The sequence below is a fragment of the Budorcas taxicolor genome, chromosome 2 (genome assembly GCF_023091745.1).
Source record: "Budorcas taxicolor isolate Tak-1 chromosome 2, Takin1.1, whole genome shotgun sequence".
Taxonomy (NCBI): domain Eukaryota; kingdom Metazoa; phylum Chordata; class Mammalia; order Artiodactyla; family Bovidae; genus Budorcas; species Budorcas taxicolor.
Genome location: NC_068911.1, coordinates 176,517,680 through 176,588,693, shown reverse-complemented (window position 1 = coordinate 176,588,693; position 71,014 = coordinate 176,517,680). Strand labels below are relative to the sequence as shown.

The 71,014-nt window shown below is 53.1% G+C and overlaps 1 protein-coding gene across 1 annotated transcript; it reads right to left on the bottom strand.

The window, feature by feature from the left end:
* Window positions 1-61,035: 61,035 nt before the first annotated feature.
* Window positions 61,036-63,338, bottom strand: CAMK2N1 (calcium/calmodulin dependent protein kinase II inhibitor 1). The gene is made up of 2 exons (XM_052635759.1): window positions 63,143-63,338; window positions 61,036-61,593 (listed from the first exon to the last, which is right to left on the bottom strand). The coding sequence occupies exons 1-2, from the start codon at window positions 63,306-63,308 to the stop codon at window positions 61,523-61,525; spliced, it is 237 nt and encodes a 78-aa protein (XP_052491719.1). The 5' UTR covers window positions 63,309-63,338; the 3' UTR covers window positions 61,036-61,522.
* Between the last annotated feature and the right edge of the window lie 7,676 nt (window positions 63,339-71,014).

The window sequence follows — 71,014 nt, the reverse complement described above, 5'->3', positions numbered from 1 at the left end:
ACTGATATGTATAATCTAAAAAAAAAGTAGTGAACATACCCAAAAAGAAACAGACTCACAGATAGAAGCTAATCCTTACCAGAGGGGAAAAGGAAGGGCAGAGGGGTGATAAAGGCACAGGGATTAAGAGGTACAAACTATTATGCATAAAATAAGCTACAAGGACATATTGTACAACGCAGGGAATACAGTCAATATATCACAATAACCATAAAGGGTGTACAACCTTTAAAAACTGTGAATCACTGCACTGTACACCTGTAAATTATATAATATTTACATCAATTATGCTTCAAATTTAAAAAGCAATGATGTTGAAGATGCAAAAAAAATTACATGATCATTTCAATAAACACAGAAAAGGCACTTAACAAAATCCAACATCCTTTTATGACCAAAAAAATTTCAAAAAACTGGGAATAGAAGGGAACTTCTTCAACCTCCTGAAGGATATCTGTGAGAAATCCACAGTTAACATAATACTTAATGGTGAAATACTGGATGTTTTTCCCTTAATATCAGGAACAAGACAGGACTGTCCACTCTCACCACTGCTATTCAACATTGTACCAGAGAATCTAACCAGATAATTAGCCCAGGAAAAGGAAAGAGAAAGGAAGCAAGGAAAGAGAGAAAGGAAGAAGGAAGGAAGGGGGGAAGGGAGGGACAAAGGCAGGGGTAAAGCACGTCTATTCACAGATGACACAATCATGTATAAAGAAAACCCTAAGGAACCTGCTAAAAACTGAAAGAACTAAGAAGTTCAGCATGGCTGCAGGATACAAGATGACCACCCAAAATCATCTGTATCTTTATACACTCGCAGTGAAAAGTCCAAAGATAAAATTAAGACACAGTTCCATGTTCATTAGCATCTAAAAGAATAGAATACTTAGGCATAAATTAACAAAATAAAGGCAAAATTTACCATCTGAAAACCATAGAGCATTGTTTGAAAATAGAGGAGACCTACATAAATCTCGAGATGTCATACGTTCATGGACCATAAAATTAAATATTAGTAAGATGGCATTACTACCCAAACTGATCTCCGAACTCAGTGTAATGCCTATCAGAATTTCAATGGCATTTCTTGAAATGGCAGAAATGGAAAATCCAATCCAAAAATTCATGAGGAATTGCAAGAGACCTCAAAGAGGCAAACTATCCTGAGAGAGAATACCGAATCCTAACCACAAGACCACCAGGCACAGTACACCATCTTGAAAGAGAAGAACAAAGTTCTGATCTTTGTTGGAGGAATTACAGTTTCCAATTTCAAAACTTACTTTAAAGCTACAGAAATCAAAACAGTGTGATATTGATAGAGGATAGACATACACGCCAGTGGAACAGCATTGAGAGTCCAGGAAAAAACCCATACAACTATGGTCAACTGATCTTTCTTTCTTTCCTTTTTGGCCACACTGCACAGCATGTGGGACCTGAGTTCCCCATCAGGGATCAAACCCAGGCCCCTGCAGTGGAAGTGCAAAGTCCTAACCACTGGACCATCAGAGAAGTCCCATATGGTCAACTGATTTTTGACAAGAATACTAGGACCATTCAGTGCAGAAAGAATTGTCTCATCAACAAATGATGCTGGGACAACTGGATAGCCAGATGGAAAAGAATGAAGTTTGACTCACAACATACACACAAAGAAGTTAACTCAAAGTGGATCAAAGATCTAAATGTAAGACCCGAAATTATATAACTCTTAGAAAAAAATATTGGGGTACATCTTCATGACCTGAATTCGGCAATAGATTCTTATATGTGACACCAAAAGCAACAACAAGAAAAAAAACAAGTAAGTTGGACTTCATCTAAATCAAAACCTTTTGTGTTCAAAGGACACTATCAAGGAAGTGAGAAAACCCTTCACTTCCTTGGGAGAAAATCTTTGTAAACTACATGTCTGATAACGGACTTATACCTAGAAAATTTAAGAACACTTCTGGATTGGGTAGCCTTTCCCTTCTCCAGGGGATCTTCCCAATCCAGGGATCGAACCCAGGTCTCCCACTACAACTCAATGATAAAAGACTAAATAATCCAAATTAAAGGGGGTAAGCTTCCCTCATAGCTCAGTTGGTAAAGAATCCACCTGCAATGCAGGAGACCCCGGTTTGATTCCTGGGTCAGGAAGATCCCCTGGAGAAGGGACAGACTACCCACTCCAGTATTCTTGGGCTTCCCTTGTGGCTCAGCTGGTAAAGAATCTGCCTGCAATGCAGGAGACCTGGGTTCAGTCCCTGGGTTGGGAAGATCCCCTGGAGCAGGGAAAGGCTACCCAATCCAGTATTCTGGCCTGGAGAATTCCAGGGATTATACAGTCCATGGAGCCCCAAAGAGTTGGACACGACTGAGCAACTTTCACTTTCGCTACCAAAGGATCTGAATAGACATTTCTCCCAAGAAGATACACAAATATCCGAAAACACACAAAATATAATCAACATAATTAGCAATCATGGAAACAAAATGAAATTATAATGTGACAAAACCCACTAGAATGGCTGTAATCAAAGTGTCAGAATATAATAAACACTGACAAAGATATGAAAAAACTGGAAACCTTACACACTGCCAATGGGAATGTAAAATGGCACACCCTGCTACGGAAGAAGTCTTGCATTTCCTCAATAAGCCTAAACATGAAGTTACCGTGGTGGTGGTTTATTCACCAAGTCATGTCTGACTGTTGCAACACCATGGACTGTAGCCCACTAGGCTACAGGAGGTCTTCCTGACACAGGTTATAAACCTAGGTCTCCTGCATTGTAGGCGGATACTTTACTGAATGAGCTATGAGGGAAGCCCCATAAAGTTACCCCGAAAATCGCTCAGCCGTGTCCAACTCTTTGCGACCCCATGGGCTGTAGCCCGCCAGGCTCTTCTGTCCATGGAATTCTCCAAGCAAGAATGCTGGAGTGGGTAGCCATTCCCTTCTCCAGAGAATACTGGAGTGGGTTACCATACCCTCCTCCAGGCGATCTTCCTAACCCAAGGATAGAACCCACGTCTCTTGTATCTCCTGCATTGTCAGACAGGCTCTTTACCACTAACACCACCCGGGACCCCACCCAGTAATTCCACTCCTAGGTACAGTGTACCCAAAGAAATGAAAACATATGTCCACACAAAAACCTGTATACAAATGTTCATAATAGTAGCACCACCTGGGAAGTCCCCTTGGGAAAGTTATGACAAACCTAGACAGCAGAGACACACTTTGCCAACAAAGGTCCATCTAGTCAAAGTTATGCTTTTTCCCCAAAGTCATGTACGGGTGTAAGAGTTGGACCATAAAGAAGACTGGTGCTGAAAAATTGATGCTTTCATGCTGTGGTGCTGGAGAAGACTCTTGAGAGTCCCTTGGACAGTAAGAAGATCAAACCAGTTAATCCTAAAGGAAATCAGTCCTGAATATTCACTGGAAGGACTGATGCTGAAGCTGAAGCTCCAATACTTTGTCCACCTGATGCAAACAGCTGACTCACAGGAAAAGACCCTGATGCTGGGAAAGATTGAGGACAGGAGGAGAAGGGGGCGACAGAAGATGAGGTGGTTTGAGGGCATCATCGACTCAATGGACACAAGTTTGAGCAAACTCTGGGAGACAGTGAAGGACAGGGAAGCCTGGTGTGCTGCAGTCCATGGGGTCACAAGGAGTTGGACACAACTGAATGACTAAAGAACTGCTGCCCCACACCAGACCCCCAGGAGAAAGAAGTCTCCATCAGCTCTCTAATCTGGAAGAGACTGTGGTACGTTCAGTTCAGTATCCTTATTGCACAAGTGGGAGGCAACACCCTCAAAGAGAAAGGGACTGGCTGAGGTCGCACGGTGGGTTAGTGGCTATGCCAGTTCTCTAACCCGCTGGTGGAGCCGATGCCCTCCTGCTGCTGTCAGACATGCACCCTTATCACTGTCTCCTCTTAACTCAGTCTCATGGCCAGGAAAGATGCTACTAATTTTCACTAAAGAGTGAGTGACTGATAGGCACCCACTTCTCACAATTTTTATGTTGTAAAGGAGACAGAGAATCTGTTTCCCTCTCCTCTTGTGACATGCTGCTCAGCTGCTGCCCAGTTATTACTTCAATTCGGTTCAGCTCAGTTGCTCAGTCGTGTCCAACTCTTTGTGACCCCATGGACTGCAGCACGCCAGGCCTCCCTGTCCATTGCCAACTCTTGGATTTTACGCAGACTCACGCCCATTGAGTCGATGATGCCTTCCAGCCATCTCATCCTCTGTCATGCCCTTCTCCTCCTACCCCCAATCCCTCCCAGCATCAAAGTCTTTTCCAATGAGTCAACTCTTCGCATGAGGTGGTCAAAGTACTGGAGTTTCAGCTTCAGCATCAGTCCTTCCAATGAACACTCAGGACTGATCTGCTTTAAGATGGACTGGTTGGACCTCCTTGCAGTCCAAGGGACTCTCAAGCGTCTTCTCCAACACCACAGTTCACAAGCATCAATTCTTCGGCGCTCAGCTTTCTTTATGGTCCAACCCTCACATCCATACATGACCGCTGGGAAACCGTTACTTCAATAATAACTAGGAAAAGTGGTAGCAGGTCCACATGCATCTTTAACAGTTAGGAGGACAGGTTCGGATTCAGACAGATTTGTCGTCTAGTTCTGGATCTGATCTTCCGTACTTAAATGATCTCGGGAAAGTCACTTCACTCTGAGCTCCCGCTGGATGGCCTGCCACGCCCCTGCTCCTGTATGCTCTATCCACTCCCCCACTGAAGTGGGCTGGTTGCCCCCATTTCCCGGAACTCGGAGAGGTGATGAGACTTGCCCCAGCTCACACGGCAGGCCAGGAGCGGAGGGGGCGGGGAAGGAAACCCAGGGGCCTTCCTTCCAGGTGCCAAGGGTGCCTTCCCCTCCAAACCCCTTCCCTTAACAGCTGTTAGGGGGGTGGGTTTTGTAACATCCTTTGCCCTGGAGAGCCAGCCCAGACCTGCCCCAGGATCCGAACAAGCCAGAATCAGCCCAGTTCTACTGAGAACCCAGCTGATGTGGGGCCTCCGCCCCCCTGCCCCACCCACCCACCCCATCAAGGCGCCCCCCAACCAGTCCTAAGGCTGATGGACCGGGGGCGACCGTGGCGCCTCGGCGCCCTCTAGTGGTGGCAGGAAAGAGCGTCTCTAGGGAGAGACAACAGGGGGAGGAGGGGTGGGGGAAGGGAAGAGGGGGAGGGGAGGAGAGATGGGGGAGGGGAGGGGAGATGGGGGAGGGGAGGAGGGGGTGCGAGGGGGTAGGAGGGGCATTGGGGGAGGGGCGGGGAGAAGGGGGGAGGGAGAAGGGCGAGGGTTGGAGCAGAGGAAGCGGGTAGAAAGAGCCGGAGGAGACCCGCTGGGTATTTTGTCCTTGGCTCCCCGCTGGGTATTTTGTCCTTGGCTCCAGGGTCGCACCTTCTCCCTGTCCAGGGCGCCCCCGGCTAGCCGCCTCTTTGGGTTTCTGCCCTCGGGCTCAGCCCTGACCCTTGGGGCCTCAGAAGGACTGCCCTGCCCCCAGAGAATCGCTGAAAGCTTCTCTCCCTCCAGACTGGGTCATCCGTCTGTCTCCTGGGATGAAGCTGCCAAAGGCCTCCCCCACGTAAGGCAGGAAAGGACCTCCTTCCCTCTCAGCCCCTCCTCTCCCCTCCCCCATCAGAGATGGAGGGTGAGGAGGGGGCTAGGCAAAAGACCCCCACACCGTCACAAGGAAGGACACGCGCCCCAATCCCGCCCCAGCCCTCACTGACTCCCTCCACTCCCTCCATGTGGCCTCCCTACCCAGAACCATTCTTCTCCCCAGTCCCAGCAGCTGCCGTTGCCTTGGCAACAGCACCCCACCCCACCCCAGCCCCCACCCCTCGCACATAAATAAACCGCCGCCCGGGGAACTGGAGCTGTTGGAAGAGGCCGAACGTGCAGAGCCAACTCATTTCCCACTCCTCTCACTTCGGGATAATTAGTGCAAATTAAATTTCACACCCCTTCCCGAGCGGAGAGCGCTCCCTGGGAATGGAGACCCACGATGCACGGGGGAACGTACTCAAAAGTCTCTTCTCAGTGTGCAAACGTGAGAGAGCATTTCTGGGCTGCGAGTTCTCAGCCATTCCCCGAAGTCAAGTTCATTCAGACTCGTGCTGCTGGAGCGTGGCCGGAGGAACTGGGGAAACGGAAGATGGGGGTCTGATCCCCTGTCCGGCACCCTTCCCCCAGGCGTGTCTGTAAAACCTGAAGGATGGGACAAATCGCGAGAGCAAGGAAACCGGGGATCAGCAGGGCCTCAAACAGGCGAATCGCGCCCCCGTCCTGCACTTCATCCACATCCTCCTCCGGCCTGCAACGCGGTCACCCGTCCTGAGTCCACAAGGGCCTGGGAGCTTGGCCCAAGGCTCTGTCTGCTGTCTGAGTTTTGAAGAAAGGGCCCACATCTCGTTTTGCACTGAATTCTGCCAATGATACAGCCTCTCCTCCCGGCACTCGTGTAACTGCACATTTAAGAATCTGGGTAAGCAAGCACATGCAACATACCTGGGGGCTAGTGTGCCCATAGCCCAACAGCACCTGCTGTGGACCGGATGCTCTTTCAAGTGCTGCTTTCTGCGCCTTAGTCTCGCTCAACCCTCACAGCGATCCCCTGAGGCTGCTTCATACAGTTGCTTCTTGAACTTTCATGTGCTCAAGGGCTGGGGATCCTGTCGCAGAATCTGAGTCAGCAGGTGGGGGCTAGGGCATTCTAGCAAGTTCCCCAGGGAGGCTGATACCTCCCAGGACCTCGTTTTGAGAAGACTATGGGCACACTAGCCCCCAGCTGCTGTGATCTGGGCGCCCAGCAGCTCACATCTGCCCACTCTCTGGAATACTGCCCTCAGCCAACCCAAGCTGTCTCACCAGAAGAGGCCTGGGGGTTACTTCCCCCTCCAGGTGGAGGGTTGGGGGGACACAGTCAATGACTGGCGGGCAAGGGCTGACCCCCTTCCCTCACTGAGTCATGCTCCAGGCCTCCCCTTGGGATCAGGCCAGGACTAGACTTCAGCTGAAGCCGCAGCTCCACTCAGCATCTCCTCCAACCCCACCCTGGTTCCTCTACCCCCTTTCAGGTCCCCCCTAAATAAATCACATGTGTAAGGATGCCTGCCTCAGGCCCTGCTCCTAAAGAACTACTGTTTTCCCCATTTGATCGATGAAGCTGATGGAGGGTTAACTGGCCCAGGACAGGTAAATGGCAGAGCCAAGGTTAGAACAAGTAACCTGGTTCCACTATGATGCACCTGGATGTGCCTGTATACGCAGTGCAAGGCCTCAGCCATACTCACATACATATACTGTCACGAATGCATCTGTTTATGCGCATGCCTGCAGAAAACCATTTCTTGCATATGTGTTGACAATCACATGCGCATTAGTGGATGGCAGTTCATCCTTTTTTGTTGTTGCTGCTGTTGAAGTATGGATGATGTACGATATTACATAAGTTACGGGGGTAGAGCCGTCAATTCATCCTACCATCTCCTCACACACATGCACATGACTCTACGCCCCCAAAGGTGCAAGTGTGCGAATTCATTCATTCAATGAGTGCATGAATGACCGCCCCGTCTCTCGGGTCCCGTGGCCGCTGTCCTCAGCCAGGTTTACGTTCTGTCTCTCCTGTTGCTCTGAGCGCTCCTCTAGGGCAGGAGACCTAGTCTGATTCGCCATCATAACCACAGGGACTGGCCCATGGTAAGTGCTCAGTTCAGTTCAGTTCAGTCACTCAGTCGTGTCCGACTCTTTGCGACCCCATGAATCGCAGCACGCCAGGCCTCCCTGTCCATCACCATCTCCCGGAGTTCACTCAGACTCACATCCATCGAGCCCGTGATGCCATCCAGCCATCTCATCCTCTGTCGTCCCCTTCTCCTCCTGCCCCCAAACTCTCCCAGCATCAGAGTCTTTTCCAATGAGTCAACTCTTCGCATGAGGTGGCCAAAGTACTGGAGTTTCAGCTTCAGCATCATTCCTTCCAAAGAAATCCCAGGGTTAATCTTCAGAATGGACTGGTTGGAACTTCTTGCAGTCCAAGGGACTCTCAAGAATCTTCTCCAACACCACAGTACAAAAGCATCAATTCTTCAGCGCTCAGCCTTCTTCACAGTCCAACTCTCACATCCATACATGACCACTGGAAAAACCATAGCCTTGACTAGACGGACCTTAGTCGGCAAAGTAATGTCTCTGCTTTTGAATATACTATCTAGGTTGGTCATAACTTTTCTTCCAAGGAATAAGCGTCTTTTAATTTCATGGCTGCAATCACCATCTGCAGTGATTTTGGAGCCCCAAAAAATAAAGTCAGCCACTGTTTCCACTGTTTCCCCATCTATTTCTCATGAAGTGATGGGACCAAATGCCATGATCTTCGTTTTCTGAATGCTGAGCTTTAAGCCAACTTTTTCACTCTCCACTTTCACTTTCATCAAGGGGAATGTGAGGCCATTTAAAAGACCGTTGCCAGCAGCCAGGTGCAAAATGACGATAACTCAGGCTAGAATGAGGTCAGTAGAAGCAGAGAGAAGTGGATTGTTTAGAGATATTGAGAAGGTAGAATCAAGCGCCTATAGACATTCAGGGAGAAGGAAGAGTTGGCCAGACACCCCAGGCCTCAGACAGACCCATGTGGACAGATGGTCCCAAACAATCCCTCTCTCCCACTCATTGCCACTAGGAGCCAGGGAGACCTGGCTTCTATTTGTCTTCCCCAACCACAGCCCACCCTGCACATGCTCACAGCCAACTCAGTCACCCAGCTATTCCTATAGCCTGTCTGCTCCTTCAAGGCCTTGGAACTCTGGTCCTCGGTAGCCTCTTCTCCAGGCAGGATCCCACCACTGCATTCAGTATGAAGAAGCCAGAAGGCATCCGGTGTGGCCCATGCTGATCTAAGCAGCCCCCAGGCACTAGCTATAGCAGAAAGATCCCTGAACTGAAAGTTCCAGTCTTCAATGCCACCACTCACCAGCTCTGAGACCTTGGGGAAGTCATTTGCCCTCTCTGGGCTCCCATCTCTCCATCTGTCAATGAGAAGATGGGGTGCTATGGTTTCTAAGGAGCTGGCCATCAGGACACCAAATGCCCTCAGCTGTAGTGATTGGTGCCAGAGTGAGCACATGACCCAAGAAGAGCCAATGAGAGTCCATGCTGGGACTTTGGTGGAAACAGTTGTACGGAAGCATCTCACTTCCTGCTGAGGTTGCTAGCTGGCAGTGTGGGAGCCTGGACATGCCAGGCCCTCCTCCTCCAGAAAAGAGCCTGTCTGTGAACAAAGTCAATACTTACCCCAAAGGCATGGTTCAAGCACCTAGATCCAGCCACACCTGAAATCAGTTCAGTTCAGTTCAGTTCAGTCCCTCAGTCATGTCTGACTCTTTGCGACCCCATGAATCACAGCACGCCAGGCCTCCCTGTCCATCACCATCTCCCGGAGTTCACTCAGACTCGCATCCATCGAGTCAGTGATGCCATCCAGCCATCTCATCCTCGGTCATCCCCTTCTCCTCCTGCCCCCAATCCCTCCCAGCATCAGAGTCTTTTCCAATGAGTCAACTCTTCGCATGAGGTGGCCAAAGTACTGGAGTTTCAGCTTCAGCATCATTCCCTCCAAAGAAACCCCAGGGCTGATCTCCTTCAGAATGGACTGGTTGGATCTCGTTGAAATCAGTTACACGGATGAATAAATCCCCTTTTTTAACCTAAACCAGCCTGAATTACACTTCTGATGCTTGTCTCCAATGGAGTCTTGACCAATATAAGTCTTCTCACTCATATGCACTATACTATTATTATTTAGTGCTTTCTCCTGCGATTCATTCGGGATGGCTTCCCTGCTCTCATCTAATTCTCCTAATCCTCCTGACTTTGAATGTAACTGAAGCACCTCCTTCTCCAATAAGCCTTCCCTGACCGCCCTGGTCCACGCTGATCCTTGTGTTCCTGGAATTCCCCAAAATATGGTTCTCTAATCACTGGTTCTTCAAAAATCTCATTTAATAAGGAGGATTGCATGGTCAAACCAGTTTGGAAAATACTGCATGCTATATCCTCCCTTGAGGGGATTCTCTGCAATGAGCCTATTAAGAATTTTGAGACGTTCTAAAGTAAGGAAGCCAATTCGCTTTGTTTAGTCCAGTGTTTCACAAACTTACATCCTCATGAAGCAATGTCTTTTTCATGGAATGTCTAATAACATCCTGCAGAACAGCGCTCCAGGGTCTCCCTGGGTAAACATACTTTATTCTCATTGTTTCCTTCATGGGGGCTTGCAGATCAATTTCTCTTGTGCTTATTAAATGCGTACTGTGTGCCAGGCTCAGAACAGGTGGCTGGGAACACTTCAGCGAGTCAGTCACATCAGCCTGGGAGGAACCTGCAGGCCAAGGGACAGTCATGCCTTATTGCCCGAGTCTGCCCTGGGCACCAATGCTGTGTGACTGTAAGATAGTCACTCTCCCCTGCAGGCTCTAATTTCTCCATCAGTAAAATGAGAGGATGGGATGCCATGGTCCCTAAGTAACTGGCCAATCAGAGCACCAGACCCCCTCCACTGCAGTGATTGGTTCCAGCATGGCCACAAGACCCAAGCTGAGCCAATGAGAAGGGCTCCTTCACAAAGTCAATTGCCACCTAAAATCATATGGCTAATGTGGGTTTGAGTGCATGAAGGCATTTTTGGTGGAAGAGGAGGTCCATAGTTTTCATGCTTTCTCTAAAGCCTCCATGACCCAAGAAGGTTTAGAAATGCTGGCAATAATGAAAACTCTGTAACTGGAAAGTTGAGGACGGGGAACTTGGCATCTGCAAGCTCAATCACATCCAGCTCTTCGCAGCCCCTTGGACTGTATGCAGCCTGCCAGTCTGCTCTGCCCATAGAACTTTCCAGGGAAGAAATACTGAAATGGGCTGTCATTTTTCATCCTCCAGGGGGGTCTTCCCCATCCAGGGATCTAACCTGCATCTCCTACATCTCCTGCATTGGCAAGCAGATTCTTTACCACTTGCTCCACCTGGGAAGTCAGGAGATAAAGACCTTGTATGAAAGAGTAGGGGGATTAAGGCTCTGAATGAATGAATGTGTTCAAGCCTCCATGAATTCTTTTATGTTACTGTACTGAGATGGTTTTGGTCACCTTGCTGATAAAGACTTAGTCTCTGATGAATTCCAGTGACACCACTTTAATAGCTGTGTGTCCTCAGGCAAGTTACATAACTCCTCTGTACCTCAGGTTCCTCATATTGCAAAGTGAGGATACTTCCAAGTCTGATCTTACAGAAGGATTATTAAATGAGATCGTGCAAGTTCCTCATCCAGGGATGGACACAGAATAGATGTAAAATAATGTTAGCTAGTACTATAATTGGAGAAAGCAATGGCACCCCACTCCAGTACTCTTGCCTGGAAAATCCCATGGACGGAGGAGCCTGGTAGGCTGCAGTCCATGGTGTCGCCAAGAGTCGGGCACAACTGAGTGACTTCACTTTTACTTTTCACTTTCATGCATTGGAGAAGGAAATGGCACCCCACTCCAGTGTTCTTGCCTGGAGAATCCCAGGGACGGGGGAGCCTGGTGAGCTGCCGTCTCTGGGGTCGCACAGAGTCGGACACGACTGAAGCGACTTAGCAGCAGCAGCAGCAGTACCATAATAGCACAGTGAAGATCCAACAGAGAGAACAGCCCCTAAAGAAGACGACAGCAATGATCTTCTGTGGGTTTTCCCTGAACCATAAGGGCAATCCCCACATTCCATTTCCTTCTTTCATTTCCTGCCCACCAGAACCTTTATGGACTCTCCATTCTCCAAGTGTCCCCAAAATGCCTGTAACCTCTCCTTACCTTGGGACCAACCAAAGGTGGGTTTGGAAGGTCAAGCTCCATCCTCAATCCTCTCCAGCTCTGTGCCTTGGACCTGGGTCTCTTACTCCTTGTAGCTCAAGGCAGGCAGCTTCTACTATTAATAATAAGATGACTCCCGAAGGTCCCCACTCCCTGGTACCCGTGTCCTTGTGTAATCCCCTCCCCTTGCGTGGGGGCTAGGGTTAGGGTTAGGATTAGGGTCACCTAGAGACTTGCTTCTAACAAATAGAACACTACAGAAAGTGCTAGGCTGTCACTTGAAAAATCAGGTGATGAGTGACTCTGGTGTCTGTGCTGCTTGCCCTGTGTGTTGTGAGGCGCCCTGTGGAGGGACCCACATGGCAAGGCGCTGAGGGCCACCTCTGGCTAACAGAGAGCAGACATCCAAAGGTCTCAATCCAACAGCCCGTCAGGAACCGAGTTCTGCCACCAGCGGGGAGCTTGCACGCAGATCCTTTCTCAGTCAAGCTTCGAGCTAAAGCAGTTTAAGCTGACATGTTTATTGCAGTCTCATGAGGGACCCTGAGCCAGGGGACCCAGGAAAACCACTCCTGGATTCCTCACCCAGAGAAACCGTGATACTTAATGTTGTTGTTTAAAGCCATAAAGCTCGGGGGTGATCTGTTGCACAGTGAGAGGGAAAGTGTTATCACAGTTGTGTCCGACTGTAGCCCGCCAGGCTCCTCTGCCCATGGCATTTTCCAGGCAAGAATACTGGAGTGGGTTGCCATTCCCTTCTCCAGGGATCGAACCCAGGTCTCCTGCATTGCAGGCAGATTCTTTACCATCTGAGGCACCAGGGAAACCCTATTAGTGGTTACTGTTACACAGTAGTAGATCACTAATACACACAGCCAAAAATGGGGAGTGGGGGTAGGGGAACTTTGGGCTCACTTAACTGAAAAGCCCAAGAGTAGAGTTTGTTTCAGGCCTGCCTGGATCCAAATGCTCAAAGATCCACAGGAATCTGTCTGTCTTAGCTTGGGTTTCCGTGGGAACAAAGCCTGACACAAAGACCTGGGTATAGATGGTTTATTTGGGAGGGGATTACAAGAAACAGGAATGAGAGAGTGGGGAGACTGAGACAAAGAGGGACCAAAGAGTAATACAGGCTGTGTTTTCAAATGTTTTGCCGTGAGCAACATGAGCCGGACTCGTCCGGAACCTCTGAGAGTCAGCTGTGCCTGGGATCAAGCATAAGACGATGCAGGATGCCAGAGGCCTCGGCACGTCCCTCCGTCTCTCAGCTTCTCTCCTCTGAGATGCCTGTAACATCAGGCAGCCTGAGGCCGGGGGTTCTTTTCCAACAACTCAGCGACCCCTGGGAGGAAAGCTCCTCTTTCTCAGTAGTTTCAGCCAGTGTCCCTTGTTTGCATTTCATCGGACAACAAGGAGTCCCTTGGACGCAAGGAAATCCAACCAGTCCATCCTGAATATTCACTGGAAGGACTGATGCTGAAGCTGAAATTCCAATACTGTGGCCACCTGATGCGAAGAACTGACGCATTGGAAAAGACCCCAATGCTGGGAAAGATTGAAGGTGGGAGGAGAAGGGGCGACAGAGGATGAGATGGTTGGATGGCATCCCTGACGCGATGGACATGAGTTTGAGTAAGCTCCGGGAGTTGGTGATGGACAGGGAGGCTTGGTGTGCTGCAGTCCACGGGGTCTCAAAGAGTCAGACATGACTGAGCGACTGAACCGAACTAAACTGAACTGCACTGACCAACAAAGATCACGAGCTCATCCCTGAACCAACCACTGCATCAGTTGGCAGGACTGTCTGGACCTCTCCGTGGAGTCATAGACCAGAGTTAGTTCCTGTATTGAAATTTTGAGAAGAAAGAAAAAAAAGGAGGAGGAGGAGGAAGAGAAGGAGAAGAAAGGGAAGGAAAGGAAGAAGGTGGCGGAGGAAGAGAGGAAGAGGAGGAGGAAAAAGATAAGGAAGGATGGAAATGAGGGGAGAGAAGGGAAGGAGAGGGGAAAGAGAGGGAAGGAGAAGAAATGGATGCCAGCAGGGAAACAGACATCCACGAAGTCTGCATGACTCATGATTCTTATTTGTGGGTTATGAGATCAATTTCGGTGATGAATAATCTCCATTTTTTTAAATAGAGTAAAACAGTGGTTTTCAAACTCTAGTCTCATTGGAATCACCCAGAAGGCCTGTTGAAACAAATTTCTAGGCACTACCCCCAGAATCTCCGGTTCATCAGGTCTGGGATGGGTCTCAAGTAATTGCAAGTTCCCAGCTCATGCTGATGCTGCCGGTCCAGGGACCACACTTTGAGAACCACTGGAACGGAAACTATCAGAGTGTACCGGTGGTAATGAGAGTGCTTTGTCCCATGGAACCTTAGTTCCAGTGACGTATGCATGCGGGCATGGACAAGGTCACTATGTGAAAAGACATTTCCTACTGAAATGACCCCCGTGCTGTGAGATTAAGTAATCTGCCAAAAGTCACAAGCTGCTAGGTGAGGGAACGGGGCTTTGAAAGCAGGTCTAACCACAGGCTTCGAACCATAATGCTATACTGATCGTGACTGAACACACAAGTAAGTCGCTACAGGATTTGGATGAGTTGTCAAGCTGTGTTTGCCACATGAAGAAGGCACATTTGCAAGATGAACTGCTGTAACAAATAGACCTCAAAATACATCGCCTTCATGCGATACAAGTTCACATCTCTCTCACATGGTAGTCCAAAGATCCATAACCCGGGCACCTCTGCCAGCCTCACATACGCCTCCATGCTGGGTTCCAAGGGGTCTGCTCCAGCCACGGGTAAAAGGGAAGGGGAAAGGAAAGTTCAGTCCTGTCCTTTTAATGGGCCAACCTAGAAATTGCCGGCATCATTTTTTTTACTCACATCCTATTGGCTGATCCCAGTCACATGGTCAGGTTAACTGCAAAGGAGACTGGGAAATGTAGTCTTGAGCTGGAGAGTCACATATACAGGGGACAACTGGCCAGCTCTGCACCACCTGAAGTGGGGCCCTGAGGTGCCTGAACGAAGCACCCAAGGGGAGGAGGGCAGCCCCTGGAAGGACCCCCAGGGGGTGGCCTGGTGGTGGTGTCCTCACAGAGGACCAGACAGCAGACCAGCCTTCCTCCCCCAAAACAGGGTCCAGCCACCCTCCCGCAGGCCCAGCTGTGAATCTAATACTAAACCCCAACCCAGACTATTCTAACTTAACAATTCTTAAAGGTTTCTATGCTGCTGCTGCTAAGTCGCTTCAGTCATGTCCAACTCTGGCGACCCCAGAGACGGCAGCCCACCAGGCTCTGCCATCCCTGGGATTCTCCAGGCAAGAACACTGGAGTGGGTTGCCATTGCCTTCTCCAATGCATGAAAGTGAAAAGTGAAAGTGAAGTTGCTCAGTCGTGCCCGACTCTTAGCGACCCCATGGACTGCAGCCTACCAGGCTCCTCCGTCCATGGGATTTTCCAGGCAAGAGTACTGGAGTGGGTTGCCATTGCCTCTCCGAAGGTTTCTATGGGGAGCATATTTTCCAGTTTATTACATCATGTCAAGTAAAGCTTTGGATTTAAGCTTCAACGTTTATTTATGTAAATAAAAAAATGCTTGCTTCATCCAAAAAGGATGCTGGGTGGATATTAATAAAGCTATGTACTTCAAGCCAACAAAATAATCGCCTCTGGTTGAATGGGAGTGAGACCACATTAGACTTCATGCCAGGGCTCATTTTGACTGGCCCTGCCACTGTCTTATTCCCAACTGCAGATGCTGCTTTTTCTAATGTTTCTGAAAAAGCAGTGACTCATAAACAAGAACAGATTTCTCTTGCTTGCAGAAAAGGTAAATTGCTGGCAGAAATAAATTTGCAGATGCTAGGATTTCAGAAAGAGGAGCTGGCTGATGGAGAGGGTTTGTTAGCCTGCCCTGCTCCCCGCTCCCCTCCCTCATCTGCACCCTTTATCTTGCTTACCACGACAGACTGGGTGCTGTTGGGGCCTTGCTGGACCTGATGTTGGGGGTGGGGAGGAGACGGGCTCCACCTCTGAGAACGACTCCTCTGTTTATCTCCCGGGTTGTCCCAGTTCCTGGGCCTGGGATTGGGCCGGGGGCCCCTGAGGTGGAGCGCGGTACACCGACCTCGATTTATGTGGGTTACTCCCAGCCTGTGGACCTGTCGCATGGTGAGGAGGCCAGTGGGACCTGCCCAGGGCCTGAGGGAGGTGCTTCCTCGCTCAGGCAGACCCTGGGACCCAGGTCAGCAGGAGATGGGCTCAGATGCCAGAGCATCTTTAAGAGTTGAGGGCCTGGGGCAGGGTCTAGAAACTTCCTTCTCTGACGTAGAATCAAAGGAAGAAAAGGGGTGGGCAGAAGCAGCTGCCATGTACTCTCACCATGCCAGGCCACCGCATGCATCTTCCCCAGCCCTCAGTCACCCTGGGGGGTTACCGAACCCATTTCACAGATAAGGAAACAGGGTCACCGGGTGGGGAAGTCACTCATCCACAGTCACGCACCCTCTAACGGCAGATCAGGGGTTCAAGGTGACCCTGTAACTGTCCCCATTTTCCGTAAGACCTCCCTTCTCCGCCTCCCTCCCTCTCTGCTTCTCCCACCCACCACTCCCAGTCACCCCTTCTCACCCCCTACTGCACTCCTCCACTGGAATCCTGAGTCCCTCCTCCTCTCCACTGTTCTCTTTACACTAAGCACTGAGCATCCACGGGAGAACATTCTTCCAAAGAAAGCAAATGCAGAGAAGCCAGCAGTGGGGGTAGGGGGAACCTCTGAGTCCAGGAGGAAAAACTCAGCTCCCAGTGGAGGCATCGACCTCAGAGATCCAGGCCAGATGAGGCCTGGCCCTCCCCAGCTCCCACTGACACCCAAGGACGAGTTAGATTTGTAGTAGCTCCCGGGCATAACCAGAACCACCTTAGCCACTAGGTGTTTAATATCCCACACTTGCCTGTCATGCCTAAAACCTCCCCTGTTGATAATCTGATCATTTAAGCTTCCAGTTTCTGTTAAAGTCAAGGTTTCTGCATACCCCAACCCACTGCACTCCCAAAAGGGGTCAGTCATTTGCATTCTAGTGTAAATAAGTCTCGACCCTGCCCTGAGAGAGGGTGTTAGGATGTTACCAAGAGGAGTTGCCCCAGGCAGAACGATGGGCTGTCTCCACATCCACACTTCTCCAGCAGCCAGAGGGACCCCAGGCTGCATCGCCTCCAAACACTCCAGGGCTGAGAGGCGCCAGATGTGGCCAATGGCTGCCCCCGAGCAGGTCAGGTGCCTCCGCACACTAATTCCTAGCACGGGAAAGGCCTGACTGAGGTCCCACAGGCAGCAGATGGTGAGCCAACTCCTGCGTTGCCATGGCAGCCTCGCAACGGGGAAGGGGGGTGAGGAGACAGCACTGTGTCTTATGCTGAGATTACAGGAGGGCACATCAGAGGATGGATGTGAGTTTCAGATGTTATCCTTCCCTCTCTCCATCCCAGGATCTGGATGTCCACCCAGCTGTGAGGTCAGATGCAACCAAGGAGCTTCCAGGCCAGCAACCCCTGCACAGAGGTTCAAGCACCTACTATGCGCAGGATCCTCAAAGACAGCAGGGGTCCCAGAGGCAGTATCAAAGGGCAAGAGAGGCCCCCTGGGACTGTCTCCTTTGTCTCTACCGGAGGGGACACCCGTGCCGAGGTGTCTGACTGGTACCAGCATCCAGTGCAAGTTCCAGCCCAAGCTGATCCAGCTGCCTCGAGGTCCCTACAGGCAGTCTCTCCCTGGGCCTGCCTGCGCTGAGCCATGAGACTCAGCAGGCAACACAACACTGAACCCGGAAGCCCTTCCCCTGCACACCACCAGAGACTACCCTGGACCTCGGAGGACCCACCGCTGTGTGCACTCGCCCCCAACCTGCACACACACTTGCACACACAGTGTGTGTACACACACCATGCACATACAGTCTGTACACACATCACACTGTGTACATGCCCATGTGCACGCGCAACATGAGCACACAAAAAGTGTACATGAAATTTGCACACATGTATACACAAAAGTGTACACAAAATAGAGACACACGCTACTTGTACACACAGTGTGATCACACCCACATACATACAATGTGCCCATGCAAAGTGAACACACACAAAGTATACACACAATGTGCACACAAGCACACACTTAGCGGTCACATGCAGTGCTCCAGCATATTTAGCAGGTGCTCAGGGTGTGAGTGCACTGTGTATCTGCCCCATGGGTTGCTTTACCCACCAATGCTCATGCACACGACACACACACGGGTGATCCCTACACCGGGCAGAGACAGGGCCTAGCAAGAATTCAGGCAAACACACCCACACGCCCGCCTGCCGCGCACACAGTGAGCACACAGGATGAGCGCTGCATGCGTATGAATCATGTCCATGAGGTGTGCCAGGAGAGGAAGCCCACACTGCACATGCACAGCTGTGCACACGCACCACAGTGCACACACAGCACCCTCAGCCCCACCAAGCTGCCCGGGAAGGGGCAGAGAGAGGCAGGGAAGCCCTCAGCTGCCCCTTGTCCCCTCAGGGACAAGCTAAGGCCTGGAGAGTCATCCACAGAGACAGGCTGGGGCCTGGGGAATTCCTGACTCAGCTCCTTAGGACGATGAGGTCAGGGACCCATGCCCCTGGGAGGGCCCAGGAGGGAGTGTCTGGGCCGCAGCCAGGCCTGGCAGCCCTGTAATCACTGGGGACAGTGGTGGGGCTAGAGCCCAGCCCCAGGGAGGCCTCAGGAGCCAGGCTGAGGCCCGGGCTGGGGCGGGCTCTGCCCTCCTGGCTCCTGCCTTATCTCAGTTGCGCTCACCAGGCCAGGAGCCACGCTGGTGCGGAGGAAGCTGAGCGGACAGCCGAGGTCGGGGGTCAGGAGGCCTGGTCCTGGGCTTGGCTCTGCCTCTGCCTGAACGTGCCGCCGGGGCAGGGCCCACCAAGCTGAGCGCTGGCGCCCCCTGGAGCGCCCGGGGGAATAACCTTGGCCCGCTGCCCTTTGCGCTGATACGGAGGCCTGGCTCCCTAGTCACCTAGACATCTGACCGACAGGTGGAACGTTCCACAGTCAGCACCCTGGCCCCACGCCTCCGGGAACTCTCCAGCACCAGCACTGCATGGGTGCATGGGAAAGATTAGTAAAGCTTCACCACTCCCTGGAGAGACTGGTCCCCCACATCCCGTCTATGCGGAACAAGGTACAGGGTCCCGCTGGGTCTGCTCTACATACATACCTCTTGGGGATCCAACTGCCCCAGCATCATGAAAGAAGCACCTGGCTGGAGGTCAGAATGCATAGGTTCTAGCCACTGACTCTGTGTGGCCTTGGGCAAGTCCCACTCCGGGCCTCAGTTTCCCCCTACCTAATGAGGAAGTTGAACAAGAGCTGGTCTCCAGGGCACATCCAGTTCTGAGTCCAGGTCACCAGAAGCAGCAGGTGAGCCAAGCTGGAAGGGGAGAATCTGCGGAGGAAGGCTTGAGATTTCCTGAGCACCCTCTGGGTCACACAATCTCCACCACGAGGTAGAGGCCAGTAGGATTCCCAAGTTATAGTTCCAGACATGGCAGCTTAGCAAGGACCCACAGCCACCCCCACCCCCCCCCCCCCCAGTCAATGGTAGAATCAAGACTCAATCTCTGACTTCCCTGGTGGCTCAGTAGTAAAGATTCCACCTGCCAGTGCAGGAGACACTAGTTCGATCCCTGAGCCGGGACGATCTCACGTGCTGCAGAGCAACTAAGCCTGTGGGCCACAACTACTGGGCCTGCACTCGAGAGCCTGGGAAAGGCGACTGTGGAGGCCCACGGGACACAACTGCTGAAGCTCACACGCCCTAGAGCCTGTGCTCCACAAGAGAGGCCACCACAACAAGAGGCTTGAGCACTGCGACCAGGGCCTGGCCTCCGCTCCCCACAGCTAGAGGGAGACCCACATGGTGACTGAGGCCCAACACAGCCGAAAAGAAATACACAAGTGAAAAAATAAATCAAAGTATTTTTTAAAAAGACTCAATCTCATATTTATCTTTGATCTTCAGTTCAGTTCAGTTCAGTCACTCAGTCACGTCCGACTCTTCCCAACCCCATGAATCTCAGGACGCCAGGCCTCCCTGTCCATCACCAACTCCCGGAGTCCACCCAAACCCATGTCCATCAAGTCGGGGATGCCATCCAGCCATCTCATCCGCTGTCGTCCCCTTCTCCTCCCATCTTCAATCTTTCCCAGCATCAGGGCCTTTTCCAATGAGTCAACTCTTCGCATCAGGTGGCAAAAGTATTGGAGTTTCAGCTTCAGCATGAGTCCTTCCAGTGAATATTCAGGACTGATCTCCTTTAGGGTGGACTGGTTGGATCTCCTTTAGGGTGGACTGGTTGGATCTCCTTGCAGTCCAAGGGACTCTCGAGAGTCTTCTCCAACACCACAGTTCAAAAGCATCAGTTCTTCGGCGCTCAGCTTCATAGTCCAACTCTCACATCCATACATGACTGATGGAAAGACCATAGTATTGACTAGAAGGACTTTTGTTGGCAAAGTAATGTCTCTGCTTTTTAATAGGCTGTCTAGGTTGGTCACAGCTTTTCTTCCAAGGAGCAAGCGTCTGTTAATTTCATGGCTGCAGTGAAAACTACCCATGGGGAAAATTTTTCTAAGGGCTTTACATGTATTAACACAATCTGCATAAAACCCCCAAAATGGGTTCTCTGATTATCCAGATTTTAAAGAAAAGAGACCCCTGTGTTAAACAACTTGCCCAAAGCCACACAGTTAGAGGCAAGCTGGGGGTCTGGAGCGGGGCGGGCAGTCTCCATCCAGAACTCAAGCTCCCAACCATGACACTAAAGCCCCCTGCCTGGTTCCCCACGCCACCCCACCACCCCAGGCGAGCACTAGATAATCCCCAGCCGGGGTCAGACCGTGGGTCACAGCCACACTCTTGGCCAGTGACTGTGTGTATCAGTCATCTCCTGACTCACTGATACTGTGTAACAACCACAAATCTCAATGGCACACAGCAATAAACATTCATTTTCCCACCAGTCTGCAAGGCAGTGGGGTGGTTGGCTGCTCTGGACTCAGGCTCAGCGGATCTCAGCTTGTCCAGCCCACAGGTCGGCTGATGGTGGGCAGGTAGGCTGGGCCTGAGGTTGCTCTCACGCTGACCTGTCTGACAAGTAGCTGATTGTCAGCTGGCATGACAGAAGTGACCCGGCCCTGGGTCTCTTCTCCTCTGGCAGGTCAGCCCAGAATTGCTGAGATGCGTGCTCACCTCGTCCACGCTGCACTGACCAGAGCAAACTGCCAGAACAACCAGGCTCAAGTACCAGGGAAATAGACTCCACCTCTCGGGGCGGAAGCTGTGAAGTTATTTGGTAAATGGTGTGAGGACAGAGGAAAGGGGAGAACTGGGCGTATTTTTGCCATCCACTTTCATTTTCACACCTCCTCTTATTCCCAACTCACAGAAAATCAGGGCTGGGCCAAACGGGGCCTCAAAGCAGCCAGTCCCCTAGTCACCCATTCTACAGATGGGGCCTGAGGCCCAGAGGGGGACAGGAAGGTGTCCCAGGGCCCCAGCCCAGGACGCGCAGCCTGGCTGCCTCCCCGGCCTTGGAGCTTCTGGTCTCCTCACGACCAGCCCCTGAGGGGGCACCAAACACGGAGCCCCCAGGAAGATGGCCCTCCTCTCAGCCCCCCGCCCTGCCTGCTGTCCAGACTGAACACTCCATACCTACACGAGTCACACTGGAGCCTGACCTTTGTGCCATTGTCTTTCCCATACAAATTGTCTTCACCTATTATTCAAGCCCCAGATCGCCCCAAAGGGGAGCAGAAGCAACGCTATTATAACAACCAGCCTTAGCATTTACTGAGCACATTGTTCTAGGCGCTTGACATGCATTAACTCACGCAATGCTCACACTAGCCCCAACTACAGACGGGAAGAGTGGGGTTCCAAGAGGTGACGAGCACAGAGCGAGTCAGTATCAGACTGGGGACACAAGCCTAGGTCAGCACAGCTCCCACCCCCAGGCTACGCCAAGTCATGGGGACGGTCTGGAGACGGCGTGCCTGGGCACTTTGCGTTCATGTCGGAGCTCAGGCCTGGAAGGATGCGCCGGGGCTGGGGCTCGTCTCCTGGAAGGGCTGTGCACGAGCCCACCAGGAATCAGAGAAAAAGGATGTCAGAGCTCACTGCATGTAGTCTGTTCTTGTTCAGTCGCTCAGTCGTGTCCGACCCTCCAACCCCATGTACTGCAGCATGCCAGGTTTCCCACCCTTCACTATGTCTCGGCGTCTGCTCAGACTCTTGTCCATTGAGTCAATGATGCCATCCAACCATCTCATCCTCTGTCACCCCCTTCTCCTCCTGCCCTCAATCACATGGAGCTGCCCGGTTCGTACCCTGATTCTGTCACCCAAGAGCTGTGTGACATTGGGCAATATATTTCATCTGTCTGCACCTCAGTGTCGCAATCTGTAAAATGGGAATGGTGCTAATAGCACTAACCTCCTGCATCTATTGTGATGATTAAAGAAGTCGGCAGATGGAAGGCAATTGCTGGCACACGGTGAAGGCTCCGTGAACACTGGCTGTCATTACCGCTGTCTGGCTTCTTTTATGATCGCACCTCAAATGTTATAGCCCTTTTGATTTCTGAAACACCAGAGTGCAGCCCTCACCAGCTGCTAAGAAGTTGGCTCTCAAAGCTGCCCTGCAAGACGTGAATCTGTCCACCAGAGGGATGAGCAGGGAGCGGTCTGGGGGTCTGCTCCCTGCCTTCACGTCCCCTAAGGGCTGGGTCTATGCTTTCAGAGACTAAGGGATGGGAAGGTGGCCCCCAACACCGCCCCCCCATGTAAGTCCAAACAAAACCAATGCTAAACCATAAAATGAGCACAAGGTTTAACAACATTCTGATTCTTTGGGTGATGACAACGCTGATGCTTTTCCCTAAATAAAATCTGAGTTTATTTCAGTGCCTCCAAGAGCTGGCATCTTAAGTGTGTGTGTGGTCTGACTTGGCATGTTTCTAAACTGGGCTCCAGGGGGCCTGAGGAATCCACAGACCCCATGAGCTAAGACCCTCAGGAAGCAAGGAACAGATCCTCTCCCAAGAGCACCCCACCTCCAGGGGGATGCAAGAAGAAAACCCCCACCCGGAAGGCTAAAAAAAACCCTCCAACCAACAATTTGGCAGCTGCGGTTGCCAGGGAGATGATGAGGGATGCGTGCACCACCAACCCCCACTTGGCAGAGCCCCTGCCTCCGCCCCAGGGGGGCATTCTCTTGGTGTCACTGTGGGGGCGAGGGGCCAGGCTGGGAAACAAGAACCCAGGGATCACATTCCTCCCCGTTGTCCCCCGCTGTCCTCAGAGCAGAGGGCGTGGACCAGACAATGGAGTGACGGACAATAGGGACCAGCAGATGGTCTCCCCCACCCCCTGCCCCACCAGCTGGTGCTGCTCGATGTGCCAGGGCTGTCGGGGAGGTCGGAGTGGGGGCCCGGGCCCAGCTGGCTGCAGACCCCAGCCGCGCACCTGCCTACACTGGGTTTTTGGAAAGAGGCTTGAACTGGGAATGAAGACCCTGGAGCGATGGAAAATAAAAGGAAAATAATAACAAGCAACACCCACCGTGTCTAAAATAAATCTGCTCTTCATCTAAAATCTAAACTCCGGCAAGGCCCAGGAAGACCCAGCCCCAAGCCAGCTCTCTGTTGTCTCCTGAGTACTCTGTCCTGAACCTCTGCACCAGCATCACACTGCCCCTCTTGTGCCTAAAATACAACCCACCATTTCCGGCTCCTCTGTCTCCACATATGCATCCCCACACCTTGGAACCCCACCACCTGCCCTCTCTCCATGGTCAGCCCTTTCCCAGCCTTCAGATCCTACCTTAAATAGCATCTCTTAGGAGAGACTCTGAAGCGGATCAGTTTGGCTCCCTCAGACAGCACTTGTCACAATTTATGATTGATTTTGTTTCCTGACTTATAATCTGCCTCCCCACCCACCCCCCACTGTCTGTCTCCCCACCAACCCCCCACTGTCTGGAAGCTCCCAAAACACAGAGACTGTGTCTATCTCATTCTCTCCTATATCCCCTGCACCAAGAACAGTGCCTGGTGCATAGTAAGCGCTCAATAAATGTTTCTGGAACTTGTCAGCTTCCAAGAACTTAATCTTCCCCATCTATCTGAGGAGGATGTTTTTGTCCCTATTTTACAGAAAGAAGAGGGGAAGTTCAGAAAGGTTAGTGATTGATTAAACCCGAGCTAGAATCTGGGCCTAACCCAACCTCCAAAACCCTGCTCTTCACGTCACTCCACTGCCTCCTCCCAGCTCTACTAGCACTCGGCCAAAGATAGGTCCCTTCCCCTTCTGGGGCTCTGTTTTCCCATCTGTAAAATGGCAGCAGAGTTTAACATCCCTAGAGCTTCCTGCCACTCTGACAGCCTAAGATCCGCCCAGAGGTGAGCAGCCCAACCAAGACCCAGCTGTGCTCCTCATCCACATCTCAGCGCTGCCTGCACTTCGGGGGCATGAGCTCGGGTGGGAGCCCTGACAAGGGTGGCGAAGAAGTGGAACTCCCACCCGTGGCTGTAAGAGCGCAAACCAGCAGAGCCGCTGCGCCAGATCCTTGACACCCACTTACCACGCTGCTGCTGCTGCTGAGTCGCTTCAGTCGTGTCCAACCCTGTCCGACCCCAGAGACGGCAGCCCACCAGGCTCCCCTGTCCCTGGGATTCTCCAGGCAAGAATACTGTAGTGGGTTGCCATTTCCTTCTCCAAGGCATGAAAGTGAAAAGTGAAAGGGAAGTCGCTCAGTCGTGTCTGACTCTTAGCGACCCCACAGACTGCAGCCCACCAGGCTCCTCCATCCATGGGACCTTCCAGGCAAGAGTATTGGAGTGGGGTGCCATTGCCTTCTACCATATGAGCCAGCAATTTCACTCAAGAGAAATGAAAACAAGTGTCCATGCAAAAGACCTCTGTGTGATCACAGAAGCTTTATCTGTAACAGTCAAAATCTGGAAACAACCCCAAATGTCCATCAGTGGGTGAATGGACAAAATGATACCACTATACAGTGGAACACCATTCGGTGGTGAAAAGGAATGAGGTCCTGCTACAGCAACAGCAGGGCTGAGTCTTAAAATAATTGTGCTGAACAAAAGAAACTAGACCCAGAAGACATGCATCGTGTGACTCCATCTACATGAAATTCTACAAAGGGCAAGACTACAGCAACAAGAACACAGATCACCAGTTACCTAGGCCTGGGGGGTGGGGGAGGGGGCAACTGCAAAGGGGCATGGGGGTGATGAAAATGGTCTATGTCATGACTGCGGGCACGGCAGCACAACTCCATACATCTGTCATTATTCATCAAATTGTGCACTGAAAGTTGGCGCATTTTCTTGTATACAAACACACCTCGATGAAGTGACCGAGTAAGAGAAAAAGAGGAGTCCTGGGTTTAGGCACCAGCTTTGCCAAGCCATTCTCTTGCTTCGAATCTACCTGAGGACTGAGTCTGGGCCTCCTGGACACCAGTCTTTGTCTAGCCTGGTAAGGAAAGCCTGGCTGGGGGCAGCCGTGACCTGGCTGGGCCCCTCACGGGTCTGCTCCGAGTGCCCCCGTGATAAGCACCCTGCAGGCCCGGGATGGGTTTGGGGACTGCCTACACTCCTCATCCCCTCTCTGCTTCCCCAGACACTGAGCAAAAACTAGACCAGGGACACAGGTGGCATCACAGTCCCTCCTGGGGACCTCCTGGCATCATTCACGGAAGCTTTGTCCCCCAAGTCTGGACACTCCCTCCCAGAAGTGAGGCCAACAGGTAGGACAGCTCCAGGCCCAGAGATCAGGTGAGTGCCCGATGCAGAGGTCTCTGAACCCACACTCACCTCCCTCCCCCTGCACCTGAGCACCCTCTTTCCTTCAGGAGGTAAGAAGGTGGGGTACTAGACCCACCCTTAACACATCCTGGGCCCGAGGGACGCACACAAGTGGAGGTCTGCATCAGGAGCACCCCCCACCCCTCCTCTTCCCAGCACAGGTCCCATCTCCGCACGGCCCTCACCTGCACAGGTGGGGCCTGTATGCATGTGGCCAGGCCCCACCCACAGGCCTGCCAAGGGGCCACCCTCCGGTCACCCCTTAGACTTAGGGACACACACACGGGAAGTTCAGTCCAACAACAGGAGAAGGACCCAGGGAAGAGGCCCCTGCAGGCCCTGAAAGCAAATTCAGGGCCTGAGTCTGGGAGGAGGTGTGGCTTCTGGGACATGCCCCCTTGACTTTGCAGGCTGCTGGCCCTGCACTAATGGACTTGGCCTGATAGAAGCCAGACCCAGACCTTCTAAAGCACAGGCCCTGGAGGGAACACCCTGGAGGGAACGCCCTGGCAGGCCCATGGTTTGGACTCGGCGCTGCCGCTGTCTGCTGGGGTTTCGCTCCTGGTCTGGGAACTAAGGTCCTGCAAGCCCTGCAGTACAGCCCAAAAAGGAAATGCATAAAGCACAGGCCCTGGGTAGTGGGCCCAGGTCCAAGGGCTAAGGGCAGTCCTGGGGAGTTGTGACTCTAGGGTCAGGTCACAAGAGGCTGCGGCTTCAAATGCCAGGCTGATGGGCTTAGCCTGCTCTTCTGAAAGTCACAGACCTCCACTGATGAGTTCTGGGGACTCAGGAGGGTCAAGAGCAGATCTGGATTTGGAAAGATTCATTCAACATGTATCTGCTGATCATGTACTTCGTGCCAGGGCCTCGAACAGGAGCCGGGGAAATGACCACGTCCCCAGAGTGACGGTCAAGGAAACAGCTACACCTAAAGGGGAAGAAAACAGAGAAGGCAAGTTCAGTTGAGTTCAGTTCAGTCACTCAGTCGTGTCCGACTCTTTGTGACCCCATGAATTGCAGCACGCCAGGCCTCCCTGTCCATCACCAACTCCCAGAATTCACTCAAACTCACATCCATTGAGTCGGTGATGCCATCCAGCCATCTCATCCTCTGTCGGCCCCTTCTGCTCCTGCCCCCAATCCTTCCCAGCATCAGGGTCTTTTCCAACGAGTCAACTCTTTGCATGAGGTGGCCAAAGTACTGCAGTTTCAGCTTCAGCATCAGTCCTTCCAGTGAACACCCAGGACTGATCTCCTTTAGAATGGACTGGTTGGATCTCCTCGCAGTCCAAGGGACTCTCAAGAGTCTTCTCCAACACCACAGTACAAAAGCATCAATTCTTCGGCACTCAGCTTTCTTCACAGTCCAACTCTCACATCCATACATGACCACTGGAGAAACCATAGCCTTGACTAGATGGACCTTTGTTGGCAAAGGAATATCTCTGCTTTTCAATATGCTATCTAGGTTGGTCATAACTTTCCTTCCAAGGAGTAAGCGTCTTTTAATTTCATGGCTGCAATCACCATCTGCAGTGATTTTGGAGCCCAAAAGAATAAAGTCTGACACTGTTCCCACTGTTTCCCCATCTATTTCCCATAAAGTGATGGGACCAGATGCCATGATCTTCGTTTTCTGAATGTTGAGCTTTAAGCCAACTTTTTCACTCTCCTCTTTCACTTTCATCAAGAGGCTTTTTAGCTCCTCTTCCCTTTCTGCCATAAGGGTGGTGTCATCTGCATATCTGAGGTGATTGATATTTCTCCCAGCAATCTTGACTCCAGCTTGTGCTTCTTCCAGCCCAGCATTTCTCATGATGTACTCTGCATATAAGTTAAATAAGCACAGTGACAATATACAGCCTTGACGTACTCCTTTTCCTATTTGGAACCAGTCTGTTGTTCCATGTCCAGTTCTAACTGTTGCTTCCTGACCTGCATATAGGTTTCTCAGAAGGCAGGTCAGGTGGTCTGGTATTCCCATCTCTTTCAGAATTTTCCACAGTTTATTGTGATCCACACAGTCAAAGGCTTTGGCATAGTCAATAAAGCAGAAATAGATGTTTTCCTGGAACTCTTGCTTTTTCCATGATCCAGGGGATGTTGGCAATTTGATCTCTGGTTCCTCTGCCTTTTCTAAAACCACCTTGAACATCAGGGAGTTCATGGTTCACGTATTGCTGAAGCCTGGCTTGGAGAATTTTGAGCATTACTTTACTAGCATGTGAGATGAGTGCAATTGTGCAGTAGTTTGAGCAGTCTTTGGCATTGCCTTTCTTTGGGATTAGAATGAAAACTGACCTTTTCCAGTCCTGTGGCCACTGCTGAGTTTTCCAAATTTGCTGGCATATTGAGTGCAGCACTTTCACAGCATCATCTTTCAGGATTTGAAATAGCTCCACTGGAATGCCATCACCTCCACCAGCTTTGTTCGTAGTGATGCTTTCTAAGGCCCACTTGACTTCACATTCCAGGATGTCTGGCTCTAGATTAGTGATCACATCATCATGATTATCTGGGTCGTGAAGATCTTTTTTGTACAGTTCTGTGTATTCTTGCCACCTCTTGTTAATATCTTCTGCTTCTGTTAGGTCCATACCATTTCTGTCCTTTCTTGAGCCCCTCTTTGCATGAACTGTTCCCTTGGTATCTCTAATTTTCTTGAAGAGATCTCTAGTCTTTCCCATTCCATTCTTTTCCTCTATTTCTTTGCACTGATCGCTGAGGAAGGCTTTCTTATCTCTCCTTGCTATTCTTTGGAACTCTGCATTCAGATGCTTATATCTTTCCTTTTCTCCTTTGCTTTTCACTTCTCTTCTTTTCACAGCTATTTGTAAGGCCTCCTCAGACAGCCATTTTGCTTTTTTGCATTTCTTTTCCATGAGGATGGTCTTGATCCCTGTCTCCTGTACAATGTCACGAACCTCCGCCCATAGTTCATCAGGCACTCTGTCTATCAGATCTAGTCCCTTAAATCTATTTCTCATTTCCACTGTATAATCATAAGGGATTTGATTTAGGTCATACCTGAATGGTCTAGCGGTTTTCCCCACTTTCTTCAATTTAAGTCTGAATTTGGCAATAAAGTGCTCATGATCTGAGCCACAGTCAGCTCCTGGTCTTGTTTTTTGCTGACTGTATAGAGCTTCTCCATCTTTGGCTGCAAAGAATATAATCAGTCTGATTTCGATGTTGACCATCTGGTGATGTCCATGTGTAGAGTCTTCTCTTGTGTTGTTGGAAGACGGTGTTTGCTACGACCAGTGCATTCTCTCGGCAAAACTCTATTAGTCTTTGCCCTGCTTCATTCCGTATTCCAAGGCTAAATTTGCCTGTTACTCCAGGTTTTTCTTGACTTCCTACTTTTGCATTCCAGTCCCCTATAATGAAAAGGACATCTTTCTTGGGTTTTAGTTCTAAAAGGTCTTGTAGTTCTTCATTGAACCATTCAACTTCAGCTTCTTCAGCGTTACTGATTGGGGCATGGACTTGGATTACTGTGATATTGAATGGTTTGCTTTGGAAACAAACAGAGATCATTCTGTCACTTTTGAGATTGCATCCAAGTACTGCATTTTGGACTCTTTGGTTGACCATGATGGCTACTCCACTTCTTCTAAGGGATTCCTGCCCACAGTAGTAGATATAATAATGGTCATCTGAGTTAAATTCACCCATTCCAGTCCATTTTAGTTCACTGATTCCTAGAATGTTGACGTTCACTCTTGCCATCTCCTGTTTGACTACCTCCAATTTGCCTTGATTCATGGACCTGACATTCCAGGTTCCTATGCAATATTGCTCTTTACAGCATCGGCTCTTGCTTCTATCACCAGTCACATCCACAACTGGGTATTGCTTTTGCTTTGGCTCCATCCCTTCATTCTTTCTGGAGTTATTTCTCCACTGATCTCCAGTAGCATATTGGGCACCTACCGACCTGGGGAGTTCCTCTTTCGGTATCCTATCATTTTGCCTTTTCATACTGTTCATGGGGTTCTCAAGGCAGGAATACTGAAGTGGTTTGCCATTCCCTTCTCCAGTGGACCACATTCTGTCAGGCCTCTCCACCACAACCCACCTCTCTTGTGTGGCCCCTCAGGGCATGGCTTGGTTTCATTGAGTTAGACAAGGGTGTGGTCCTAGTGTGATTAGATTGACTAGTTTTCTGTGAGTATGGTTTCAGTGTGTCTGCCCTCTGATGCCTCTCGTAACAGCTACTGTCTTACTTGGGTTTCTCTTACCTTGGGTGTGGGGTATCTCTTCACGGCTGCTCCAGCAAGGCGCAGCCGCTGCTCCTTACCTTGAACAAGGGGTATCTCCTCACAGCCGCCCCTCCTGACCTTGAACGTGGAGTAGCTCCTCTCGGCTCTCCTTTGCCCGCGCAGCCACCGCTCCTTGGATGTGGGGTTACTCCTCTCGGCCGCCTCCCCTGACCTCGGGCGTGCAGTAGCTCATCTCAGCCACCACCCGTGACCTCAGACGTGGGGTGGCTCCTCTCGGCCGCTTCTGTGCCGACGCAACCTGGCACTCTCGGTCGCCGCCCCTGACTTTGGGTGAGGGGTAGCTCCTCTCGGCCACGCTTCTGCGTGGTCTATCTCTGGATTTTGGAAAGATTCATTCAACATGTATCTGCTGATCATGTACTGCGTGCCAGGGCCTCGACCAGGAGCCGGGGAAATGACCACGTCCCCAGTGTGACTGTCAAGGAAACAGCTACACCAAAAGGGGAAGAAAAGCAAGAAGGCAAAGGGAGCATCTGTTCTGTGCTAGACTGAGTCCTGGGCATTTCATAGCAATGACCTTGGCTAATCCTCCCAGTAACCCATGAGAGGGGCACTGCTGCCCCCTTTCACAGGTGGGAAAAGTGAGGCTCCAAGTGAGCTGTCCTAGATTACACAGTCAGAAAGCCTGCGCATGCTGCATTCCATGGGCCGCAGAGGATCGGGCGTGACTGCGGGCTGAACAACGACAATGCTCAGTCAGAAAGGGGTTGAGCTTGACTTGAAACCGGATGTGACTCCAAACCCAGGGTTCTCTCTGCTTCCACGGGGCATGGGAGTCTTCCTGCAGTGCCAGCGGAGGCTGGAAGATGGCTGCATTCCACAGCAAAGGGGGCCGTCTGCCCCTGAGGACGGGAAGCCCACAGCCCAGCCAGCTAGAGCATCACCATGGCCCTTTTTAGAAAGATTTAGAGGTGATGCAGAGCCACTGACTCCCGTGGGAACAGCCTCCCGATTCCCTGGGATTTCACCACCCTTGTCTTCCTCCAGCACCTTGAATTCTCCATTCTCCTCTCAGAAGAGCCAGAAGTGAGTGAGGGAAGGGAGGTTCTTCCTCTCCAGGAAGCTTGGTTCTTTGAAGAGATTAAATATGGAACCAGCCAGGGAACAGCAAAAAGAAGGTTCCCCGGGATTTACTAAAGTGGAACCAGTAGCCAAGGCATCAGGGAATCTTCTGCCAAGACTACAACCTGTGAGTGTCTGTGTGCATGCATGTGTGTCGAGGTGCTCGCCTGTGCGTGTGTCTCTGTGAGTCTTTCTCTTTGTGTGTCTGTATTTCTATGTGCAAATCTGTGTCTGTCTGCGTGTGTCCAGGTGTGTCTGTGGGCATGTGTGAGTATGTGTGTATATGTGTCTTAGTGTGTGTCTGTGTGTCTGCACGCACAGGTGACCCTCTAATGGCACAAATATTCCCTGTGGGCCCTGGGCTCTGGTTCTGTCTACACAATTCACTGGCTGTGGGATTCCTCAAGTCGCTTAACTCCTTGAGTCTCCTTCTGTCCCCCGTGAAACAGAGCGAGTGATCCTCTCGGCATCTAAGTTGCGGTGACGACGGAATGATGTACTATGAGCACTGTTCCCGTTACAAACCGATGGTAGATTTTTATGTTATTAGGGTCTTTTTCTCCTATTTTTGCTGATACCACTCTCACTCATTCGTTCCACACTTTACTGAACCCCCATCGTGTGTCAGGCGCTTTAGACACAAAATACCTTTTCTCAAAGGTGATAGAAAAGGAATAGAAACCAGACTCAAACAGTCCTGGCTTCGGTTCCTACGTATTCATTCATTCACTGAATATTTGCTGCGTCCCTTTCTAGCTGTCCAACCTCAGGCGAGTCCTGTTCCTTCTAAGTCTCTGCTTCTTAATCTGCAACCAGGACATGGAAATGATGCCCACCCTGTCTGTGCATTGGAAGGACAAACTAAAACCAACAGAGTCGGGGCTTCCCTGGTGGTCCAGTGGTTAAGAATCTGCCTCGCAATGCAGGACATATGGGTTCAGTCCCCGGGTGGGGAACTAAGATCCCGTTTGCTGCAGAGCAACTAAGCCAACGTGCCACAAATAAGACCTTATGCAGCCCCCCAAAATAAATATTTTTGAAGAGGAAGAAGAAAACAGCAGAGTATAAAAGGCCTATTTCATAAACACTGCACAAATAGTAGCTATTACTCATGTGAGGCGGTACACCTCCATTTAGAGTACAAAGCTACACAACTCAACCAGAGGAAATTCCAGGCTGCAAGTGATAAACACGGTGGAGATTCGCAGGTGCACAGCTGAACCCTGGAATGTCGTTAGAGGACCTCACTTTACCAGGCTCTTCCTGACTCCATGCCCAGCCTGGTCCAGATGGTGCTGCTTTCTCTGGGCCTGCAAGTTCTTCCTTCCTTGAAACATTCTCCTTTTGGGTTGCTCCCAGTTCTCAGAGCGTTCTAATTAATTAGCTTCTGGCCAGCTCACACTCCAGAGACCATCATCCGTGGCCTCTCTTTCCAGGATGTAGTCACCCCTCCTCCAGGTCCAGCTGATCTCCAATCAGCTGTCCCCCCATCTGTCACTCTCCAGGGTAACTAACAACACATCCCCCCAAAACGGAAACTTTTCAAGAACCTGGGTCACCCATGGGTGCTAAGTCGTTTCAGTGACTCTTTGCAATCCTACAGATCGTAGCCCTCCAGGCTCCTCTGTCCATGGGATTCTCCAGGCAAGAGTACTGAAGTGGGTTGCCGTGCCCTCCCCCAGGGGATCTTCCCAACCCAGGCACAGAACCCTTGTCTCTTACATCTCCTGAAATGGCAAGTGGGTTCTTTACCACTAGCACCACTTGGGGAGCCAATGGTTACCTTCCAAAATGCTTTTGATTTACCAGTTGCCCTGGCCTGGAATTCTGCCTCCTACTTCCCTCCATAGGCCATACACACACACCAAAGTCTAGCAGAGAAGCAGCGGTTCAGGGCATATCCCAGTTCTAACCTCCGATAACTGCACTTCCTGGTAAGTTGCTTCAGCTTCATCCCTTCATCTGTCAGAGGGGAAAGTGAGACACATCTCATAGGGTTTTTGTGAGAATCCAATTAGTACATACAAAGTGCTTAGAACAGTGCCTGGCACATAGTCTGTGCTCAGTAAATGTTAGTTTACTAGTTCATTTTGCAAGAGTCAAGTCAAGAAGCCTCCTCTGGCCAGACACTCTCTGAGTTATTGCTGACACTTGTGTGGATGTTGACTTTCTCCCAACTTCATTCATTTTGTAAGGACTCATTGAGCTCTCGCAGAGAAAAGTAAAGCAGGGCACTGGTCCCAAGGCTCTTCACCCCACTTGGGAGGACAGGGAGACAGATCATCGCTGTCTGGGGTAAAGAGAACAGGGATGCAGCCTGCCCTGGTGGTCCAGTGGCCAAGACTCTGAGCGCCCAACGTGGAGCGCCCGGCCTTTTGTTCCCTGGTCAGGGAACTAGATCCCATAAGCCGCACAGCGAAGACGGAAGCTCCTGCATGCTGAAGCTAAGACCCGGCACAGCCAGAAAAATAAATACTTATTTTAAAAAGGCAGTGTGGAATCAGCAAAATGATAAAGAGATCAATGGAACAGAAAAAGAACCAGATCCATACTTTAAAAAAAAATTCTTCCTAGGTGAGCTGACTGCAGGGAAGCTTAAAAGACGAATAAGTTGAAGGTCGAGAAAGGGAAACGGGTTTCCGCAGACAGAACAGCAAAGGCCTGGCCTGTTGGAGGAACTGCAGGTAATTCAGGGTGGCCAGAGCAGACAGGGATGGGGTGATGGGCTCGAGATAGGCGTGGAGGTAAAAAGACACCAAGATCACAAAAGGCTCCTTATGCCCTGTTTAAAAGCTAGGACTTCTGGGTGCAACCTGGTATCCAGAAAAAGGATGATACTGGAAAAACAGGCGAAATCTGAAGGAAGTCTATAATTCAGTTAATAGTGTTGTCCTAATGCTAATTTCTTGCATTTAACAGACATACTGTGGTTATATGAAGTGCTGACATTGGAAGAAAATGAGTAAAGAATGCACAGAAACTGTGTGATTTTTTACAACTCTCCTGTAAAAAAGAAAACTATTTCAAAACAAAAAGTTTATTTTCAGAGCTAAGACTTAATCTTGGGAGTTATGGGGGAGGTGGTGAAGAGTTTATAGCTATGGAATAACCAGGTCAGACTAGTGTGCTATAACGATTACTCTGGCTGGAACGAACTTACGGTTGCCAGGGGGAAGGATGGGGGAAAGGGATAGTTAGGGAATTTGGGATGAACATGTACACACTGCTGTATTTTAAAATGGATAACCAAGGATCTACCATGTAGCACATGAAACTCTGCTCAATGTTATATGGCAGCTTGGATGGGAGGAGAGTTTGGAGGAGAAGGGATACATGTATGTACGGCTGAGTCCCTTCACTGCCCACCTGAAACTATCACAACATTGTTAATCAGCTATGCCCCAACACAAATTAAAAGGTTTTTTTAAAATAAAAATTTACTTTGGGTAAAGTGAGAGACTGGAGTGGGTGAGCCTAGACCCAGAGAGAGTCGTGAATAATCCAGGACGCTGTGGGGATGGAGAGAAGTGAGCAGAGGTGAGAACTCGTTAAAAGGTAGAGTTTAAGAAATCTGGCTTCGATTGGATGGGGAGGTAGAAGGGAGGGCTGAACAAGGAAGACGCTTGAGTTACTGATTGGAGCAATGTGATCACAAGGATTCTCGGATGGCAAGTGACAGAAACAGAACCTGGGCAAAGGGCAAAAGCATTACCCATCCACTCACCCCCGCCCTGAAAACCAACTGAGGAGAAGTCAGAGGTGGAGCTGCCTTTAGAAGCCACTGGAACCCGGGCCTCAGGTGCCTGCAGGATGCCCTCATCTGTCTTGGTACCACCCTCTACCCAACTGCAAAGAGCTCAGGACTCTTATCGTTAGAGCCCTGTCATCATCCAGGAAAGGACATTTCCCTACCAGTTGCCATTAGAAGAATCCCGAGGAAGAGCTCTGATTGGCCAGGCGTGGCCCCAGGCCCCTCTCTGTGCTTGGTGCTGTGGCCTGAGGCCTGGGCAAATATGATTGGCCTGATTGGGATGATTCTCCCCTCCACAGTCAGAACAGGTAGAATGCTAATGGGCTGGTTCTACCAGAAACTAAAATGGGGGGAGGGTGGGGGTATCCCTGGGCATTTAGTGGTTAAGAATCTGCCTTGCAATGCAAAGGACGCTAGTTCGATCCCTGGCCTGGGAAGATTCCACATGCACAGACTAACTAAGCCAGTGCTCCACAACTTCCGAGCCTGCGCTCTAGAAGCCGGGAAAGGCCGCAACTAGTGAAGCCCTCGTGCCTAGAGGCTGTGCTCCACAACAAGAGAAGCCACCGAAAGGGGAAACCCATGTACCCAATGAAGAGTAGCCCCCTCTCTCTGCAGCCAGAGAAAGCCCACGGAACAGCAATAAAGACCCAGCCCAGCCAAAAATAAGATACGATAAATAAATAGATAAATAAATCTTTAAAAAAAAAAAAAAGAACTAAAATGCAAGAGCAATTATGCAAAGAGAGAGGTGCTGTTACCTAAAGAAATGGGGAAAGAAGGATGAACAGACAGGCAAAAGGATTAGATGGTGCAGTCATTTCTGGAGCAAGAGAGAAGGGCAGGGAAAAACCAAGTGGAGGAGATGACGCAGAAAGGAAACGGGTTTACTCCTGGCTCAGGGGAGTTTAAGGTGCCCGGACAGCGTTAGGTGGAAACCCCCACACCTCAGGAGGAATGGAATCCCTCTCTGGGAATTCCACGTGGCTTCCCGAGGACTTGGAAGAGCCGCACCTCCTCTCCCCAAAGCCCCAAGGGCTTCTGGGCCAAATGCTTTCCGCCTTGATTGGTCCTCCCTGGCCCGTTAGACACACTGACTCATCACTGCCCACTCGCAGCAGAGCTGCACACCTCAGGCGTCTCTGATCCTCCCCAGGGGACAGGATGGGAGAGGACGGCTCTGGCTGCCTGTGGGGAGTCTGTCTTCCTCCTCACCTCTGACCTGGCCCAGACAGAAGGCCCCTCATGGCTCTCTCTCTCTCTTCCTCTCTCTCCCCAGGGGCTAAGATCAGGAGCCTCTGTTCTTACTAGAAAGGAAGTGGGAACAGGACAGGGAGAGGGCCAGAGCTTGTAAAGATGAAGACGAGGTGAGAGAGATTAGCACGCTGTGGGGAGGAACTACAAGACAGCTTAAAGCATCCCCCCAGAAATATCCTCCACCACAGGGAAGCAAGAGGCCAGGGCGCTGAGGCCAGGTGACCAGGGCCAGCTCGCTCTGACACTGACCAGCTACGCGACCTGGGCAGGTTCCTAAAACTCTCTCCGTGATACTTTCCTCATCCGAAACACGGTGATAATGATCCTGCCTCATGGAGTCCTGGGGAGACTGTAGCTTCATTTACTCATTAGTTAATACTTGTGCTACATTAGCGTCTGGGCTTCCTGGGCGGCGCTAGCGGTAAAGAACCCACCCGCCAATGCAGGAGACGCAAGAGATGAGGGTTGGATCCCTGGCTCGGGAAGATCCCCTGAAGGAGGGCATGGCAACCCACTCCAGCATTCTTGCCTGGAGAATCCCATGGACAGAGGAGCCTGGCGGGCTGCAATCCCTGGGATCGCAAGAGGCAGACATGGCTGAAGGGACTGAGCGCCTACGCACACCTAGAGCTTAGGAGAAAAGGCGCCCCGGGGAAAGGATGTTTGCTTGTAGTCCATTCAGTGTGGCTTCACTTGTGCAACTCTCTTGAGCTTTGAAAGAACAGACGCATGGTCACATGGATATACAATGGATATACGATGGATATACGATGGACGGAAAATGGTAGATAGGTGGTTACGCAAATGGACGACTGTAAAGATGCGTGGACAATGTCTGCCTGTTGGTTGGATGGATGGTCGGGCTTCCCTGGTGGCTCAGCTGGTAGAGAATCTGCCTGTGATGTGGGAGACCTGGGTTCGATCTCTGGGTTGGGAAGATCCCCTGGAGGAGGGCACGGCAACCCACTCCAGTATTCTTGCCTGGAGAATCCCCGTGGACAGAGGAGCCTGGCAGGCCATAGTTGTGGGGTCACAAAGAGTCGGACACGACTGAGTGACTAAGCGCACACACATGGATGCATGTTTGCTTGCTGGATGGATAGGTAGTTGGATGAGACACTAAAATGTCTAATACATATTTTCACTGAGCTCATAGTTCAGCGGAAAACAAAGGCACAGAAACAGATTATTACAACGACAGAGAGAGGCAGAAAATCCAGCTAGGAGAGGGCAGAAGGTAGCGGCAACCAGGAGTTAGCCTGTCAGAAGAGGGGAGATAGTGGGGGTAGTTTCTGCCCCTTAAGAAACTCACGATCTAATTAAATAATTTGCCCCTTCAGATTCTTTTTCAAAGTGAGCCAGGTATAAATAAATCTGTAAACAGAACAGTTCAGTAAACAAGGTGTTCTTTAAAAAGCAGTGAGCTCAAATGTATAATAACTCCCAATTCAAAACATCATTTCCTCCTTGGAACAGCCTCAGAGTTAACTCCCCAGATTCGCCAGAACACACACGTTTCTTTGTCCCTGCCGCTCGGCGTCACCTCCTCTCTGGGCCTCCTGCGCTACCGTGGTAGAAAAATAAAGACACGAAGCCACCCCCACCGGGCACGTCCCTGGCTGTGTGCTACAGGGTAGAACGGGCCCGATCATCACAGGGAGCACTCTGCTCCCACCCCTGAAACAGGGGCCACACGTCCACAAATTGGTGCGATGCGTGACTTCCCATTAGTGGGTTAGGCTTTAGGCCTCAAAAGGGAAATCATTCACGGCATGAAATTTGACAAACACCCAACTAAGGGTCATGGAAGGCTGCCCCGGTGGCTCAGCGGTATAGAATCTGCTTGCAAGACAGAAGATGCGGCAAACTCGGGGTTCGATCCCTGGGTCAGGAAGATCCCCTGGGGAAGGAAATGGCAACCTGCTCCAGTATTCGTGCCTGGAGAATCCCATGGACAGAGGAGCCTGGCGGGCTACGGTCCACAGGGTCGCAAAGAGTCGGACACGGCTGAGGCAACTGAGCACACACACGGGTCGTTGATTTCACATCTCTCCTCCCAGCAGCCCCAGACTTGGCCTTGAACCCAGCTCTGCCACGGGTCACCGTGCAACCGGGTGGCGGGGCAGCGGGGGGCACCTGACGTCCCCATCTGTCAAACAGAAGGATCTGACAGGGGGTGACTTCTAAGCTCTCAGGTCTCACATTCAGCAGCATCTAATTTTTATTTGTAGGTTAAAAATGAGAGAATATCAAGAGTTTTCGAAAGATCAAATGGCCTGAGGCAAGTCGCCGCTCCTCTAGGAGCCCGTCTGTCATCTGATGAGAGAAGGCCGTCATCGTCCAGCCTCACGGCGACCTCCAGCCTCCAGTGCGACCGTGTCCCCGTGAAGGGGACAGTCCCCATGAAGGGGCTGAACGGCAGGGCTCCACCCCAGTGAAGAAGGAGGTGGCGTTCTGGCCATTCGAGGGAGGAAGCGGCAGAAGCCTGGGCAGCATCCACACGGCACACCAGCTCAGAAGGACCCTTGGAGATCCTTTAGGTGGGCAACTGAGGCCCAGAGGAGCCCCGGGCCCCCATCCCGAGTCAGTGGGGTGCCGGGACTAGACCCAGATCTTCTCACGCCCAGGAAGCTGCTATCACAGGTCCAGGCGTGGCCAGTGGGGGGGCTTCCTCCTCTGGGGTCTCAGATCCCGGGGTGAGGCAACATCAGATTCTGCGTCTCTCCTCCCAGCAGCTTCCCCAGAGATGCAAACCACACGTAGGGGGGTGGGGCAGGCGAAGACACCCACCCTGGCGGCGGGAACAATGGTGTTCCCTCGGCAGCTGGGGAGTGGGTGGCCGAGAAAGGTGGTGTTTTCTCCTTGTGATACAGGCACGCTGGCGAGGCCCGTGAAGCTTGCTGCTGCTGCTGCTGCTGCTGCTCTCTCGGTGTGGGGAAAACGGGGAGGGGGACAGGAGACAAGGGTCTTGAAGCAAGTGGCAACAGTCTAGAGCCACCCCTGTGGAAAGGGGCATTAGCCCCTTACTGCCCTTTGCTGGCTGCCTGTGACCAGGCTCCGGGGGATGGTTGGAAGCTGCGTTGTGGCATCAGGTCCCGAGTTTTACCTGTGTTCAAGTCCAAGTTCTACCACTTCCGATCTATGCAGCTGCAAGCAGAGATCTCACCTCTTCACTCCAGCTTCCCTGGGTGTTAAAAGAGTTTAATCGTGGTATCTGCCACAAAGGGTTATGGGGAGGATGACACGCAACAGTCCAAAGGGCTGTCTGACATCAGACTCCTGAGAAACATCCTCTGAAATGGATGGTAATACTGGGAAACCAGACCTGTCTAGGCTCATTCCAGGGCTCACGCCTCTTCACCAATCACCCTTCCTTCCAGAGCTGGACACATAGCCCCCTACGCCAAGAATGGGAGTTCACTCCCACCAGGGCAGCCAGATCCAGCACTGAGCCCTGAGTGATGGGGCCCAAGTCGGCTCTCCAAAGCCTTCACCCACTGAAGCCCTAGATCCATGTTGAAGAAGCCTGGCTCCCTCTCACACGTGTTTCAACCAGAACTGTCCACTTCCAGGGTGAGAGAAGGGAGCCCCAGGGGGTGGCGCTTTGAAAGAGCTGAGAGTCATAAGCCCACCCCCGTGTCTTCCCACGTGCCCGTGAGATGCACTTGGCCAGACTCCTTCCTGGAGAGACCCTGCTGAGGGGTCCCCAAGGCCCCATCCCTGACCCCCTGCTTCCCACCTCCCATCACAGCAGCCTCCAGTCCTCCCCACACACCCCGCCTGTTCTCACCCTGCCCCTCTGCCAGTCCCTTGCCTCTTGTGGGTGCCCCCCTTACCCAGTTCCTCTCCTGCCTTCCCTCCACTCACTCTGCGGGCCCCAGCTTAGACGTCAGCTTCCCCAGGCAGCCATGGCCTCCAAAGCCCAGGTCCAGGACCTTTCCTCCACACCCCTAGTGCCCTGTGCCTGCTCTCCGCCCACCGCACTGAGAGCCTTGTGTGGATGGGGGCTGTATTTTGTTGACCACGTGCAGCCAGTAACCGCATGTAGTCCATGATGAATAAAGGGTGAATGAATGAAGGATGGCAGGATAGTCACTCGGTGAGATTTACCCTCACTGCCTAGAGACAACCCAAGACAGGAGAGAGTCCTTGCCCCAAAGTCTCAGGACTCCTGACCCCTGTCCCCTGCCCCACATCACTCCCCAGTCTGACATAGAGGGAATCTCCCTGGAACCCAACCCAGTGAGAACCAAACTGGCTCCCAGACAGCCATGTTGCAATTGTCCTAAAATCATAGCCACTAAGAGTTGGTGATGGACAGGGGGGCCTGGTGTGCTGCAGTCCATGGGGTCGCAGAGTCGGACACGACTGAGCGACTGAACTGAACTGAACTGAAGGTCCTTATTGACGGCAGATTAGGAAGTGAAACCAGAGAGGGTAAGCGAGCTCTCCAAGATCACACAGCAAGCTAGCAGCCCAGCCTGACTGGCTGCATCAGTCAGCCATCCCTCCCAGGACCCCTGGAAATCCAAGCTGCCTCTTTCACAAAGTCCTAAGAGGCCTGCAGCCCCACTGGCCACTCCCTCTGGAGGGATCAAGCGGAGGACACCTCTCTCCTCTTTGTGCCGGGAAGTCCTCTAGAGTCCAGAGACCCCTGCCTCCCCTCATCCCCCCTTTCCTGTCTCCCTCCTCTCCTTGTTTCTCTGGCTGCCAAGCTCTGCAGGGGCGGGGAGCATGGGAGGTTGGCACCAGGGAGGCTGCAGGTTGGAAATAAATTCTAATCAAACACAGAATCATTCCATCTTCTCCCTCTGCTCCGAGGACAGCGTTTTTTACTGGGTATTACTCATAGGTTCGGAGAGAAATCTTTTGAGGCTTTCTCAGAGCCAGAGGGGAACTTGCAGGGTTGGGAGGATAAAAATCTTTTCTTTTTTCCCCCCAGGCTGGCTCTTGCTTTTATTATCTTCTCTCTCTGCCTCTCATTAAGGCAGGACTTTGAGCAGATAGATTTCATCTGGCCCTTCTCTTCCCATCTTAAAGGCACAGGACGGTGGGGGTGCTCACAACTAACTAGAACCCAAAGGCAGAGAAATGCCAAGGTCAGGAAGGGTGAAATGGAGGAGAGGCAGCCCTACCTGTTACGAGAAAGAGACAGGAGGGGATAGCAGGGGATGGATTCTCGTGGCCGATGACGGCAGGGGCCACGAAGAGCAAGGAACTCACTGGGGAAAGGATAACCTTTCTCAGAAGCAAGGACCAAAGGAGCGCAGGATAATAACTCTACTGTTCAAGAGGACCTTAAAGCCTCTCTGTCCCGTGCTGTGCCAAGGCACTCGGTCGTGTCCGATTCTTTGGGACCCCGTGGACTGTAGCCCGCCAGGCTCCTCTGTCCATGGGATTCTCCAGGCAAGAACGCTGGAGTGGGTTGCCGTGTCCTCCTCCAGGGGATCTTCCCGACCCAGGGACTGAACCCACGTCTCTGGCAGGCAGTTCTTTACCGGTAGTGCCTCCTGGGAAGCCCTAAAGCCTCTCTACCCTTTAACTCAAAACCCACCTCCCTGGAGGAAGTCCCAGAAGACTTCCTGGGTGGCTCGGCGGTTAAGAACGTGGGGTTCGATTCCTTGTCTGGGAAGGTTCCGCCTGCCCCAGGGCAACTAAACCCTAGAGGCAAGTACTGAAGCCCGCCTGCCCTAGAGCCCACGCTCCTCAGCGAGAGAAGCCGCGAGAGGCCTCAGCACCACAACTAGAAAGCAATTGCCACCCAGCACCAGAGAAAAGCGCTCACGGCAACGAAGACCCGGTGGAGCCCAAAATAAATTTTAAAAAAATCTTTAAGAATATTATTTAAAAAAAAAAACACGTAAGAAAAGTTCCCAGGGTAGGGGTGGGCGGGAGGGAAGGGTCAGTGCTTAAGAAGACTCTTCTTCCAATGCAGGGGGTACAGGTTGGTCCCTGGTTGGGGAACCAAGATTCCACATGCCTTGCCACGCAGACAAAAAACAAAATAACAACAACAACAACAAAAATGCACTTTAATGCTATCTCTGTTCCCAGATCAGATGCACAGTCTAACCACCTGTATCTCCCCTCCCAGCCAGCACCCAGTCCCGGCTGTCATCACGTCCTCGTTAAGCACTGTAGCAGCCCCACTTGCCCCCCACTCCGTCTTTCCCACCCGATCCCAAAGCCCCCCTTCCATCCAGCAGCACCAGTGAGCATTCAGAAGCTGAAAGCGAGCCACGTCACCACCCTGCTCAAAGCCCTTCGCACTGTGTGCCCAGACGCTCAGTCGTGTCCAACTCTGTGACCCCATGGACTGTAGCCTGCCAGGCTCCTCTGACCATGGGATTCCACATCAAGAATACCAGAGTGGGCTTACCATTTCCTTCTCTGGGGGATCTTCCCAACCCAGGGATCAAACTCGAGTCTCGTCAATCAGTTCAGTCGCTCAGTCGTGTCCGACTCTTTGCAAACCCCTGGACTGCAGCACGCCAGGCTTCCCTGTCCATCACCAGCTCCCTACCTCTCCTGAATTGGCAGGCGGATTCTTTACCCCTAGTGCTGCCTGGGAAACCCCCTTCTCACTGTGACCAGAACCAAATCCAGCACGGCCTGCGAGGCTCTGAGCACTGGGGCTCCTCCAGGCTCATCTCCAGGCCCCAGCCTCCCTGTCCTCTCTGTCCCTGGAAGGTACCAGGTTCTCTCCCCCAGGTCTCGTCACGCATGCCTCCTCCTCAGAGGGGCCTCCCCCGCCCACCTGAGCTAAAGAAACCCTTGCCCCTGTCATCCCTACCTGATCGCCCCCGTCACCGCTGAGTTAGCTTTGTGCTGTGTCTGTGGAGCTAACCCAGTGCAACTGAGATCCTGTGCCCTCTCCCGAAACTCCCTCCCCTGGATGGTGCTGGGGTGGCGTGGGCAGCAAAAGTCAGCCTGCACGGGGTGTGGAGGGCGAGCGTGGAGGGGCAGCAGCTGGAAGTGTATAGCACAGTCTGAAGGCCGGTGGGGCGCGCCCTGACTGCTGCTCTATGGCCCACCCTTGGCAAGGAGCAGCCCCTGACCCTGCAGCCCTTCTGCCTCCCCCGATCGCTCCCTTCAGCCTCTGGGAGTCCTGGACCAAGTGAGTGTGCAGCTCCACGGCGACAGGGGCCAGCTCACCCAGGAGGTCACCCCGGCATCAAGGTGGGCGCTGGGGAGACACGTGGGTTCCAGTCTGTCCTTCCCTCCTTCCCAACCCCCAGACCGGACCTCAGAAGCAGAGGAGCAGCCCGCACACACGGCCCCACTTGAATAAGGTCTCTGTGTGTTAACAAAGCCTTGTTCTGGACCATTAGTAACAATGCTTCTCTCTGATTAAAGCCTGGTGGCTCTTATCTCCGTTTGATCTCAAAGCTAGCTGAGTTATAATGTGCTCACTGTCTTTGTCCCCACTAGAGGGGAAGATCCTTGAAGGCTAGGATCCTGCCCACCTTCTCTCAGCTGTACCCTCAGCACGTGGAACTGATTCTGGCACAAAACAGGTGCTTAGTGGTTACTGAGGGATGGAATAGCTGCCATTAGACAAAGGTACCATTGACCTAAAAAGGTGACTGGTCAACACTGTGTCCACACCAAGGTATTGGATTGGCCAAAAGAGTTCACTTGAGTTTTTTAAGATGGTATGAAAAACCTGAACGTTTTGGCCAACTCCATATATGCACAGCACGAAGGAGACCCTTCCCTCTGCCTATAACTGTGTCCTGCCCAAAGATGGCCCTCAACTCATGAGCACCCCTCCCCCTCACTGCCCACCTCCTCCAAAGAATGGCCGAGGCTCTCCACCTCCCACGCCCACCTCTCCCAGCTCCCAACCTCCTGCGTTCTGCTTCCAGCCTCAAGGTCACAGAGGTGACCGGCCCCAAGGCCACCGTGCCCCAGTACCACCAGGCCCTGGATCTCCCCTAACCCTATTCCCACTGCCCTTTCCTCAAGCTCTCATCCCGTCTCTGAGAACAGGCCTCTTCTGGCCTCCCAAGCTTTCAAGGGACTGTTCCTCAAGGCTCTCCCCTCCATTCCCCCTTCTCTTCTCTTCTCCCCTCAACTTCTCGCCATGTATCCCCCCCCCAGACCCCAGCCCAGTAATACCCACCCTCATCATCTGACCCTTTGCCTCCAGGATCATAACCTCAAATCAGTAGTATCTCCCAGTCACGACGTCTCTCTTGCTCACCCCCATTCCCAACGGTCTACCAAAAGTGTGACATTTTGACACAGTCTCAAATGCAGGTGCAGCAGGTGGATGTGTCCAAGCGCAAGTTTATGCTTCTTGCTGAAGCTGAAGCTCCAATACTTTGGCCACCTGATGTGAACTGACTCATCAGAAAAGACTCCGATGCTGGGAACGATTGAGGGCAGGAGGAGAAGGGGACGACAGAGGATGAGATGGTTGGATGGCACCACCGACTAGATGGCCATGAGTTTGAGCAAGCTCTGGGAGTTGGTGATGGACAGGGAGGCCTGGAATGCTGCAGTCCAGGGTGTTGCAAAGAGTTGGACACTACTGAGCGGCTGAACTGATTATCAAGCAGAAGTCCCAAGCCGCATAGCTGACCTTCAGTCTATTGAGTCTTGAGAACAGACGTTGGGACGGGGAGGGGAATGTCTCAAACCACTCATCAGACGGAACCAAGCTCAGTACCACCCCTGCCATCCATGACACCCTGTCTCACGTGCAGAACTCAGCACACAGTAGGACTTTAGAAACATGGGCTGAATGAAGGTGAAGATGGATTAACGCATGGAGAGCAAGGCCTCTCTGAGGGATCTCACTGCCGGGGGACTGTCTTTTTTGCTGATTCAAAACCCAGGGAATGGGCTTCCCCGGCGTTTCGGTGGTGAAGGGTCTGCCTGCCAATGCAGGAGACACGGGTTTGATCCCTCATCGGGGAAGATCCCACATGCCCAGGAGCAACTAAGCCCAAGCGCCACGACGACTGAGCTGTGCCCTGGAGCCCGGGAGCCCCAGCGTGTGCGAGGACTGAAGCCCGCACGCCCTAGAGCCTGTGCTCAGCAGCCAGAGAAGCCCCACCACAGAAAGCCTGCACACCACAGCTAGAGAAAACCCACGCAGCAACAGAGACCAGCACAGCCATAAACTGATCAGCGAAATTATAGATTAAAAAACAGAGGAAAAGGAAGTTCCTCAGTTTTCCTTGCATCTCCCAGGTATACAGGAGGTCTATGTGTTATAAAACTCTTGCCTGTTTTTCTCTGTTTTAAAAGAAAATAAGGAAGAGGGTTGGACTACTTCGTGGGAGGCCAAAGTAAGGACAGAGAGGCATGGGGGGATGATGTGAATCCCCAAGGGAGAAAGTAAGAGAGGGCCCCCCAGTAGTGATGACTGAGACCCAGGGGTCATTGAGTGGGTGAAACCTCTACCCTCAGCTTGTAAAACTTCCTGCAAGGCTTTGCGTAATTAGACCCAGAGGAGGACAATCAGATATCAACCACTCTTAGACCTTTCTGGTTACACCACCTGCCTGGACCCCACAACACAGCCAGCCCAGGGCACAGGCCGTGAGATGCAAGCTGAGTCCGAACACTCCCCCAGTCTCCAGCCCCTCTGCAGGGGGAACATGTGCAGGGCATTTAACACTCCTGGGGGGACTCTGCCACTAAAACGATACCTCACTGTTTGCAACAGGCCCATCATCCAGGTAGGTGTTACTGTCTCCATTTAACAGATAAGCAAACTGAGGCTCAGAGATGTTAAACGCCTTACCCAAGAGCTAGCAAGAGGTTTTATGAGATCTGAACTCAGGTCCGCCTGACTGGGACCTCCTCCTCCTCCCTACTCCAACGTGCTGAAATCTAGACCCAAATGAAATTCACAATACAGGCCCACATGAGAAGTTCAATCATGGAGTTAATGCTCACATTTGGTGCTCAGAATACGTGATAATGACACACAGTTGGTGCTGTTCACAATAGGCGTTTCACGGTGCACAATAAATGCACACACTAGATCATGGTGGCGATGACAGAGAAAGTGTCACAGGAACATGGCAACACCCAAAGGCCCATCTTCACAAGTCGGTTTGTCAACCTAATTGTCATCTAGCAAGGATCAGGGCTCTGCGGACTGGTGCCCTTGACAGGTAGGGGGTAGGGATGGAGGAGTCAGGGAGAGTGGAGAAGAGAACCAGGAAAGGCAGGAGAGTAGGCAGGAGGGACCAGAGGGGTTGGCAGAGAGGTCAGAGTGCAGGGACGAGGAGGCGTGTCGGGGGCCTATCCCATCTTTGCGGCTCTGATGGGAAAGAATAAGCCTGCAATGTGGGAGACCTGGATTCGATCCTTGGGTTGGGAAGAACCTCGGGAGAAGGGAAAGGCCACCCACTCCAGTATTCTGGCCTGGAGACTTCCAGGGGCCGTGTAGCCCATGGGGTTGCAAAGAGTCGGACACAAATGAGCGACTTTCCCTTTCACTTTGTCAATGACTCTGTTGGGCTGAGGCCCCACCACTGGTCAGAAGAATCTCAGTGGCGATGGTGATGGCAACAATGGTGCCCAACATGAAGTCTCTCCTGAGGCTCCAGGTGGGTGTCGGATGCCGCCTCTCTTTACTCAGGACTTTGAGATTGCCCTGCCGCCTCAGTGCCTGGCCGCCTCTCTGCATCCCACACCACAAGCAGATCTGAAGCCCTAGGATCTAAGTATTCATCCACCATTAAACAGCTTGCTGGGCTTCCCTGGCGGCTCCAAAGGTAAAGAATCTGCCTGCAAGGCAGGAGACGCTGCAGTTTCATCACTGGGTCGGGAAGATCCTCTGGAGAAGGGCATGGCAACCCACTCCAGAATTCCTGCCTGGAGAATTTCATGGACAGAGGAGCCTGGCGGGCTACAGTCCATGGAGTCACAAAGAGTCAGATATGACTGAGTGACTAACAGATACGTACACGCACACACAAACAGCTTCACGACGGACCATGGATGGAGAGACAGATGGAGAGATGGATGGGAGGATTAATGAAAAACAGCGGGATGGGGATGTGAGAACTGGTAAGATGTTGCAGTAACGGTTATCATGGTCACATCAACCCTTATCCCAAAAAGAATCCAGAGAAAACTCAAGGTCTACCATAGACCCGCTAGGTCTGGGACCACCATCCCAAAAGACTAGGATTCATGCAACTCTTGGTAGAAGAACCTGAAAGAACCCATGGGCCCTTACTCTTGAAAGGTCAAGACAGTCCTTTTGCACACCCTTCTCTCCACCAGGACGCAGGACAGTGTCCACGATGCAGTCATGCACATTGCCAGACCTAACAAAATTACACTTGCATTGGCCCAGGAGTAATTACTGAACGCCTACTGTGTGCTCAGCACAGTCATTTGCCGGCCAGCTGGCCAGCCTGCCCTGACAGACTGCCGGCCCGGCCAGCTGACTGACGGAGCCGTATCAGCTTACACAGCAGTTGGCGTTTCCTTCACTGTAAATGCCCTTGTCTCGCTGGATAGAGGGAGTGTGTGATGATGACAGGGTGGTCAGAATGATTTAGTTTCATCTCTGATGCACCCTGCCTGGGGAATTCTCACTGTCATCAGGTGGTGACAGCTTGTCGTTGTGGGTATTAAACAGCTCAGCTCCTTGTTTCAATAAGCATCATATAAAATTATTAAACAAGCCGATGAGAGACAAAAGGGTCAGCCTGATCTGTTTGGGGAAAGACTACCCTAGAACTGCTGACCCATGCAGAAGAAAAATATATTGACATGCGTGTGCTCTCAGGGCGTCCCAGGTGTTAATTATGGAGGTGACCTGTGATCACGCCCCTTGAGTCCAAAAGGAAAGGATTCCTGAGTCTGTCTCCCCACTATTGTGGTTTGGGGGGAAAGTAGTTTATTACCCTCTCAGGATAATAAAAGAAATACATCCCTACTGTAAAATATTTAGGCAATACATTTTAGGGACTATTTAGGGAAGCGGGGAAAAAAGAAAGTAAAAATCACCCAGTAACCTCATTCCTGCAAAAATACAGTGCTGACCTTTTCTTCCATCTTTTTTTCTTGTATATATTTTCCATAGCTGCAAAGATAACAATAATTATTAAGAGTAACTAGGGCTTCTCTGATGGTCCTTGCAATGCAAGGGACACGGGTTTGATCCCTGGTCCAGGAAGACCCCACATGCCGTGGCAACTAGCCTGGGGGCCACAACCACCAAAACCCTGGAGCCCTAGAGGTCATGCTCCGCAATGAGAAGCCATCCAGCAAGAGCACCTCCCACTCACCCACTGCAACTAGAGAGAGCCTGGGCGAAGAGACGAGGACCGAGCACAGCCAAAAATTAATACAGAAGAAAAACTAAATATGGGGAAAGACTCTAAAAGAAAAGAGCGGATATGTGTACGCGCATCACTGATTCCCTTACACGCATCACTGATTCCCTCTCTGCACACCGAAACCAACACAGCATTGCAAATCGATACTCTGAAAAAACAAATTACTAAATCTTAAAACAATATACACCAGGCATTGCTTTAAGTGCTTTACATCTATTTACACACTTAATCCTCCCTACAGAGGTAGGACTATCGTTACGCGTATTTTACAGATGAGTAAACCGAGTCACAGAGAGATCAGGTTGCCTGAGTTTGCAGGACTAAGAGGCAGAGCTGGGATTCAAACCATTCCTGCACACCGTTCTCCTATCTCAGGTCCAATTTATAGTCTCCTTTTTTGTCTTCAGCATTATGACATATACACTTTCCCAAGGCAAGAGCTACAGAAACATTATTTTTAATGGTTGCTAAATATTCCAAGTCGATGGACTACAGTTTACTTAGTCATTTCTCTATTTTAGATTTATTTTTTTCTCCAAATTTTCAGGGTTCTGAAACCCTCTCCAGCACAGCAGTGAACGAACCCCCGCAGAAGAGAGCCACTGCCTCCCACTCTTTCTCTTCCAGAGAATGCTCATCCCCACACAGCCCATCACCGCCACACAAAGCTAGCCCCCGCTCCTCCCCAGGGCTTGGAAGCAACAGCTCCTGGCCCCCAACTCTCCACCCCATCCCCCGAGGCAGAAAGCTTGCAATCAGAATTATGAGCAGACTATATTACACCCCAGACCAAAAATATTACATTTCCATGCTTGCCTCAGGCAAGACAGTGTGGGCAGTGCGCCTGTCCACTGGCCACCTGGACAACACACCTCAAGTCTTCCGGTCTAGGTTTCCTCCTTGGAAACAGAAACACCAGTGGGACCCCTGCCTCCCTTGAATGACAAGTGCTCAGTGAAGATCAGATGACACAATTGCCATAAAAAAGGCTTTCGAAACTGAAAAAGAGCTCTACATATGCAAGAGATTGTTATTATTATAGCGTTAAGTCGACAGTGTTCCCTGAGGAGCTGCTGCGTGCCAGGCATTTGTGTGAAGCCCTGGGGACATGGAGACCCACAAGAGAGCCCCAGGGCCAGCCCAGAGGGAAACACAGTCTGACAGTGGCGGACTGACCAGCAGTGACACACAGAGGAACGAGTGCTTGGGCAGAGAGGCGCACAGGGCCGCAGGAGCCCAAGTCAGGGAAGGCTTCCTGGAGGAGGTAACAACTCGGCTGAAACCTGGGGGATGAGTTTGGCGAGATGCAAAGGGGTGGGAGGCTTGAGAGGACAGCATATGCAAAAGTGCGGAGACAGAAAAAGAATGACATTCTGGAAAGAACAGCGTGGCCAGGGTGTAGCGGGTTTCTGGAGAAGTGGAAGGAGAGGAGGTTTGTGGTCCACACCAAGCATCTGCTCTTTTAACTGCTGCTGATCCTGTAACCGTTGAGGGGATGAGGAAGGGGAGGCATGACCCACACCCAGCAAGCAGCACCACACCCAGCAAGCAGCACCACCCTCTCTCCAGCCTAAAGGCGGCACAGCATCAAGGGACCGGACCCGGGGAGACGGTCTGGGATTTACAGGTGCCACTATTCATCAAGCCGAACATGGCAGGGTTTAGAGGCCTCTTCCCAAGCCTCTGCACACCCTCGCTGCCCCCAATCCCCGCCTACCAGCTCCACTGCATCCCCGGGATAACCCAAAGCTCAAACTTGATGGATTCCCCAAGAAGTTCAGGCAAAAAACCTACTAAGGCACTGGGTATTCATTGTTATCGCCTTTAAACCTTTCCAGGACTTCTCTGGTGGCTCAGACGGTAAAGCATCTGCCTACAATGTGGGAGATCCGGCTTTGATCCCTGGGTCAGGAAGATCCTCTGGAGAAGGAAATGGCAACCCACTCCAGTACTCTTGCCTGGAAAATCCCATGGACGGAGGAGCGTGGCAGGCTACAGTCCATGGGGTCGCAGAGTCGGACGTGACTGAGCGACTTCACTTTAATCTTTCCAGCAAGCCTGTGAGACCTGGATTCCTGGTTCCATTCCACCAATGAGGGCTAGAAAAGTCAAGTAATAGGCACTCGTGAAATGAAAAGTGTGTTTAGGATTCAAGGTGGTGTAGGCATCAGAGGCGGAGATTGAAGCCTCTGAACAAGTCCCCACCTGGCTGCTCCCAGGCCGGGCTGATATTTGCACCTTGAACAAGGAGCCTGCAGAGGGCACAGCAGCTTGGGCAGGGGACGTGTCGGACGCCACATCTGTCTCTCCCAAGGCCCTGCAGGTAGGGGACCAGGATCAGATTAAATCAGAATCTCTCCGCATTCACCAGGGGATGTGGTACAAACCCCATCCCAGGCCCTAGACACATTCTCGCGCAGACTGCCTTCTGGGTTTGGTTCAAGTCCAAGAATCTAGTCCTTTCTGGCTCAGCTGGGACTCCAGGGAAACCCCAACCCGCTTGCCCTCTGGGCATCTCAGAAATGCTCCCACACAAGCTCCCTTCCTGCCAGCGGAAGAGCCAGGCTCTAGGGGCCTGGAGGAGACGAAACCACCTAGCGGCTTCCTCGGCCAGAAGGCAAGGGAGGCAGGAACTGCTTTGTGTCTCCAAACGAGATCCTCAACCTTTCTGCGCCTCAGTCATTTCACAAGGGCAGGAGGCTCACGGGCCCACTGGAGTCCATTGGAGGGTTTCTGTATTTCCTGCTCAACAGTTATTTAGATGCTGTTCTAGACACTGGTGGGCTTCCCTGGTGCCTCAGACAGTAGGGAATCTGCCTGCAATGCAAGAGGCCCAGGCTCGATTCTTGTTTGGAGAAGATCCCCTGGAGAAGGGCATGGCAACCATGCCATGGCAACCCACTCTAGTATCCTTGCCTGGAGAATCCCATGGACAGAGGGGCCTGACAGGCTGCAGTCCGTGGGGTTGCCAAGAGTCAGACAGAGAGAGGGAAACACCATCCTCAGGAACCTTCCATTCTCTGGTGCCTCTGTTCAATGGAGCTGTTCAATGGAGATTGTAATAGTGCCTTTCTCATGGAGTTGTTGCAGGGATTAAATAAATGAGTATCTGTAAGAACTTAGTATAGGGCCTGATACTTAAGAAGTGGCTGTAAAAGTTGACTGTTAGTAGGAGTAATACCCTCCTCCCTGGGTTATAAGGATTAGATGAGATCATATCTGTAAAGTACTAGGGTGTGACCAGCTACTTCCTCAAACATCAGCCAGTATAATCAGCCCATTTTAGGGAGGGGGCCACTGAGGCATGAGACTAAGGGACTTGCCCCAAATCTCACTTTGGTTCCTGGTAAAGGCTCTTAAGTAGATTCTAAACCAAGAGTTCTCAGCTTTGGTGTGCTGGGGGCTGGATGGTTCTGGGTGCCATAAGAAGTTTAACAGCATCCATGCCCTCTACCCATGGACCCCCAGAGCTCTACCCTCCTCCCACGCTGTCACAACCACAAAGGTCTCGGGACATCGCCAAATGGCCCCTGGAGGGCAAAACTGTTTCCCAACCCCACGAGCACTGCTCTAAACTGACCCTTGAGCTCACATTTCAAGAACCGCCCTCCCCTCCCCCCTCCCCCTCCCCTCCCCCCTCCCCCTCCCCTTCCCCCTCCCCCCTCCCCCCTTCCCGCCTTCCCCGCCCCAGCTCTGACCCGAAGGCCCCTCCTCTCCCCATCGCCAACATAAATGCCGTGTTCCAACCACCCTCCCAGAGAACCCACCCTTTCTCAGGCAAACCTCAAACTTGCCAGGCTCCCTCCGTCTGCTCCGGGTCCTCCCCACCCCCGCGCCCATCCGAGGCGGGCTGAAGCTCCACCCACTCACAGAAGGACCTCTCAGGGCCCTAGAACTCGCTGGCTGTGGCCAGCCCTCCAACCCCTATCACGATCAGTCACCAACCCTCCAACCCCTATCACGATCAGTCACCAACCCTCCAACCCCTATCACGATCAGTCACCAACCCTCCAACCCCTATCACGATCAGTCACCAACCTGTCTGTGCTTGCCTGCTCCCTGGGCCCCACCCCCACCCCTACCCCGCCCCCGCTCCAGACAGAAGCAACTGGAGGGCAGGAGCTGTCCCCGACTCCTCTGTGTCCCCAGCACCCGGCACAGCGCTAGGCATGGCCACTCACGGGTGCCACTGGCCCTCAGCCCAAGGTCAGCATCAGCTCACTCTGCTTAGCAGTGGCTGAGAGTTCGGGGCGAGAGCCAGCCTCGGACTGCTCCCACTTGTGGCTCCTTCCTGACTGTGGACAGGATAGTACAGTCCTCCAGGCCTCAGCTTCTTCATCTGTGAAATGGGGATGATGTACCATGTTGACAGGCAGCACCGCTGGGACCATCGAATGCTCCTGACTCCTAACCCAGTGCGCGCTCGCGCTCTCGCTCGCGCGCTCGCTCTCCCCCAAGCTCCCCCTGAGGCCTGACCATCGAACTCCCTCCCGGGATGGGGAGGAAGAGGGGCTACTGAGAACTAGGATGTGAGCAAGCCGCGGGGGCAGGGAGGGCGGAGGCCGCCGGGGAGGCCGCCAGACACGGTAAATAATTCACGCAGATGAACTGGAGATAAAGTGCGGCTTCGTGGGGGATTGAGTTCAGGTCGGAGGAGGCTCAGACGGCTGCAGGGCACTTGTGGTCTGCCCTGTCTGAGAGGGGAGAAGTAATGCGGCTCGGTCTGCCGGGAAAACGCGGCCCCAGGTGCCCGGCCCAGGCCACTCCCTGTCGGTGGCGGGAGCTCCCCGGAACTGCCCCGCGGGGCGACCAGCCTCGGCCGGCGGCCTCCGCCCAACCGTCCCCATGGCAACCGGCTGGCCTGGTCCAGGGTTCACCGCCAACCGGATCCTCAGCCTCCCCTCCCCCAAGGGAGGATGGGAGTCGTAGGCCCAGAACCTTGCGGCTCTCCGGGCTGCCGGGAGCGGTGCAAAGTTGCCTTCTACCCTCGGCTTTTATTGGAGCTCTTGGGCTCAGCCTCTCTGGGGTCAGTGCCAGCTCCACGACTGTCTGGCTGTGCCACCTTCGGCAGGTGACTTCACTGCTCTGCGCCTCGATTTCCCTTATCTGCAAAATGGGAAGAACAATACTAACTCCCTCCTAGTGCTGTTGTGAAAAGTAAATGAATTAAATAGAGTGTAGAACCTGGCCTAGAGCCAGCACCTGGTAAATATTGCTTTCCACATTGGGTACAGGAGCCCCAGAGACACAAAATGCCTGAACCCTTCGAGGAGCAGCACAGTGTCACTGACACATTTGTGGTCGGGACGCTGCTGCCAGTCTTTTCCAGGACACCCACTGCAGATGCTGGCGGCATGCCCTTGGTGTTCCCCAAGGAGTTCCTAAGCTTCCTGTGGGCCCACCCCACCCCCCTTCTCAACCTCTTGAGGCCTCAGTGTCACCAGATGGTCATTGACCAGACTCTGAGGTCTCTGAAGGCCAGAAGAAGCCTTGTTTTCGTCAGCCCTGTCTTCCCAGGGCCAAGCATAATACCCTCCCCACCCCACCCCTGGCAGTTGAGTCCTTGAATGAATAGGGATTTAATTAATTAATTAGTTAATTTCCTCTGCCCAAACGCCTGCCTAGACTGCCTCTTTCAGCCCTCAGCCACGGGGCTGTCTGTCTCTACAGACGTTCATTTCCCTGACAGCTTTTGGCCATCACTGCCTGACCCCACCCGCCCAGCCCCCATCCCAGCTCTGCTAGGATTTCCCATGGCCCATTTCCCAGGTCCGCCTGGCCTCCCCGACCTCCCTTCCCCTCTAGTGACCCTTTGTCCTCAAACAGCTGCTTCTGGGTCGAGGACCTTCCTCCAAACCCGTGGGTGTGTGCGATCAACCAAGTCCTCATCTCAGAGAGGGAGGGTGAGCTGGAGGTGGGGGCCTAGTGCCGGCAAGGTGGGACTGTCTTTCTGGGACTCCGGGTCCCTCTGGAGAAGCGACTAGGGCCCATGGACACAGTCTGTCTGTCCCTGGGGGCCACCCCACGAGCTCCAGCCCTGTCTCCCAGCTGCCAGGTTTCCCCGGATACAGCCCGGTCGCTGAGGATTTATTTTTGCATATGGTTTGGGAGAATCTCTGTTTCTGGAATAATGACAACCTTCCCCCCCACCGCCTTCCCTCCAATAGGCGGATTTTATAAACCAGAGCAGCTGCCTGAAGGTTTCCAAGAGAAAATTCTGCACAGTTTCTAATCAGGGTGACAGCTCTCCCTCCACAGGAAGTTGCTTTTATTAATTTTGTTTAATCTTTTTTCTTTTTTTTTTGTAAGGCTCCATCTATCGGTTATCAGGCAGCACCTTGGGTCTCGTGGTGTTTTTGTTTTTCCCCCTTTTGCCTGGAACTCATGATTCCATCTAAACCCCAGTGGACTTGCCCAACACAGGGGCAACGTCAATCAGCTGAAAAGTGGGTCACGCATATCGCCTAGGCAGAAAAATCCCAATAATTTATGGAGATAGTCCCCTCTCTGGGCCTCCCTGGTGGCTCAGCTGATAAAGAATCCGCCTGCAGTACGGGAGACCTGGGTTCAGTCCCTGGGTTGGGAAGATCCCCTGGAGAAGGGAAAGGCTACCCACTCCAGGATTCTGGCCTAGAGAATTCCATGGACTGTAGAGTCCATGGGGTCGCAAAGAGTCGGTACAACTGAGAGACTTTCACTTTCACTTCCCTCTCTAGGAGAGGGAACATAACTTCCCACCCCTTAAGCAGGCCAGAATGAGTTCCTTCCAAAGAGCACTGTATGGAAACCGGAAGGAAATGAGTAATTTTGCCATGGAGGATACCTGACAAATGTTGCCTCAGCCAGGTGATCAAGGTCAGCATCAACAGTATCCGTTATGTTGATAGTGTGTACCCTTGATGGGCTTCCCGGGGAGCTCAGCTGGTGAAGAATCCTTCTGCAATGCAGGAGACCCTGGTTCTATTCCTGAGTCGGTAAGTTCCCCTGGAGAAGGGATAGACTGCCCACTCCAGTATTCCTGGGTTTCCCGGGGAGCTCAGTCGGTAAAGAATCTGCCTGCAATACGAGAGACCTGGGTTTGATCCCTGGGTTGGGAAGATCCCATAGAAGAGGGTATAGCAACCCACTCCAGTATTCTTGCCTGGAGAATCCCCATGGACAGAGGAATTTGGTGGGCTACAGTCCATGGAGCCGCAGAGTCGGACACCACTGAGCAACTGAGCACAGCCTTGAGAGGATGTGATGAGAATGGTCTTCCTCTCAAAACCCATAACCCCAGTGGAAGCATGAGAAAAGCTCAAACAAACCGCAATTGAGGGACAGCCTACAAAATACTTGAGCAGGACTCCATCAAAAACAAGGAAAATCTGAGAAATGCTCACAACCAAAAGAACCCTAAGGAAACACGATGACTTAATGTTACGTAGTATCCTGGGTGGAATCCTGGAACAGGAAAGGACATTAGGTAAAAACGAAGGAAATCCGAATGAATGGTGGATTTACAGTTCCTAGTACCGTGCGCATGTTGGTTCCTTGGTTGTGAAATGTCATCATGGAAATGTCAGATGTGGAGAGAACAAACTGGGGGTACTTGACAACTCTCTACCACCTTCATAACTTCTCTGTAAATCTAAAACTGTTCTAAAGTAAAAGTTCGTATTTTTTAAAAGTGGATCCTGCATTTGGGTTTCAGGCTGTCCCCAAGACCCAGTTTTCTTAGCTTCCTTTTTGCCAGCAAGTAGGATCTGAGCTGCTGATTTGGGGGATCTCCAGGCTCCTGGCTCCCAACCTCATTGCCATGGCAACTGTCATCATTTCGCAAGCCTAGGGAAAACTCCCATTTCTTCACCATCGGATGCTCAGTTAGCCTAGCACAGGACCCGCCCCAAGGTGGGTGCTAAGTCAGTATTTGTCAAGTGAATGAAAACCTTGGAGGACCTGTCGATGGAGGGGGTCCAAGAAGAAAGCCAGATTCTTTCCTTCCCAGGGCAGGAAGTCAGTATCTGCTAGCCTCCATCCAGAGAAGGAAGGCTTCTGGCAGTCTGGTTGGAAGGGAATAGGAGACTCTTCTCAACTGCCTTTGGAGAGCACACACACAGGTTTACTTAGGATCGTATTGATTAGGGTGTTTTGGGGAACCGATGGGGTAATGAGAGGCAAAAGGAGTCCTCTACCCTACCCCCTGCGGTGACACCTCCCCTCACCTCTGTCCCCTTGGAGTATCAGCCCTGGGGTACCAAAAACCATCTGCAAAGAACCTTCACATACTGTGAACTGTTTGCTAGGTCTTGAAAGTCCATTGCCTGGCATGCAGTAGGCATCTCTTGTGCAATCGTGTGATGACTGCCATTTATAAGGCACCAGGCCCTGCGCTCAGGTGGAGTGGGAGTTCCTGTTTAATCCTTTGTGCCTTTGGCACAATCCCATTTTCCAAAAGAAGAAACAGAGGCCCTAAGAACTTGAGAAACTGGCCCCGAGTCTCAACGAGAAAGTATATAAGAGAGGTTTCAAATTCAAGTCACCCAAGTCCCAAACTCATGCCCTCTGCGTGCCCAAGAGCCACCCTGAAATCTACCCCTTCTTTAAAAATTTTATTTATTTACTTAGCTGTGTTGGATCTTAGCTCGGCACGCAGGCTCTTTGCTTGGGACGCGGTGTCTTTCCCTGCAGCGCAGGGTTACTCTCTAGTTGTGGTGTACAGGCTTGGTTGCCCCAAGGCATGTGGGATCTTAGTCCCTCAACCAGATATCAAATCCTCATCCCTTACGTTGGAAGGTGGATTCTTAACCCCTGGACCACCAGGGAAGCCTTAAATCTACCCCTTCTGCTAGGTCTTGAGGGCCAAGAACCAGCTGCCTGCTGTCTGCAGAGGTACCCTCAACTCGCCCCTTCATCTGTGGCCTCCAGACCAGCAGTAATTTTCGAGTCTCTTTCTTTTAAAACTGACTTTGCCAATTTCCCCCTTACAGGTGTTTTTGGATAGTCCTTCAGGCTGTCAGCCTGGACAGGCCAAGGAGGTGGTATCCAGAGAGCTGGATGCTTCTTACAAGCATTCAGTTAGTGAAGTTGGAACAATGCAACCCCCGATGTTCAATTCATGCCTGGAGGCTTCAAGACACCCTCCCCCACCTCAAACCTTGAGTGGCCTTTTCCATATTTATTGATACCTAACCAACCAGATACTTCGAACATATCCCGTATTTGGTATAACAATTCGATATCTGCCCAGTCCCCAAAGTGCCTTCTCAACAAATGTTTGTCCCAATGTTCCAGTGTATTTAAAAGATTTACATCCTTCTTTCACTTGGGAAGGGCAGATTCAGCCTTCCCAGCCTAAGAATCCTGCCTTGGCAAAGGGGAAGGCCTCCAGCAGGAAGATTTTGATACATTACTTATCAAGGAGGACCGGAGCCTTGCCCGAGGGCTCACAGGCTCCCCGCTTCCTAGCAGAGGGCAGCTCCAGATCTTAGCTGACCGCATCCCAGCCCTGTCTCCCTCTGACCCCTGATGCAGTTATCTGTTGTCAGAATAGCGGGAGAGCCCAGGCTGAGAAGAAACAACCAACAAAAGGATCTTTAAGGCTGAAGAACAATGGCTGCAGCTGGGACTGAGCCTGGGGTCAGATGACTCTGTATCCCCATCCTGGAGCCTGGACTCCGGGTTCAAGTGCGCTTCATGCCTTACTAGCCGAGCGACCTCATGTGTGTGTATGTGCGCACAGTCGCTCAGTCATGTCTGACTCTTAGCGGCCCTTTGGACTGTAGCCCGCCAGGCTCCTCTGTCCATGGAATTTCCCAGGCAAGAATCCTGGAGTGGGTTATCATTTCCTCCTCCAGGGGATCTTCCTGACCCAGGGACCAAACACACGTCTCCTGTGTCTCCTGCATTGCTGGCAGAGTCTTTGCCCAGAGCCACGGTGAGTGACCTCGTACAAGACACCTAGTGCCCCTCCCAGCCCTGGTTTCTCCTGTCTCATCAGGACATGGTTCGTAGAGCTGTGGCAAGCCCGGCATACCGTAGGAGCTCAATGGGTGCGGATGTCGTGCCGTCCTTTTTGCCCCTCTGGGGTGTCGAGTCCCTCACCTACTGAAGAGACAGAAGGGCTGTGAGTTTCCAGGGTTGCTGGGCTTGGATTCTGTAAGGCTCAGAAAGGAGGGTGTTTCATAATTGCATGGTGCTTTGATCAAGTAAGTGGCAATTACTCCTGGGTGCGGACAGAGACCTACCTTCTGAAAGAATCTTTTCCTTTGGCTCCTACCCCTCTTGGCAAATTGCTGCTGCGCAGAGGGTGCGCCCAGCCCCTAACTCTCCAGAGCGGGGCTCCCCAGTGCCTAAAGGTCATCAGCTCTGAGCCCTGGGATTCTCTGGGGTCAGGAGGGACGAGGGCCAGGTTTGGGAACAGAGTCTCGCCCCTGGGAAGATCAAGCTGGCACGCCCCCCGGCATCCTGAAGGCCCTACCAGCTCCACTTGGCCTGCCATTCCTGATGACGACAGATTCGCACTCTGCTGGTTCCCTGGAGGCTCTGGGCCTCCACTTCCTGAGAAGCGGGATGAGCCATCCTCCTCACTCCCCGCAGGCCCTCTGGAACCCTCTTCCTCCCGGCTCCCCCCGGGCCTGTCTTACCTGATGTCTGAGTCACACTCAGGCTCCTGCCACCAAGAGCTGTGTTGTGACTCCCTGGCAGACAGTTTTACAACAAACACATTAAAAGCTCCCCGAGCTGGAACTCCTGGATGCCAGCAGCCCAGGAGGAAAAAAACCAAAACTCTCCCGGCCTTTCTTCAGCCAAAATCTTTCTCGGAACCCCTCCTCCCCTAAGGGCCTGCTCCACTGTCATTAACTGTCCTGAGCCCAACAAGGGGCTGAGAATTTTTTTTCATAAGGAGACTTTTCAAGCGGCAGTTGAAGGAGGGCCAGAGTCTGGGAAGCCTGAGACAATGGAATCAGGCTGTGGGCCTCAGAGGACCAGGCTGTTCCCTCCAGAAAGGACCTGGGGACTTGGGAAGGCGAAGGTGCTGGGCAAAGAGCACAGCTCCCCCTCAGTCCTGCCTTTGAGGAGGGGTGGCCCATGATGGATGGTCTGGGCATCTCATGCTGAGTGCTACTGTGTGCTGGGTGCTGTGTTCATCCTCCCATCAACCTTTGAGGTGGGAGCTGTATTACCCCCATTAAACAGATTTGAAAACTGAGGCTTCAAGAAGTGAAGTGTGTGTTAGTCACTCAGTCGTGTCCGATTGTTTGCGACCCCATGGACTGTAGCCTGCCAGGCTCCATGGGATTTTCCAGGGAACGCTGGAGCGGGTTGCCATTCCATTCTCCAGGGGATCTTCCCGACCCAGGGGTCAAACCCGGCCTGGATCTCCTGCATTGCAGGCAGATTCTTTACTGTCTGAACCACCAAAAATGAATAGACTTGCTCGAATGCCTAGAGCTAGGAAGTGAAGGAGCTGGGATTTGAATCCAAGTCTGCCCGCCTCCAAACTTTGCCTTTCACAAGACTGACTCCCTGCCAACCAACACACCCCACCAGGGAACTCAGGGAAGCAGGGAGAGCCCAATGCAAATCCAAATTGGATGCACTTGCCCTTAGGGGACGGCCTTGCCAATCCAGCTTGTCTTTTCTATCATTTGAGCCCAACCCACAGTGGCCTCCACACTGCCGTCTTGCCTCTCCAACCAAAGCTACTGTCCCCTCCTCCCTTCTCCAGCCAGCAGAGACAAAAAGCAAGTCTCCCCTTCCCTCCCAACCAAAGCTGAGAAAAGAGAGCAGTGAGACACAGGAACAGTTCTTTTATTGTACATTGGAGAAATAGCCCTGTGTGCTGGTTCAAGGTGCAACATACAGAATATCGAATTAAGAAAAGAGGGGACAACGGGGTAGGGTAGGGAAGAAACCTCTTGAGGTCCAAAGTTGCAACAACAACAACAAAAAAAGGGTAGAAGATTTCCTCACGCAAGAGGCATTTTTGCAAATACCATGCAAAACAGGCAGCTGGTGTGCCTTAAGAGAACCCCTATAAATAACAGAAAAAGACACTCCAAGCATTCCTTTACGTGGACTCAGAGCACAGGGAAAAGAAAAGAAACCAAAATGCCTTTTGGCATTTCAAGATATTTGGCACTCTTGTGATTACATTTTTTTTACAGTCCATTAAAGAGAATAAACTGACACAATATTAGAGAAAAAAACAGGCTGCTCACACAACAGACTGCAGGGAGAGGTTAGAAAAAGCTCAAGCATTTTTTTTCTTTGCTTTTTTTATGTGTTTTTTTTTTTCCTGACATATAAAATGTGTTCGTTTGCATTAACTTGGGCAAATAGCTTGTAGCAACAAAGAAACACAAGCTTTACAATTCATTTTAAAATAAAGCAAGGATTCCTTCTATGCATGATTCCTTAGAAAAGTTCTCTTCTTGTTTTAAACACACTCTTGATAACTTCAAAAGATGACCAAAATAGGATGGAATATCTATAGAGATATTTTCTGATTTGTTTTGTACATCCAAAGATAACAACATAAAAACAAATAACCGAACAGCATTTCACATCCAAGTGCACAGAATCATTTTTGCAAGATTAAATAATGTAAACATTGGGAACAGCCAAATCGTTGAAGAATGCCAACACCTCAAAACACCCGGTGTTGCTTCATTATTTAAGTGGTTCAAAATCCAGATCTATAATTGCGCAATATTCACTGTATATAAAAAGAAATGGATATTAACTTTGACAAATAGCTGCAACTGAGACTTTTTATTTCTTTACATGTGTGTATATAGTGATTTCTTTAATTTTTAAAAATTTTTTTTTCATTTTTATTTTTGCAAAGGAGCCCAGAGCCTTCTCCTTCTCGCCTCATCTGTCTCCTGGCCTGACACGGATACAGGTTGTTGATTTCCTCGCGGGTAGCAAGCTAGTAATCAATTTCAAAGTGCTTTCTCTTTTCATGCTCTTTTTGCCAATATCTGTTAACCGCCGGTCTCACTCTTATTCTCTCCCTTAACTCATTGTCTTTGGGGGAGTTAGACACCAGGAGGTGCCTTGTCTGTCATGTTTTTCAGCACGTCATCAATCCTATCATCTTCAATAACAACTGCAAAAAAAATGGGGAGAAAAGCAGAAGTGAGCGCTCTTATTTGGGCCTAGCCGCGGGGGGGGGGGGGGGTGTCTCTGACAGGCAGCGACGGAGGGAAAGAGAGGGAGGGGGCTCCACATTCGCCGAACAGCCTCGTCTCAGCCAGGGGTCCGTCTCTGGCTTTCCTCTGACCCACCTCCACCCGAGGCTGCGTCCCAGCACGGTTCTGAGAACAGGAAGCTGAAAGGGCACCAAACCCGCAGCCCTGCCTGCAGCCCGGGCGCGCACCGGCCTGGTTTTCACCCCGCGGCATCCCCACCGCCACTCATCCTGGAGAGCGCGTCTCTTTCGAAAAAAGGTTCCGGGGTCAGAGAGGGGGCTGGGACCCTTCCCGGGCGCCCCGAGCGCCGCGCGGGGGCAGGCGAGGAGGGGGGGGTGGTGTTCAGAGGTGCGCGAGCCAGCGGGGACGTCAGGGGGCCGATCACACAGCGTGCGGCCCGTCGGGGGGTTCAGGCTTCGCTGGGGCCAGCCCCCCGCCCCTCCGCGCTGCCTGCGGGCGGACTCGGCCTCTCCGCACTCGCGGCTCCCGAGGTCGGAGCCTCTCTCCGCTGCCGGCCGGGGGCTCGCCCGCCTCTCCGCATCCGCCTCTCTCCATCTCTGCCTAGCCTGCCCATCCTCGGTTTCTCCATCATCTCCCAGTGCGACGGTCACCTGTCGAGGTCTCCAGGCCTCTCTCTCTGTGCCCGGGGTGTCGGTCGCCCTCATTGTTTCAGCGGCTCCTGCGTCCCCGCTAGACTCGCGTCCCCGGCTCGCGGTCTCCCCGGCTCCGGCTCGCTCTCTCCCGAGCTTTGTCTCGGGCTCTGCTCTTCCCGGCCTCCCCCTGCCTCCGCCAGCGGCTTCCCTCCCTGTCTCTGTGCCTCGGTCTCTCCCGGCGACCGTCGGTCTCCCTCTTGGTCCCCGCGCCTCTGGAGCTCCTCTTGGAGCCTCGCCGAGGCCCCGTCTCTCCCGGGCTTTTCCAGCTCCCGCGCCGAGCCCCGGGGCTCCGCAAACACCCTCCCCCTGCCAAGTAACAATGAAAAGCCCCTGCGATCCGAAAGCCCCTCGTATTCCCCGCAGGAACCGGGCCTCCGCCCGCAGTCCCCGCGCCGTCCCCTGGGGAGCCCTAGGACCCCCCCCAGCACACACACACACACCCGGGCTGTAGGTGGAGGTGCAGCTGCAATTACACTGCGCAAAAGGGGCGCAAAAGGGGGCAGGACTGGAAATCAGAAAGCAAACTTTGGCTCGGGCAGGGACCTGGGAAAACCTTTCTGCCCCCTGCGGCAGCGACTGGCCGCCACGCCCCCTGGGTGACCCCAAACGCGGGTCGGGCTGAGGGGGAGGGGTTCCCAAGGCCAGCCGGAGCTGAGCCCGCAGTGCGGGATCCCCCAGCCCCCACTCCCCGCAATTCTGCGCGACGAGGTTTTAGTGGGTCGGAGCGGTCCCCCGGGTGCCGGAGACCCTAGCGAACAGCCACCAGGCCGGGGTGCCCGAGAAACGGGAATCGGGGAGTGGGGCGCGAACTCACCCCGCTTGCTCCGACCGATCTGGCCCAGCTTGGGCGGCCGCTTGTTCTGCCCGGCGCCGAAGAAGTTGTTGGTGTCCTGCAGGCGGCAGGAGAAGACCTGGCCCACGTCGCCGCCGTCGCCGTAGGGGCTCAGCTTCTCGTCGCCGTAGGGCAGCACCTCCGACATGGTCGCGTCCGGGGGCTCCGCGGCGGCACCTCCTCCGCCCGCGTCCCCGCCCGCGGCGGACAGGGTCAGCGGCGCTGGGGCCGGGGCAGGCCGGCCGGGAACGGCCCGCGAGCTGCGGCGGCGGCGGCGGCGGCGCCGGCGAGAGGCCCGGGGCGGCGGCGGGGGTGGTGGTGGGGTGGGGGCGCCGCTGGATCGGGAGCGCGCGGCCGGCCCGAGCGACCCCGCCAGCGCCCGCGGCTGCGCTGCGCTGCGCTCCGGCTCGGCGCGCCGGGGAATGCTGCTCCGGGAGAGGCGAGCGGGACTCACATCCTCGGCGCGCTCGGGCGCGGGGCTGCTGCCGGGCCGGGCGGGGCCGAGAGCCGGAGGCGGGGGGGAGGCTGAGCCGGCGAGCCCCGAGGGCGCGGGGCCGAGGAGGGCGCACCCCGGGGAGCCGGGCCGGCCGGTCCTGCGGCGGCGGCGGCGCAGGTTCGGGGAGGCTGACTGGGGAGCTGCGAGCGGCGGGGCTGCGAGGGGCGGAGGGGGAGGGGAGCGAACGAGGAGGGAGGGCACGGGGGGCGGGGGGCGGGGGGCGGGAGAGGATGCCCGGAGGGAGGGGGGAGCGAGAAACCCGGAGGGAGACGCGCGGAGAAGCGGAGACGCAGAGAGAATGGGAGGCAGGGGGACTGACCGAAAGAGACAGGGAGAGGAAGGAGAGAGGTGGGGGGCGGAGGGAACGTCCAGCTCGCGATCCGAGAGGCCGGGGGGCGACGGGAGATGGGGATCGCGAGGGAGAGAAAGGGAAGGAGGAGCGGAAGAGGGAGCAGGAGGCGGCTGGGACCCGGAGCCAGCCCGCGAGCGAGATATGCCGGCCGCGGCGCGGAGGCGAGGCCGGGGGGAGCGCGGGGAGGAGCGGACCCGGGCCGCGGGGAGCGATCCCTGGAAGCCGGGCGACGTCACGGGGCCGCGGCTAGCTTCCTGCCCCCGCCCCCGGCACCCGCGTCCTGCCCTCGCCGAGGGGGCCCCCCGGCGAGCCCCGCCCCGGCCCGGCGGCCTCCGGGAGCCTCCTCCCCGCCCGCTCCCCCCGCACCCCCTCCTGCGGGTGTTTACCCGGTCCCGAGCTGGTGCGCGGCGGCTGCGCGTGGGACCAGCCCCCACCCCGGCTCTGCCTCCCGCCGGGGCAGGGGAGGGGGGCAGTGGGGGGGGTTCCGGGAGCGGGGTGCAGGGGACCCACGACGCGCACACGGGGAAGGACAGATGGATGCCGGTCTCCCTGGAGGCCAGAGACGGGGCCAGAAGTCGGAGGGCACCCGGCGACCTGTGAACCCATCTCCCCTGCCGGCGCCAACCGGGGAGCCCCTTGCCCCCATCACCACGCGACCACTTTAGACTCTCGGGGCCCGGCCCCTTGGGCCTCACACTCGCCCTGGAAGGCCCGGCTCCCCGCCCGGGCTCTGGACTGGGGCCGCAGCGGGGCCTCGGGGTGGAGGCGGAGGTGGGGCGGCCCCGCCTCCCCGAGGAGTAGGGGAGCAGCTCATTACGCCGGGCTCGCCCGGGATGCCCGGCCCTTGGCGCCCGCTGCCTCCTCTAGGGACGTCGCGGGCCTCCAGCCCTCTGCCCTCGGGGACCTCCCTTCCAGCAACAGCCACAAGCCCTGGGGAGAGACGACGGCTTCGGGGCCGAGGAGCGGGCTCTGGATCCCGGGAATGAGACACGGGGGCAGCCCCCAGAGGCCTGGGAGGCGTGCCTGCCGAGCAGATGGTAACTCCGAGGGGGGCAAGGTGCGTGAGGAGGGCTCGTTATCCTCACTCAGAATCAACAACACCTGCCCTCCCCCCGGAGACGCCTTTAGCAGCAGAGCCAGCCTGACCACCGAAAGGGGCGGCTGTGCCAAGGGCACGGAGCGTGATGAGAGCAGGGCAGGGGAACACATCGTGGTCCCCCGATGAGTGTCAGCTGGCTCGACCAGCTGCCCTTTAAGGAGTCCCACCAATAGCAAAAGGGCAGCCTCAGCTTCACTTGCCCCTTAAATCTAGAACTCTGCGTGGTTTCAGTGCTAGAGGGGTAAAGAGGCATCCTGAGAGGGGCCAGTCCAGCCCCCTCCCCAAACTGTCAAAAGAGAGGCTGGCCTCCCCAGGCCAGACGCCCCAGGGAGATGGGAGGAAGGGGGCTGAGAACCCGGGAGGCAGATGCAATGGGCATGGCCTCTGGACTCAGGCCTGAGCTTGAATCCCTGTCCTGCAATTGGCTCGCGGGGTTACTTTGGGCACGTCACATCCCCTCTCTGAGCTTCCAATCTCAGCTGTGAAATGGGGCCTGTGGCTCACTAGCTGCCTGTGTGCCTCACAGGACCGTTAGGAAAATAAGGTGACATCAGGCTTCCAGCGCCAGGCCGGGTGCAAATGTGCACCGAACACTTGAGAGATGACTTAGCAAGGAGGAACAGCAGCACTTCATTCATTCCCACTTCAGAGCCGCCAGAGCTGGAAGGATCCGCAGAGAGGACCCAGTCCAGTCTCCTCGTTTACGGACTGGGGAACGGAAGCCCAGAGAGGGTCAGGAACCTGCTCCAAGTTTCCCCGCTTGTCAGTGGGAGAAGCCGCAGGTCTCTGGCCTCCTTTGCTTCGCTCCACGAGCTGCCTGTCTCCATTCATTAAGGCTTTACTGAGCGTCTGCTCTGAGGTTCGCACCAGGCCAAGCGCTGGAAGAGAAAACAAAAGCATCAGAAGTAGGATGATGGTTAAAAGAAGCTCTTGGTCTTGTATCAGGCTTTCTCTTCCTCCCCTACCCCCGAAAAGCATCCTCACATCCGTTATTGACCTTGCTTCTCAAAATAAACACATTTTGAGACAGAAAGAGGAGACAGTACATCCCTGTTTAACTGTTCGCAGAAAGAGTATGAGTGACTTGCCAAGGTCACAGGCTATAGTGATGGAGCCAAGAGAATCCACTTTTCCCAGCTGTGACTCCAGATCCCCATAGGGGACACCCCACACTGGCCACCGCACGCGGGGCTGGGACCACCCTGCTCATCTCATACGCCCCCAGCTCCTTCCTTATTGCCGAGTAGCAGAGCAGTGCCCATGCCGAGCAGCCACCACAGTCCTACCATTCAGAAGATTCACAGAAAGGCGGAGAGGGCTGGTGAGTCCCTGCACGCACAGCAGGCGAGAGCAAGGAGAGAAGCCATCTGTCTGTATGTTTACCTTGTGCTGTTGTTTGGTCGCTCACTGGTGACTTTCTGCAGCCCCATGGACCGTAGACTGCCAGGCTTCTCTGTCCATGGCATTTCCCAGGCAAGAGTGGGTTACTGTCTCCTTCTCCAGGAGATCTCCCCAACCCAGAGATCGAACTCATATTTCCTGCATCGGTCAGCAGGTGGGTTCTTTACCACCGAGCCACCTGGGAACCCCGATGTTTACTTTGCCTTGTCCCACATAAGGGGGCAGCATCACACCTTCCTGACTCGGTTGCCACACCCTTACTGAGCCACGCATCCCTCTCAGGCACATGGCACTTTGCAATCAGAAAGGTGTTTCCATGACTGTTCCCTTCACAGAGCCTCCCTTTAGCCTTCAGAAGTGGCGGGGCCATGTCACGCAGGCCCATTTGACAGATAAGGTTCCTGGAGGTTAAGTGATGCCTCCAAGAGCACACACTCGCTCTTCAAGAGAAAGTGTGAGTCAGTGTGGTGTTCCTCCCTCCCTACGCCGCCGCCCCCCAGCTGTCTCTATTTCAAAGGCCTCGCTCCGTCCTCCACTTGTTCAGCCTTCCGTGGGCCGTTGCTTTATTCCGGAGCCCCAGACATGGAGGCAGACGTGTACCCTGGGTCTCCATCCATCCCTGCCTTACCTGGCAAAGCCAAGCGGCTGGCTCTGAGCCAGACGTCCAGAGCTGTGTTAAAGACGCCAGGTGCAGATGGAGGAGCGGACCAAGTAAGGCAGGAGTGGAGACCCCTTTGTACACAACCCATCAAGGAAGCCTGCGTCTAGGGCAGCAGTCCAGGGTGAAGGGAGCGGCCTCCATGAGGGCAAGCCAAGTTCAAATTCCTGCTTGTCATCTCCTAACTCCGTGGTTCTCTCACCTCATGGTGCCTCAGTTTCCTCACCTGTCAAATGGGGGTAATAATTATTTCTACTTGGTGGCTTATTCTAGGGAAGGAGATTATATATGTATCACGTGCCTGGCACACAGTAAGTCCTCAGTAAATGGAGTTATAATTATTAGCTGTTGATTCTCTTTGTGACTGAAGAAGCTGATTCTCTCCTCTAGGCCTCTAACTCTGCATCACAAAGTGGGAAACTTGGAGAAAAATCACATCTTTTTTTTTTTTTTCAGCTGCAAAATCAACCAGGTCTGTCAAATCTAAAGTAGATAAAACCTTGCTTGAGGCCAAGGTGGGGGCTTCCCCCTCAAACCTCACCTGAAAGCCCTTTCACCAAACCCTGGGGCTCTGCAAACTGAGAACCACAGGACAGGGACCATCTCAGTGAGCTTTTTCAGCACGAATACTCCACGGTTAAAGATGCATGTTTGCAAGGACTTGCCGTGCCCTGAGCCTGGCACTAGGGTCCGCAGAACAGAAAAAGAGAGAGCCAGCCCCAGATGGGCCCCAGCGTCAAATAGATGCTCTGCCTGCCTTTGCTCCCTGGTTCCCTTCCCCTCTCTCCTGCCCAGATGGGGAAACCAAGGCATGGTCTGCAGCATCAGAGAGTAATGGGGAGACTTAGAGAAGAGGGAGGCTACAGGATGCCTCAGCCCTGGGGGTGGGGACTCTCCTGGCAGCTCAAGCCCAGGTTCCCGTGGGGCGGAGCCCTGGGAATGCTGAGCCTGATGGGGCTGGCTCAGACCCTCGATGGTCCATCAGGCTGGGATGCTGTGCTCCCTAACGGCCAGCGGGTCACCTCCAGAGATGCCAAGAGTCCTCCCAGCAGGGGACACCCCTCTGGGCCAAGGCTGGATAAACACCCGCGTTGCCTCCAGCCTTCTCACATTGGTGACTGGAACCTGGTGCCACCCGTTCCCCACCCACCTTGAAAGGCTGGGCCTCTGCCGCCCACCCCCCCCGCCCCGCGCATATCTACAAACACACACACGTACATAAACACAGGGTGAATAAAAGCCTGGTAGCCTACTGTGTGGAGAAGGTAATGACACCCCACTCCAGTACTCTTGCCTGGAGGATCCCGTGGACGGAGGAGCCTGGTGGGCTACAGTCCATGGGGTCGGGAAGAGTCGGACACAACTGAGCAACTTCACTTTCACTTTTCACTTTCATGCACTGGAGACGGAAATGGCAACCCACTCCAGTGTTCTTGCCTGGAGAATCCCAGGGATGGCGGAGCCTGGTGGGCTGCCATCTATGGAGTCTCTCAGAGTCTGACACGACTGAAGCGACTTAGCAGCAGCAGCAGCCTACTGGGGGTGGCTCAGACCTAGACTCAAGCAACAACCCAGGAAGAGCTGACTCACCTTTCCTTCATTCAGCAAATATCTGCAGAGGACTTTCGTGACAGCCACAGTTCTTCCCTGCAAAAACTCAGAGGAGTGGCTTCTTCACTTTGCCTTATTTAATCACCAAGACCCTTTCTTCAGATAAAATCTTACAGGGAACCTCAGTAAATACAAAGTAGATAAAGGGCAAGCTGCTGGGGAGCTAGGGGCTCAGGATCCCAGCTTTTAGGCCCTTCATCCTCCCCAGAGGGTCTCCAAAGAGTGCCCAGAGTCTAGAAGGCTCTGCACGAAACTGCCTCTAGAGTTCGTCTGGTCCCACCACCTCCATCACTGGCGGGGGAGTGGGGGCCCACGGTGGGGACTGGACTCCTGCCCCGGGTCTCACACCCCTGCACATCACCACAGCTCAGAATGGTATCTGGAGGGGACCTCCGGCCACACACACAATCAGTCACAAAATAAGAGGGTTCTTTGCAACGACAAAGTCTACTGTGTTCCTTTAGAATAAAAAGATCAGAGGGCAATTTTTAAAAAGATTTTATTATACCAACGACCCGGCAAAGTGAGAGTCCTATGGGCTCTTCAGAATGTCAGAAACGGTGAGGACAGGTGAGGGCAGCCAAAGAGCCCAGTTTCACCAGGAGATGGTGGGTGTGGGGTGAGAGGTGGATCACTGGTGCCCTGCCTGCACTCCTGCTCAGCCACTGCACACCCTCACACAGAGGGTGGGAGGGACGGGGGATCCTCGGACCTCTGAGAGACCAGCCCAGAACCAGCAGGCGGGAGGCGCTGGGGCTCCGCGTCACCCTGGGGGACAGTTGCCTCGCTCAGGCCCAGGCCAGGAGGAGAGCTGTGGCCGTGTCTGCGTGCCCCTGAGCGCTGCAGACAAGCCCAGGGATGACCGTAGCCTAGCGGACAGACGGTGGGGATTCAGGAGGCTGGCATCCGCGGTCTGGCTTCAGCACCTGGGCTCTGAATATCTAACCAGGCTCCTGAGAGGCCTGAAGTCTGACTCAAGAACCCCTGACCTCATCAGTGGATGAGCTGAGTAAACCATAACCGCTAACGGGGACTAAGGAGGAGCTGACCCCACTGCGTTCAGAAAGGGTAGGCCCCTGACCACAACTCGATCTCTGGGAAGAGCTTCCCACACCCCAGGAACACATATCCACACTCAGTAACCACACAAGAAGTTGAGTGAGGAGCCCAAAGCAGTACGCCCGGTCCTGGAGAGGCGGTGGGTCTGAGTCCGGGCCAGCCTCTCAAACGTTGGGTGATACTGCCTCCCTGTGGACACCTGGGAGTCAGGCAACCCAGGACAAGCCTCTTCTAGTCTCACTTCGTCCCACCCACAGACTGAGGGGATAGAGGTTATGGTCCAGACCTCTTGCACAGGGAGGTCAGCCCTGTGGGGGGTCAGCTCCGGGAAGAACCGTGTGACCGTGGCTTCTGAGCCCAGACTCCCAGCAAGGGCACAGGCCGCTCTGGCCTCTCGGGTCCCACACGGTTACTTGGGCATGTCCCCATCCAGCAGATGCAAGGTCGTTCGGTGTCCATGACAATCTGGAAGGTCGGCAGGACAGACAGGGATCTTGGTCCACTGCACAGTGGGAAGGAGTCAGCCCCAAACGAGGAAGGTGAGCTGCCCAGCTGGAACCAGAGCCTGGGCCAAGAGCCCAGGCCTCCCAACAACCAGCTCAGAGCTCTGTCCGCTGGACCTGGTGATGAGCAAGTGAAATGAGGGAAAATCGGCAGCTCAGCCCCAGCTCCACCTCTTCTTACCTGCACGGCCTCCCAGCGGTCACTTCGCTGTCTGAGCCAGATTTCCTCTCAGTGGTACAGTGGGGGTAACCAGATAAGCCTCAAGGGGATACTGAGGATCAGGTGAGGTGCTGACTGGGTCTCTAGGAGGAGACCTAGCAGGACAGCTGGCCAGCGGTCAGCTCCACGCAGTAAGTCCCACCACCTGGAGCCCTCCAGGGCCTGCGAGGGTGGAGAGAAGGGCTTTCTCTTCCTAGGAACTCCTTGGGTAGGAGGAAGGGCAGCAGCTGGAGAAGCCAGGGCCTGGGCACAGAGGGTGCCCTACCCTGCCCTGCCAGACCCTGGGCATACCAGAAGAGGAGAGACGGGTCTGGGAGGGGAGGTGCCTGGTGCAGGTGGGAAAGATGCGCAGAGAGACAGACTCACAGAAGCAGATGGAATCCAACAGAAGCAGAGAGACTAAAAAAGCCCAGAGAGGAAGACAGATCCACGGGAAGAGGAAGAAACTCGTTCAC

Bases quoted from the DNA above. Each gene is read 5' to 3' on its own strand.
- CAMK2N1 (XM_052635759.1), bottom strand. From the start codon at position 63,308: ATGTCGGAGGTGCTGCCCTACGGCGACGAGAAGCTGAGCCCCTACGGC. The intron at 61,594-63,142 runs GTGAGTTCGCGC...TTTTTTTTGCAG, and splicing joins GATCGGTCGGAGCAAGCGGG to TTGTTATTGAAGATGATAGG.